At 37.3% G+C, this 72,089-nt stretch overlaps 2 protein-coding genes across 5 annotated transcripts; one reads left to right on the forward strand and one right to left on the reverse strand.

Moving 5' to 3' along the window:
* Window positions 1–11,091: 11,091 nt before the first annotated feature.
* On the reverse strand, window positions 11,092–48,581 carry LOC120888918 (uncharacterized). The gene is made up of 4 exons (XM_078018514.1): window positions 48,511–48,581; window positions 47,771–48,196; window positions 47,170–47,539; window positions 11,092–11,568 (listed from the first exon to the last, which is right to left on the reverse strand). Exons 1-3 carry the CDS (start codon window positions 48,579–48,581, stop codon window positions 47,398–47,400), a joined length of 639 nt encoding a protein of 212 aa, XP_077874640.1. The 3' UTR covers window positions 11,092–11,568; window positions 47,170–47,397.
* Tent5a (terminal nucleotidyltransferase 5A) lies at window positions 17,012–55,646 on the forward strand. 4 transcript variants are annotated; one of them, XM_078019697.1, is made up of 3 exons: window positions 17,012–17,105; window positions 49,234–49,798; window positions 50,891–55,646. In XM_078019697.1, the coding sequence occupies exons 2-3, from the start codon at window positions 49,271–49,273 to the stop codon at window positions 51,665–51,667; spliced, it is 1,305 nt and encodes a 434-aa protein (XP_077875823.1). In that variant the 5' UTR covers window positions 17,012–17,105; window positions 49,234–49,270; the 3' UTR covers window positions 51,668–55,646. The 4 variants fall into 4 exon arrangements, with proteins under 4 accessions (XP_077875823.1, XP_077875822.1, XP_005324819.1 ...); XM_078019696.1 differs by lacking the exon at window positions 17,012–17,105 and adding an exon at window positions 48,679–48,839; XM_005324762.4 differs by lacking the exon at window positions 17,012–17,105 and adding an exon at window positions 48,847–49,050.
* Window positions 55,647–72,089: the final 16,443 nt, after the last annotated feature.

A 72,089-nucleotide genomic window follows, 5' to 3' on the forward strand; every position in this document is an offset into this window, starting at 1 on the left:
GAGGTAGATCCATGTGTGAAAAGGGTTCCAAGACCTGATATTAGAACTAAATGAACTATTCAAAATGATATAGCCAGCATGATACTCTATGTAAATACATCACACACACACACACACACACACACACACACACACATTTTTTCTCCATAATCAGAGGCTTAGAAAACAACCCTGAAAAAATATCCTCCAAAGTAGATCCTACGATTGTATAGTGTCAGAAAGTGCTATTCACCTTGGAGATGGGTTATTTGGTGACAGTCTGGCAGCCATAGGTGATATTCCTACCACACCCATCATGATTTTGGTTAACTCAGGAAGTGAAAGAGACCAGGATTAAAGATAGTTGTCAAAATGAGTTTTAACAAAATAAAACTCATTCTGGCCATCTAAAACTTAGGGGAATTAATTGGTGGGATATCAATGGGAGGCTGGAGGACTGAACTTGAAAAATATGTAGGTTAGGTACCAAAACATCCTGAGGCAGTAGGAGCAGTGGTAGTGGTAGAGGAGAACAGTGCAAAATCTTTTATTTACCAATGTCAGAAAGAAAAAAAAAAACACTTCAATCCTTATTTTCCTAATAACACAAAGAGGCAACTATGAATAATATGATTGGCCCACATGTATCTCTCCGTTTGGAGTTAAATTGAGACAGAGACTTATTACCATTAAATTAATACATAAACCAGTTCAGCTGCCTGTTTAGGAAATTGTGACTGCCTCCTTCAGTGAAGTTTCTGAAATCAGTTGTCATTTCAACATCTACTCTATAAAGCACAAATCAAAATAAGTCACCATATCCCTGTGTAAAACTGTCCAATGGCTCCCGCCAATTTAGAATAAAACCTTAAGTCTTCCCTATGGCTGTGAGGCTTACTGGACTCTGCTCCACCTCCGCATCTCTTCTCCCTCCCTCCTATGTTTCTTGTCTTCCTTTAGTTCCCAAATTCTCCAAAGTAGTTCTTACCTTGGGATCCAACCACTGTTCCCTCTGCCTGGAATGCTCTTCCCGCAAGTCTTCACCTAGCCAGCTTCTTCTTGTCCTTCAGCTCTCAAAAGATATCTTGCAAAGAAGTTTCCTAACCAACTAAATTTAATCACAGCTCCTTAAGGCTCTCTCCATATTCCTTCATCCTGTGTTAACTTCTTCATAGTCCTTGTCACTACCCAAATTTTTCTTGTATCTTGATTAATCTGTTACACAATGATGAATGATCTACTCTAGAAGGCAAAATCCAGGGGAGCAGCATTCTTGTCTGTCTTGTTCAAATGCTATGTCCCCAGCCTGAATCTACAACTGCATGTGGCACACAAATGTTTACCAGACAAATTGTTTCCAGTTTACTCAACCATTTAGTGGTTGGATTTACTCAACCATTTCCATTTATTCCCCAAAGGCTAAGTAATTGTAGGGTAGTAGTCTGGATAAGACTTTGGAATATTCCTTTCATTTTATAGTTCAAAAAAGGGAGAACAGAAAGGTAGAGTCATCTGCTTAACATCGTAGTGAGTTAATAGCAAACATGGACTAAAATCCTGGTCTTTTTCACTTCTAGAGTCAAACTTTTTTAGTACATCATGCTGACTACATCCTGAATGAATTGACTTTCAATTTATGCCTTCTGTGGCCAACATACATGAAAGGCAATACAATTTCACAAAGATGTTCCTTTTCTGAAGATGACTCTGTTATCTATTACTGGGATGATTGGACACCTGGGCTGATTATAGTGGCAGGTACATGTTGAACAATTTCAATGTGCCACATATTAATATATAGTAATTTATAATTCCCCCAAATCTCCTCAAGTAAATACTGGTATCATCTCCATTTGTAGTTGAGGAGTTGAAGGCCCAGATATTAAGAAACTTACACAAGGTCTCATAGCTAGTAAGTTTTGCAGTCAGGATCCAAACACAGGCAGTCTAATCCAAAACCCCTGCTCTTAATCATTAATACTGCTCTGCCTCCTCTGGCCATGAAGCCCAATTTATCCTTCAAAATACTAAATCAGAGCGTTTCCACTGAGACAAAAGAAGGTAGATTCCTGGGTGAATCATGAGGCAAATGAGAATCAATAGTACAGTTTTCATCAATGCGGTATTGGCAGAAGTGACTCTTTTTTAGGCTTTAATTTTCCTTTTACAAAGGTCCTCCATAAACAGCAATGAAAGAGAAAGAACAAACACCATTGAGTCACCAGCTTCCAAGGTACTGAGTGGTGCTTTATTGATGGCAGGTATATAGAGCTTCCTGGAACATGTTGTTTACGAATAAGGACTTCTTTCTGGCATCAGGAGAGCAGAGGGTTTGTGGATCCTGCTGGCCTTGGAGCATGACACACTAAATAATTGATTAAAGAGGAATGGCTTCGCTGCTTCTCCATGCAGGCCACAGTGTTTTATTAAAGCTGGTTTCTGAAGCTGGAGATGGCAATTGGACAAGGGCATAGACACAAGCTTGACAGAGACTCAAACAATACAGAACAAAGTCTCTGCTCCTGAGCAGGTGAAAACATCACCTTTTAGATCAAGTACAATTTCCTGAGTGAATGGAACAATTTTCATAGCTAGGAATCCTTCTCAATTCTCTTAATTTTGGGCTATTAACTTTCTATTCTGATTGCTACTAAAATTTTCCCTATAATAAACTGGAGGTGGAGTCCAGTAGAATATAAATCTTGGACATAAAAAGAAACTGTCTTTAGGAAAATGGGAGTGCCAAGTGCCTACTGTATTTAAATGTGTAATTTTATAACACAAGTTAATGTATCTTTTTGATCCCCATTTTTAAAACTCTTTGGGCTTTTAAGTTTTGGAATTTTCTGGCAAAACTGGGATTGCTTTGATAATGAAGTTTGATAACAAAATAGTTGCTTTTGCTTCCTCATAATCATATATATTTCAGATTGACCCCATCTAGAAGTAGTGACTGAATTATTTCCATGGTATCTTCTGGAGCAACAGAGTCCTATTGATACTCTGAGAGAAGAGCAGATGAACATTTTAGGGAATATCTGGGTCAAATATACTTTGGGATGAACTTCCCTTAAAACATTTAATTATTGCCAGACTTGGTGGCACACACCTATCATATCAGCTACTTGGGAGGCTGAAATAGGAAGATTGCAAGTTCAAGACCAGTCTCAACAATTTAGTGAAGCCCTAAGACATTTAGTGTTACCCTGTCTCAAAGTTAAAAATAATTTTACAAAAGGGCTGGGGATGTGGCTCAGTGGTAAAGCACCCTAGGGTTCGATCCGCAGTACTGAACAACAAAACAAGACATTTCATTCTTTATTATTGTGTGGCTAAAAACAAGTTAACGTTCTGCAGACATTCAGACCTTACCTATGAAAATATTTGCTTCTCAGTATTAATTATTATTGTAATTTATTGTGGTCTTGCTATGTAGAGGGGGAAAATAAAACATATTAAATGAGGTCATATGGTTGCCAAATGATTGCAAACTAATTAGTAGCTATATAGAATTCAATTTTATTTCCTTCTATTCTACCCCTCTCCAAAAATCACCACAAGCTAAATGTTTATTGTAGGAAGTACATTTTAAAGACTACATGAAGTTGCTATTTTTATTGGTTTAAAAAATTTAAATACCAGAAATTTTAATACAGTTCAACCCTAATAGTATTATGTAACAGGGACTAGACATTAAACCTGGATCTTCATCTAAATACTTGTCTGTACTTAGTTAAGTAATTCAAACTCTCTGATCTCTTCTTAGCTCATAATTGGAATTATTAGTGAATGCTCTCGGAAAACTTCTTAAGATTTTTGTCAGTATCAAAGTCTTATTTGCAATCTAAAGTATGCTTTTCAAATGCAGGATGTTATGCACCTTAACTAATCTCTGTGTCAAAGTTTTGTCTTCAAAAATATCATATTTTGGGCTGGGGATGTGGCTCAAATGGTAACACACTTGCTTGGCAAGCACGGGGTGCTGGGTTAGATCCTCAGCACCACATAAAAAAAATAAAAATTAAAGATGTTGTGTCCACCGAAAACTGAAAATAAATATTAAAAAATTCTCTCTCTCTTAAGAAAATCATGTTTCTCTGAGAAGAGCAATGTGATTTAGAACTATAATGCTACTGTGGAACAGATGATTTTGTCCTTCAATGTGTTTTATTTATTTATATATTTATCATCATCATTATTTTGTTGTGATAGTGATGGTCATTCTGGGGATCAATCCAGTGCCTCACTGCATGCTAAATAAGTACTCTACCATATAGCTGCTTCTTAGCCCTTTTATTTTTTTTAATATCAATATCAACCTGAGAATTAAGAAAATAAAAATCAACAGACCTGTTGGGTTTGTAGGTCCACATTCAACCTGAGAATCTCAATTTTCAGGACTGAGTAAATACTACTTACACTTGTCTAAGAATAATTCCAATCAAAGTGTCAATATGCCAAGTTTGTTAAAGTTATCATCAAAGGCTTCTTCTTATACTACCAGTAATGTGATTCATTGCTGATTTAAAGAATTATAGAATGACCATTATCATTTTCTGCCATAGTCTGTCTTGTCACACTTGATTCTGTGAGGTAAAATGAACTCTTGGAGAAAACTGGCACTGGAGATATTTATACAAGGAAGCAATCTTGGTTAACAAGCAGGTTAAGCAAGTTGCAGGATGTGCCTCACACAGTGAAATTTACACAAACATTTGAATTTCTTTTTAAAAATCTGTTTTAAATTAACATTAGTGAATTTTAAAAGAGGCAAAATAGTAATAGACACTGGGCAAAAAAAGAAAAATAAAAGTATCAGCACACATACACAATGAAAACCAAGCCAGGATGTGGGTGTGAGTCAACAAAGCCAAATGCATCTCACATAAAGTAAATAAAGCCAAAACAAAAAGTAAATTGCATTGACAGAGAAGTGGACAGAATGGCTGTAGTAGATAACTCAAAATATCAATTTAATGAAACTGAAACTAAAGCACTAAAACACAAAGCATCAGTGAATATTTTCATAACATCTCTGCCTCAGAAAATGTTAAAAACATAAAATTCTAGGCAACAGAAAAATGTCTAAAGATTAAATACAAAGTGAGATTCATAATTCTACAAGAGCCAAATAAAAAGTATATCCCAACATTTTGTTACCTACATAATTCATCTTCCCCAGAAAATACAAAGGTGAAAACTTTTTAAAGTCATATTAAACAAGTGTTTCAAGTTGCTATTTCAATCCACTTAGAGAATTGTAGAAATTCCAAGTTCCTGTATGCATGAACTTTTCTATATCACATAATCCATTGCCCTGATGCTTATAGCAGACTTTCCCATGGGAGCAATCAGACAGATTAAAAAGTGTCCCACAAAGAAAGAGACTCTAATATTTAACTCTTTACAGCAGCTAGAAACACCCTAATAGAAATCTCTCCTGCCAAAATGGGCAATGGGCCCAAGGAGAGGAAATAATTATTTCCTGAAATGGATCAGTGGAAAGACAACTTGCCTTGGATTCAGAACCTGAGTCTAAGCTCCAGCACCAACACCCACAAACTGAATGATCTCAAACACTTACCACATTTCTCAAGGCAGAGCTTTGTTCATCTGTTAAGATGGAAGTAATTACAGTCCACAGGGTTGACAAGAGATTCAAATAAAACAATATCTGTGAATGTGCTTGGTAAACCGTGAAAAGCTAATAAATGCATGGCATATACTGATAGAGTATTTGAATAAAGTACTTGCTTTGATTTTACAGAGTGATTTAGATGAAAAACGCAGTGAACTGTGAGTACTTCTGCTCTCTTGTTTTGTACAATGGAGCTTGTGTTATCTTATTCGAACCAGTTTCAGATTTGGGAAGTGTGCATTTCACTTTGGAACCTGCGGCACAAAGTACTACAAATACTAAGTGCTCCCAAATTGTTTTCAGCTGGAATTATTGCTTTATGCAAGAATCAGTAGAGATGTCCTATTCATTGGGATTTCTAAATAGCATCAAGAAAACAGGCCCCACTTTCACTTCCATTTCACCAGTACATCCAGACATCTGCCCCTAGCCCAGCCAAGGATATTTGCTTGCCATCACTTTCAAACCACTTGGTTGTTTGTACTTTCATATTTTTAGATGCTATTCTATATTATCCTCTTTTCATATTACTCCTACCCCCTTAAAGATCTACCTCTTCTAGAAACTTCCCATGATTGACTCCCTTTCTTGTTTGTTGAATCTCCTTTCATAAAGAGTTGTGCAAGATTCTAATATTTTTGCAGATGTTGATGAAGTGGTAGCATACTCCATGAAACTAGGACTTGTTGACAGTGGATCTATTAAACAATTTCAATCCGGCCACTGCAGCTTAAAAGAAACAATAAAACAGAAATACAAAACTGATCCAGCCAGCTTTTATATACAAAGAGAAACTTCCCTGAGTTAGACTAAAAGTGAGGTAGCTCAGAGGTCATTGATAAAGCCTAGTATGCCCCAAGTTCCATCCTCAGCATTGAAAAGACATAAAACAAAAGAACAAAAACTGGAAGTGAGATTGATTACAGTTCTTACACTCCAACTTAATGTGTGCATACCCGACTGTGCTTGTGTGTGTGTGTGTGTGTGTGTGTGGCTTTCTCAGTTATTTGTTTCTTTAATTGCTTAATCATAGAGGAAATTTATTAGATAAGAAATTGTGGACTGTGATGTTATTAATTTTTCATGAGACTTACACAATACTCTGAGCTTATTCCTCTTCTGTAACATGAATGTGTTGCACTAGCTCACTCATAAGAATTCTCCATCTACCCAAATTAAAAAGGTTCTTTCATTTTGCTGCGTGGTTGTTTGTCTTACCCTGACTGTGCTGGAGCTCTGAGACAGATCAGGTTTCTGTAGGGATGGCTTCCTTATACCAGCTCTTAAGGTGGAGTTGGGTCTATTGCAGCTGCTGCTGCCCGGGCACCCTGACACGGGGTTCTGGACCAGCAGGCACACAGAACAGCAGCATAAGTCATGAGTCAAATCAACTCCTTTTGATTATATAACTCTGAGTTATCTGTGGGCAGTTGATGGATGACTAGGGACTTTTCAAGTTTGGTAGGCTTTCTGAGGCACTGAGGAGAAACAATAATGCTATGTCTGACATAGAATATATGCTTAGTAAATGTTTATAGAATTACTGAATAACATTTTAAACAAGATTTTTCATGAACTGTGATAGTGAGTCTGAACCAGGAAGATAAATTCTAATGGAAATAATCATCAATTTCTATTCTTAGGCTGATATCAATAGCACAAGTCTCTTGTATTTGTATAGGTTTTCACAGATTACATATCATTTACACATATTTATTCCATCACATGTCTAACAAAAATTCTATATTATTACTTTTTAATAAATGAAGAAAGTGTGACACAGATAATATAAACAAATTGCCTGAAGTCTAGTAAATTACTGGTTGAAATAAAGGTCAGTTTTTTCCAATTTTAAGTGCCAGGTACTTCCTGAGATACATTAAGCTGTATGTAGCTAAGGGACAATTTGTATTTGGTTGGAATGAGCTCTGTCTTCATTAAAATACCTTCGGAGAGTAGCAACCTTACTTACCTTCATGAAAATACATCATCTACAGCAAGACAAACAGTCCCACTGAACACTGTATTGGCCAGTCCACACCTGCAATATATATTCGATTCTAAGAACTAGAAAGTTTGAGATTTATGAAGGGTCATGAAGTAGATAGCCATGGGAATTTGTTCTAGTGTTTAAAATTCTGAATCACACCTTATGAGGAGCAGTTGAAGGAATTTGAGATGTTCAGTCTAGAAAAGGGAATACAGGGATTGGAGGGAAATGAGATGGGCAAGGAAAGGATATTCACTGTCTCCAAAGGTCGGAAGGCTATGTGGTCAGAGAGTTTAGACCTGAAGCTTCTGGGGCCAGAATAGAACTGTTGGAGAAAAGTTATAAAAAAGGTCATTTAAAAAAAATTCCTTAGATAAGAAAACTCTAAAAACTAAAAGTTGTTCAAAAATTCAATGCATTTTCTTGTGAATTTTACCTGTAAATGGTTAATCAGAGGTGCGTAGACTCTTTGCTGAAATATAATGGTTTTCATAATAGGCAGAAGGATGATTATAAATGTTCTTTAAGGACTTTTCTAAGCCTTTAAGATTCTATGTTTTAACATTTTTTTCTCTATAGGATTTTTAATGGTGTGGATTAGGAGGCAGGATAAGGCATCATGGAGGGAATCCTTGGCTTGATTACTAGGTTGTAGCCATCCAGGTGTTCAAGAGACAGTGTGTGGTGAGCCATTCCTGCGGACTGTGGTCGCCATTACATGATGGCGCTGGCTCCGTTGTGGTCTGTGAAGGACAACTCCATATCAAAGAGAGTTGGCGTGTTCCCAGCTCCTTATCAGAGAAAGTTGGCGTGTCATTTTCTAGCACCCTGTGAGAAGGGTACACGTGGCAGCTTTGCATTGGGGTTCGCGGTGCTTTATTAAGGCTGGGAGGGGCATCCGAGTAAGAGTAGAAGAATTATTAGAAGAATATCAAGGGCCTGAATAAACTGCTGAAAGAAGATTCCTGAGTCGCGTCTTCCTTGTGGGCAAGGGGGGTCGCGACAACAGTGAACTTGAGTTTATCCTTCACTGTTGAATATCTTGGAAAACCAGTTTTGGATCTTGACAGGAATGTCACTGTTAGATAGCTTCCCAGACCTTGTCCTTCAGGGCATTTCCCAACTCATTGAGCTTATCTGGAAGTGCTCTGACTTGCTAGAGATGTCTGGGACTACCTGAGCTAGGGCTGGGCTCTTCAAACCATTGGCAGGATTACCACCAGGACCAGGAATGACAGGATTCAGAAAGGCAGACTGGATCTATGGTCACAAGATAGCTTATGTCTTGATTTTTCATTAAGACCACTAAGATTGAGCAGAAGGTGAAAATATGTCTGCTCTTATAACCTATACTTCTAGTGGTATCTAGGTTCCACTATTAATGCCAACCACATTATCCCCAAACCTAGCAGCTTTCAACATGTATCTTGTGATCAGGACTATGGAGAGGCCTCCACATTGTGTATCACTCAGCTGCAAAGACTTCATGACTGGGGTGAGGGTATGGGTGAACTGGATTACTGGAGGCTGAAACCTTCTGGAGCTGTGGTATGTCATACAGTAGGCACTAACCACACATGGCTAGTTAGCGCTTGAAATGTGCCTGGTCTGATTTGAATTGTGCTTTAAGTTTAAAAACCCTCTCCCCCACACATTATTTCAAACACTTAGCATGAAAAGAAAAAAAAACTTTTAAACAATGTGTTAATAATTTGTATGCTTATTATATACTAAAGTAATACTATTGTACATAGAGTGGGTAAAATAAAATATTAACAAATTTAAGTTGACTTATTTTGAGTTTTTAAATGCAGCTAATAGAAAATTTAAAACTGTATATGCAGTTTATATTATATTCTTTTGGGACATTGCTGGTCTCAGGGTATTCGTCACTCCTATACAGTGGTGAATGCTGGCGATTGACTGGTACCTCTGCTAAGCAATAGACTAAATCACTCATGTGTGTTCTTTTCCTCTGGTGTAGCCATCCTCCTGGGACAGTCTTCTCAGGATGGTTGAGGTTTCCATGTGGAGCAACTCAAGGTTCTGAAAGACAAGTTTTCTCTTGTACAATACGAGAGCTGGGATTTTGGGGTTTTTTGGACTCAGGCTTCAAAGTCATGAAGTCATGCTTCGTCACTCTTGCTGTATTTCATTAGTGAGCAAATCACAATCCTGCTCAGATTCAAGAGAGGAATCACACTGTAGTGCAGCATGTAGGCTGGGCTACTGTTACTGATATCTTGGAACATAAAACCTCTGCCACCTGTTTTCAGCATAGACCTCTTTAGATTTAAAGAGCCATTCCTGAAGACCTGGAGACTGGAAATCAGAGTCTTAAAATTAAGCAATGTACTTAAGAAATTGTATTAATTGCCACTATTAAGTGGGAATAAAATGAAAAATACAAAATGTCCTTTAAGTATTTAGAAAGCTACCTACATGTTTAAGAAAATAGCTGAAATTCAGATTGGCTGTCACAGGGTTGAATCACAACACAGATGACTTCCTTTTTTTTTTTTTTTTTTTAGGTTTATTTAGAGTTAGTTAACAGACACATATTACTAATTTCCAAAAGGCACAAGTTCAAAACTGATCAGAAAAAAATCTCTATTTTTTCCAAATGTACCTTACATTTTTTCCATTTAAGCTATTTGAAATTAATAATTTGTGCAATATGGGAATGAAGATGTTGGCTTGGAAATAAAGGATTATCTCTTATAAGCATTAAATTATTCTTTGAGGTCACTTATTTTATATGATCACCCTTCATTTGCCTTTTGGAGGGGTGGTGCATCATGTATGTGAGGGGTAAAACTGTTCCGAGAGCATGAAATATCATGAAGGTTAAATTAACATTTAACAATAATCAACCAAATGTAATTGGCCCAGAAGGCTCCTAGTAAAGATGAAGTCCTGGAAATGAGTGATTGTTGATTTGGGGATATGTGTCTTTCCCTTAAATATTAATAGGGAATTGTCAATGCAAAGTTAGGTAGGTTAGATGCTAAGTTTGAGTTGTTATCTTTGAGTCTCCTTTATGGTTTTAGTTTCACAGATGATTTATATTTTGATGTCAATTTATCAATAATTATTATTAGCTTCATGAAATTGATTTAATTAGTTCTTATCAATGATTCATAATTAATTCAAATTAGGATTATTTATTTTACCCTATTTAATCTTTCCCCAAATTAAATAATCCTCAGAGTGTCAGCATGTGAATCTCTTAGGTTACCTTGGGCCACATGTGGAATGCACTGTCCTTCCACATCTTTTTATAAGCATCAACAACAGATGAGTGGGCAATAAGACTGAAGAGAATACTGAACATCATCATCAACAACAACAACACATATTATACCAAAAATAGAGAACAATGTCACCTGAGGGGATCTGAGGAGGTCCGAGAGGGGACCTCAATATAGGATGATGGGGTCCCTCAACAGAGGTGGTGGAAAAGAATTCCAGCACTTGTCAGATATTTAGGCAAAGAGATTTATTTAGAAAGCAGGGAAAACATATGCAAAGGAGAATTTCAAGTTGCCCTGAGAATGAGAGTTACTTTTGTCACTGTGTATGGGAAGATATGCAGAGATGACATGACTCTAGTGATCCCGTGACACTTCATGGTAATCTGGCGGCTCTCAGGATCCTAAGCTTGTCATCTTCTCCATTATATGCAATAGATAACATTGGGAAAGTACCTTATATTACAAGCTTCATATCTCCCTTTACATAATCTATTCTAAAAACATTCATATTACTGAGATAATTAATGGTACACAGGGCAATTTTTATAAGTAGATTTCCAGAAACTTCAAGATTGTGGGTGAAGCTGGATCTGGTGGCTCATACCTGTAATCCCAGCAACTCAGGAAGCCATGGAAGGAGGATCACATGTTCCAGGTCAGCTTCAGTAATTTAGTGAGTCCTTCTAAGCAATTAAGTGAGACTCTGTCTTAAAATAAAAAATAAAAAAAAAATTAAAAGGACTTGGGAATGTAGCTCAGTGATAAAGCATCCCTAAGTTCAATTCCCAGAAACAAGTAAACAAACAACAAAATATAGTGTGAGTGAAGATTTGTAGATTTTCCAGGAATTTGGGAGTGTCAGACCTGGGAGAGAGAACTGGCTTGGAAAGAAAAGGTAACTTCAGCACAAGCCTTTCATATTAATGTTACAGTCTCCTTGTCCTTTCTTTTGTCTCCTTTCTACCTTTTTATTCCTTCTATCCAACCTCAAAACAACTCTGAAGTACTTGTAATTTTAACTCATTTTTAACTCTTTTTTACTTTGCATTGCTTCTTAATTCTGGTTGGCATTTTATTTCTGTCCATTTAGCACCTAGAACACATCAAAAGTTCTCCTTCCTTCAGAATAGGGGCCATATTCGCGTACTTGAAAAGCCCACTGGTATGGGCTGGATTTTATGACAAATACAGTGTGTGTTCAGATCTGCTCCAAACACTTAGTTTCTAAATGGCAAAGACTCTTGAAGAGAGTCGTGAAACTAAATATAGGTTTTAATGCCTTGCAGAAGGATTTTTCACTTAGAACAATTTCTTTGGTCTGGGGAAGCTTTTCTTTCATCCCCTTTTCTTATGTATGCAAAGAAGATCAATAGGTAATACAGAATACTAGTGTTCTCAATTTAGGCTTTAGAGAGATGGACTACTCAGTAAATGGAAAAGAGCACCAAAAGAAATTATACAAAACAAAGCTAAACAATAGTCCTTTTATTGCCAAAATATTCAAACTGAGTAATAAATCTAAAATGGGTAACGATATTAATGTAAAATTTAATGGCATGGATTTGGGGTCAGACTCACATAGGCCAAAGGTTTCCTTATCTGTGAAATGGGTGTGAAAATATTTAGTAAGATCGTGGGGAAGATTAAGGAGGATAAAATAAATAAAAGGCTTAATAGAGCACATTATTAGATCTCATTGCTATTACTGCCATGTGGAAAATAGAGTCAATGAGCTCTGACCTAGAAGATAGGAAGCCCAAATATTAATAATGGTTCTCCTACTAATAACCTGTGTGACTTTAGTTAAGTCTTTTTTTTTTAATCAGCAAAATGAGGAGCCTGACTAGTACATTTCTCTTTTTAAACTTTAAAATCATGTTACAAATAAATGAGACAATTGCAAATTCCTTTTCTTTTCATGCTTTGTGGTATAGACCTACATTTAGGTGTGTTGCTTACCACAGGATGACTTAGGTTTGATTAGTTCATATACTGAAGTTAAAGAATAGGTAGGTGGTGTAGAGACTGAGCCTGTGTTCTGAAGCCAAATACCAGGGCTCAAATCTAGACCTAGTGTTTATTAGTTTTGAGTCCTTGGGCAACTTGGTTTCCTTGGCTTCAAATTAAAATGATGAGTACCTAACATCACAGTGTTGTGAACTGGAATGGATTTACATGGGAAAAACACTTAGAGCATTGTCTAGCCGAGATAAGCTCCATCAGCACTGGCAATTACTCATTGGCCTTCACTTTTTATTCCTCCTCTACTTCCCTTCGATGATTTACCATTTATTAATGAGATAACATAAATTTTAAAATAATACATTTTAGAAGACACTATCATTATAATTTTTAAAAATTGTACATGGAAGAAAGCAAACACAAAACTTATTTTTTGGGGAAAAATTAAGCCAATTGACTCAATTTCCTTCTTAATTTCAATTGAGATACCTTAAAGAACTCTGGTGACATTTAAGCATGAAGCATGGCATCTGGTTTCACCACCTACAGACTTTCTTATCAGAAATTTTTAAGGCCAATTTGTCCTTTACTATAACCCTGATTGAAATTATTAATACAATACTATTTATATAGCAATGTAAATGTTAAACACTTTTTATTTCTGATTGAAGGATTTTTTTCTTTCCAATTTAAAGGGTTTTGTTTCTAGCTTCATCTGAACAAATGAGGTAGAATCAGCTCTAGTTGTTGAGTGTTTACTGCATGTCAGCCTGTTAGTCTCAGTTCCACAAGTGTCCCAGCCTGGGGGTGCATGTCAATCCCATTTCGCATATGGAAAAAGTCCTAGAAAATAGGAAATGGTGAAGTCAGGATTTTTAACCCAAATTTCAAGTCTTTTCCATTCTTTCCACAAATAATCTGAGTTGGGCAGAGAGGAGGAAGGAAAGGAGAGAGGGAACAAGGAAGAAAAATACCTTCTAAGGAAATCTGAATCGTAGCCTGTCTACCTCTCCCTATACCTGTAAGCCCAACCCTTCTTCAGTCGTCCATCTTAGTCTAGTTATTAGAACGTTAGGATACATCCTAAAAGAGAATATAGAAGATGTGGCATTGATTAGCCTGGTACAATCTACCTAGCTTAATCTCAATAAAACATTGGTTAAAAGTAAGAAGGCATAGTCAAAATTTATGTGTGAGCAGAAAGGGCAAAACTCTGAAAAGCCAGCCAGGAAGTTTTAACTCTTTTTGAAAAACTATATATGAATGTTTGGCATCTAGGGACAGGAACTGAATTGGTCTCCTCTCTGTCCTTGCCACATTGTTGTGGTATAAGGGTTTTTGACATTCCATACACCTGAAGCCGTCTCTGAGTAACAGGAGGGCTGTGTTATCTCTGTCCTACCACAATCTAGGTTAATCGTCCCAGAGCCCATTGGAGGGACCGGGAAGGGGATGCCCAAGGCCTAGGAATGCTGCAGAAGCTGTTCACACACCCTGTCTGTGGTGACTTACTTAGCATGAGCTCACAAGTGATGGCTTGTTTTGACTCTTTCTATATAGCTTCTAGAGTATGGTCACACACAGCATAAGAGTCAAACTCAACTCTGGCAATTTTATTTTGAGTATTCATTCTCAGTGGCTTAGGCTGATATGACATGCGCCACATTGGAAGGACTTTACAGTTCAGAAAATTCTCAATAATTGGCCATCTGACTCCAGCCTCTTTCTCTTGATGGCATAAGGGAAGAGGTTTTCTCTGAAGGACTCAGCCTCTGACTGGAGGGGTGCGCCCTGGATGCTGGTAGAACTTGACAACTCTTCATCTCAGTAATAATCAGGCCCCAGTGGGAGGATCATTCACAGGGTCAAGGTGAACCTGGCAGGGCCCTTAAGACTAAGAGGCTTCTCCTTTCGACTTTTCAAGAAACCGGTTTCTCTTGTGAATAGAAATATTTTCTTTACAGCTCTCAGTTCAACATTGACCCTTACAGGATAAGCCTTTCACTAACCTCATCTGTCTCCCAAAGAAGACTGCTCACCTCTTACTCAGCTGAAAATCCCCCTCCTCATAATAGTCTTTATCTAGGTTAGACCAAATTTGGAAGCCTGCCTCTTGCTGATCAACTCCTAAAATCTATGTATATCTTTGACATCTTGCTAGAGGCACTAGAAAGTGTAGGGGCTAGAAGCCAGATCGGTTGGCTTGGTATCTGGCCCTTCCACTTAGCAGAGCAAACTTGGGCAAGTCACTGACATTTTCTATCCTATTTCTTCGTTTTTGAAATTCGGAATAATAGAAGTACCAACTTTGTAAGGTTACTACGAAAGAAAAATGAGTTAATTAATGTAAAATGTATAGAATAGGATCTGGCCCATGTAAGCACTAGAACTGATAAATGTTAGCTCCTATTCTTTTGTACAAGTTTGAGAATTTACTTTCTAAAGTGCTAGTTGATGTTTTAGAATCAATCTTGTCCTAAAAGAATGAGATAAGAAAGAGGTAATATAAGGCAGGAAAAGGAATCTTGGCTTTGAGTTGTTATGGGAATTGTGGGGATCTGAGTCTTAGGGAAAGCTCAGATGGTGACTCTAGGGAGAAGATTCTGAAGTTAAGACAGGAATGGCAGGGCTGGGAGCAATGACATTGATGGCTTTAAAAGGTGAAGGCAAGGTAGATAAATAAACTGAGAGACAACTAACTCTGTTTACCTGACCTATAACTTTTTCCTAGGTACAACCTTGGTCAAACAGGATTAAATCAACTCTGAGTCCCTTGAAGAGGAAAGTATTGTCCTAGTCTTATAGTGAATCCTCCATAAAAGTGTGTAGAGTACGTTAGTGAATGACGAATAAACAGCCCCACATCCAGGCTGAATTTATTTGTTCCATAAACCTGACTTGACTCAATTCAATGATGGCTTTTAGGGAGTTTCAGGATGCAGTCACTCCTATGTGTTCTTCTGCCCGTGGTTGGCTCAAGGTGTACCAAGAAAAAAAAAAAAAAAGGAATAGTTTTAAAACATTCTTCATATGCAGGAAGTCATATCTCTATTTTTATAGTTCTGTTCAGGGTGCTCTGCACTTTTCTTAGGGGTTGGCTGAAGAGTTTCCTTTGGTGTATGAGTGGACATCCACACACATTTTCTTCAACAGTGTCTTTTGTTTAAAAAACATATTTTCTTTGAAACTGAATGGTAGTCAATTGGAAATTTTAGAAAACATTAATATCCTTGTTGGTTCAGTTAGGAAAGAGATGACCCTGAATAAAGAGTTTTCCTAGATTGTGTGTTTATTGAGGCATATATTTTGGATGATCTGAATTATCTTCTTATACTGCATGTAATTTGGCACCCACCATAAATAAGCTGCCAAAAGGGATGTTTTAATGATAATTAGTCAATTGTGACAATAGAGTTTAGTCTAAAAAAAAGTAAGCCTCCTTTGAAAATGAAAACTAATATTAACAACAAGAAATTCAAAACTGTGTGTGGCAGCAAATAAATATAAAATTTAAAAAGGATACCACACAATAACATACTTAAATCACATATAAATAATGTTAAAGTTGGTGAATCTCATAGTTTCTCTTTTAAAACAATAATTACCAACTGAAATTTTTGGAAATCATCAATATTAAATATTAGCTTAAGGATCAGCAGACTTTTTTTTTCTTTTTTTGTAAAATATCAGCTAATAAATATTTTAGGCTTTGTGGTCCAAGAGGATTGAATGTAAGTACTCACATAGCAAAAGAGTAAACACATTCACCGTTTTCATTGAAAAGTTTAAAATGTCATAATAATTGAGTACTATTTTTTCTAATAGAAGTTTAATGAAATTTAAAAAAAGATAACATTCATTTAGTTGAGGTTCAATGTTAGTGTTCCCAGATGTCCAATTGATGGTATTTTTCTCTAAAATATCTTTCCACACCCCAAGACTACACACAATAGGCTGTTTGCTCAATATTTCCTGCTGGCTATAGTTTGCTACTTGGGTTAGATACTTGAGAACTAGCAAAAATACCGTCTAAAAAACAGCAGGCAAGGATGATTCACCAGGAACTGTTCTTGGTTACTGTGTCCCACAGGCAGTTACTGGGATTCTGGTAGTAGTGATCAAGCTTGCTAGAGCTCAAACCAAATAAGGAGTGCTTCACAGAAGCAGGGAATCACTGTTTTAATGGAGATCGAGATGAATGTGAAAGTGATAGTAAGCAGCCTGATATAAGAAAAGGAAGGAACCCAGCACAGAGCAGGAACAGCCAACACAACAGGAAGAGGTAAGAGGGGCTTTCTGTATGGGTAAGGACAGAGGAGATTCCTTTGCTGTGTGTGGTAAAGAATACAGTCTGTTCCTTGGGGAGGAGGAATTACAAATTTAAATCAGGTCCTATCCAGAATTAATTGTTACTAAAATTAAAAATTAGTATTGTTAGTAAATTGATAATCAGTATTATTGTTAGTGGATTAAGAATTAGTGAGAAATAGTATCATTCTCATTCCAGAATCTGTGGTGGCTTTTGTCATTACTTACAAGTCCATTTTCCATCTTCATAAAGACCAAAGTTAAGAATCAGGTAGAGAAATTCTCTAGAGTCAGGCTTCTGGGTTTGAATCACAACATGAGCCTATGTGACCTTGAACAAGTTATCTATTTTTATCTCAGTTTCAGCTTCCTCAGCTGAGAATAGTTCATACCTTATTGGCTTTTTGTGAGAATTAAGTGGGTTAATCCATAAAAACTCTTTAGTATACTGTCAGGTACAAATAATTACATCCTTGATAAATATAAACTATTTGTAAGATTATTTATTATTCAATTTGCCTGTGATATCTATCTTAACGCCAATATCATTATTGACATCAAATGAATAGATACTTAATTTAACAAATTCATTCACAGATATTTATCTAACATTTACTCTGTGCCAGGCAATATTTTAGCTACTGGAGATACAGCAGGAACTAAGTAGATAAATATGTATAGGTTTGGGGAACTTTGTAAGTACAGAGCAGAGAACAACAACAACAACAACAAAAATGTAATCAAATGTTATCATTTGTTAGATGATGATACTTGCTTTGGGAAAATTAACCCAGAAGAGAGACAAGGAGTGTTGAGGGAAGAGTGACTGCATTTTAAAATGGACCAGGTGGGCATCCTGGCCAGAGCAGATGAAGCTCCCCCAGACACTGGACACTCTCCCGATTGCCAAACTGATGATATATCTGGAATTTGTAAGGCAATATTTCCTTTTCTTCCTACTTCACTTTCCCAATCAGGAAAGTACTAAGGGAGCTTATCTCTTTGACTACTTTAAACCATGAAGTCCTCTTGGTTCTAGGGTACATTGTGTTCTATCTAGTTCCTGTTGAAATCCCACTTTCACTGCACTTACAATCATACCCAATTTAAAGAAAATGAGTAAGTGGTCACTCTGTGTTTTATAAGCATGTTGGTTTCCTCCTTCTAAAAGCACAAGGGGTAGAGCTGAGAGTAACTGAGCTCTCCCAAGAGCTCTGACTACACCAAGGAGGGGCCTGTGACAGACTTGAATTTTAAACGGGAGTGCCCTTTGCCACTACCATCATCTGGACCAACTTTTTCCTGAAACAACAACTAGTTTCTAAATGATTAGTTCACTCTAAAGCCCAACTTTAAACCCTGTCACAGATGCGGAATGGAAGTTCTTTCTGAGCAACCTGGAGAAGCAGAAGATGTTAAAGAAGTGAGAGAGCAGAGTGAGGGCTCACTGGGCCCTTACGGCCGTGTGCTGATGTGCTGACATAGTTCCCTAGCCTAAATGCCCATCCAGTGGCGGGAAGTACTCTCCCTACACACTTCAGACTCTGACCAACAAAACCAGCCACAGGCCTCACCGTGACAAATAAGGTCCCACCTCATGTACCTCAGGTCTCTGACCTTGGGCAGAGAGAAAGAAATCAGGTCAGTGATGGGAAATTTGATGTCAACGCCCATTTTCTTTAGACTGGCTGGGAGGACTTAGCCAAAGTCAGGTGACCACAGAGTATGGAAGGGCCTGTGCAGGTGATGATGTCCTTCTAGGACTCACTTGGTGCCAGGTGGATCCTGCTGATCATCCATCCCAGCCAGGCCAAATATTCTGCTACCTCTGAAAATGAGCTTTCTGGGAAAAGAGTTTTTCTGGACTATACCTTAGATATATGGTAAAGCTTTCTGTCCAGTACAAATGCCCATTACTGTGAGAAGACAAATAATTCTTGAGTACTGGTTTATAAAGTCTCTTTCCTCCACAAATACTCAAACCTAAGAAAATCTGCAAAAATTAAAATATGCTAGATGGTCCGGGAAATCTTCTTGGACATGGTAGACTTTTCTAATAAAGGACTGAGAGACTGCCACTAGGGTTGTCATATTTATCACATAAAAAAATACAGAGCATTCAGTTAGATTTGTTCAGTTGTCTGTACAAAGAGTTCTGTTTTCTTTTGGGATAAAGTTGAAAATGAGATCCAGTGACAAAGTCTAATGGAAAGTGAGTATCTTGGATTGTGGAAAGGAGGAGCCTGCTGATGTCTGAGGCTCCGTTTACACTGTTACAGAGGGTTGGGTGTCTCATTCTGAGTATTTAAAATGTTCATATTTTTCTAGATTCTTACCTGTTGATGGATGGGAAGTAAAAAAAAAACAAAAACATTATCAGTTTTGTCCTAACTCTTCATATTTGTTACTTAGGGTCATAGAAAATCAGACTGAAAATTATCTTATCTTAGATGTCAGGCAATACCATCCTAAGAAAACAGACCCAGAAATGTCTAACAAGTTGTTCATTATTATGAGGATACTGCTTCTCTGAACCAAAATCATTAATTTAGATGCTTGAAAGGTCAGTGAGTGGCAATAAAAAATTCTCCATGTATGAATTTCCGTTTGTTTTATCTTTAATATTTTACTCATGGTTTAGTACAACAGAATTTCCCATGGAAGGTTGATTTCAACAGTTGGTGATAGAACTTTCTACCAAATTCTCCTTCCAATGATTCAGTATTGCTCTCTTATCATAGTGGTTAGTTGGTTTTATCTTGGTTCTGGGACTGTGGTGGTAGTATTGATTATTGCATGAAATTTAAAGTTGGGACCAGCTTACCTGGACTTGAAGGCAGGAGTTTTTGTGCATTTTGTTTATTTATGAAAGTTGAGTTTCTAGAAAAATAAATATTACACTAATAGGTACTCAGTAAATATGTTCTGAATAAAGAATAAGGATTTATAGCATTCTGAGGCTTTCTTAAAAGCAAAACCTGGGTTTTTGTTAAGTCACTTTGAAAAAAAATGCTCATTTGCATGTTTCTGCCTTTAAAAAGCATGTTAGAGAAATCTTCTTGCAGATGTTATAAAAAAGGAATGTCATAGTGGTTCAGGGAACAGGCCCCAAGAATGACCACTGAGTTAATTTTTGCTTCATTCTTCCTAGCTGTGGTTTTTCTCTATCTTTGCAGTTTAGTTCCCACTTCAATAAAATTTGGTTAATACTATTATCATATTAGTATATGCTTTCTAACCAATTTTTTGAAATATATGGATATATAAAACATTTAAATCAGTACCCATTATATGAAACACACTAAAATCTTAGCATTAATATTATCTTTTTGTTTTAATATAACATTAGTCTTATATTTTCCCCTAATATAATGCTTAGCACATGGCTTGTGATCCACAATGATTATTGAATACCTATATGTTATCCAACATACAGTCATTCTAACTATATTTTTCTATTTATATGTTAAAAATGTAAACTATGTATTTCAAAGTTTAGATAATCTTTTTAAAAATATAGAAAGAATATAATGACCCAAAATGTCACTACTTGACTAGTCATTAATAGCTTTGAGAGAGAATGAACTGAGTAAGGATAAATAAACCTTTTTCACTGACCTCTCTCAGGAACTGGAGAGCAAACATATTTATACAGGAAAGAGGCAGTGCCTTCCTCTTGTAATCATGCGTCATGTCCACCTTGGCAAGTACAGGGCTCTTGATGAGCTTCTATTGTTGGAAATCCAAAGAAAATAGAAATGAGAGTGAGGAGGAGGAGGAGAAGCTTGTCAAGATGTGTGTTTGCACCATTTTTCTCTCCTCACACACAAAAAGTGCATCACAGAGGTGAATTCATCCTTAGTCTACCACAATTTGGCTCCCCCCCCCCCCCGCCCTCATGATAGTAAATCCACTTTAGCTAAATGTACTGATATCCTTCTTACTCGTCCTACCCTGTAATTCCTTCCCCATCCTTCCCTTGACTCTCTGAAGTGCTTTAATCATGTTGTCCTTTGTCAAACTCACTGTGGTTTAGAAGTCTTCTGTTGACTCCCTGCTTTCTGCTTCACCTTCTCTGCTAGCTCTTGCTTTATCCTCATTTCCCCAGGATGGTTCTCCTTCCTTTGCTTCCCTGTTGTATGTTTGTGGATCCCGGGGTACTGTATTCTGTCTTCCCTTCTTATATTTTCATCTTCGTCTATGTCTTGCAGGACGGTATATTGACTAGTATAGTGTATATAGAGGTGGCTGAATTAATGGCCTTCAAAGATACCAGGCCTATTCCTGAGAACATTTAGGGCTTATAGATATTATTAAGTTAATGGTCTTGGATGAGGAGATTATCCTGGATTACTGGGGTAAACCTTGATTGCCATAAGTAAGTGTCTTTATGAGAAGGAAGATAAGGGAGCTTGATATGGGCAGAAGAGGAGAAGGCAATATGACTGCATAGATTGCAATGATGCAGTCACAATCCAAACAAAAAAAACAAAAGTCATCTGTCAACCACCAGAAGCTGAAGAAGCAAGAAATGGATTCTCTCCTGGCTGTTCCAGAGGCACTGTGGCCCTGTTGACTTCATGGTGTTGGTCCACTGATACTGATTTTGGACTTTTGGTCTCCAGAACTGGGAAAAAATAAATTGCTGCTGCTTTCAACTTAGGTTCAAATTGTTTTTAAGTTTGTGAAAATCTGTTACAGCAGTCACCAGAAACAAATACAATTAGAACATCTAAAATAAATTTCTTTACTATCTTTTTCTGCCAAGTTCACATAACAGGTCCACCTTATTTCCAATTTAAATTAGAGATGGCCATTATTGAGTACTATAAATGTGCCAGACACCATCTAAAGCCCTTTAGAAATATCATCTTATTTAATGAACTTTAAATACTCACTGCAACCTCACAGCATAGGTACTTTATAGTCCTGGTTTTAGAATGAGAGAACCAAAATGGAGAACTTAAATAATTTACTCAAGATTGAAAAGATGGCATTTCAGTCAGCTTTTGTGTTACTGTGACCAAAATACCCAACAAGAACAACTCAGAGGAGCAAAAGTTTATTGGGGCCCATGGTTCCAGAGGTTTCAGTTCATAGATGGCCAACTCCGTTGCTCTAGGCCTGAAGTGAAGCAGTACATCATGAGGGAAGGATGTTGTAAAGGGAAGCTGCTCCCTACATGGCACTCAGGAATCAGAGAGAGAGAGAGAGAGAGAGAGAGAGAGAGAGAGAGAGAGAGAGAGAGAGGCCAAAAGGAAAATGCACCTTTCCAAGGCATGAACCCAGTGACCTACCTCCTCCAGCCATGCCCCACCTGCCTGCAGTTATCACCCAAGACTCTTCATTCAAAGTAGGAAGGACTGATTAGGTTGCAGCTCTCACAATTCAGTTTTATTTAACTGCCAAGTTCTCCTGCATTAAAAGGAACTTTGGTGGGGGGGGGGGAACCTTACATCCAAACCATACAGATAAGAAGTGCTAGAGCTGAGATTTGGAGCCTAGCATGTTCTGGTTTTACAGCCAAGCACTGATGGCAGTGCTCTGACCCCTCAAGTTGTCTGATGGCTCAGGTTACTCAGAGCCTGTACCATGCTGCTGTAGTGGTGTTCAGGGCCTGTGAGGACAAATCACTTTAGTACAACACTACTAACCTGCCAGGTGATCAATGCCAGTCCCTTGCAGCTTGCTATTCTTATTCAAATGTCAAACCATCTGAAGCTAGGACCCTTCCCAAGTCTCATGCAATTTCAGACATAGGGCTTACATCAGGAGGAAAACCAGAGCCAGGCAGGAATTCTTGCTGCCTCCTGAAATCCTCATATTTATTGTCAGACTCTGTTCACAGGGTATTGTGGCTGTTGTGTTGCCATGGCTACTTCCCCTGTGTTGCTCCTGGTCCTCTGGGGCAAAGGTGGAAAAGCTGAAACCGAAAGCTTCCCTTTTAACACACTGATGAATTTGACTTTCCATGGTGTGTTTGGTGTACCCAGCATTCCACTATTCCCTATCTGGTTCCTCCCTTATTATTAGCACTTGAAGTGTGGACAATAATACTAACTATACTATCTGAGTCAGCTACTAGGTGCTCAGTAACTTCCATATATTATCCATTTAATCCTTTCTACAATTTTGAAAAGAAAGCAATATTATTGCCATTTTACAAAGGAGAATACTGAGGCTTAGAAAGACCAATGTGTCCAAGCTCATACAAATAGTGACATAGTTGAGTTTGTTTAGACAATTGAAGTCATTGAACTATGTAGCAGAATTCCTTTTTTTCTTTTTTTGGTGGTGCTGGGGATCAAACCAGGTCTTGTGCACTCTAGGAAAGCACTTTATTGCAAAGCTACATCCTCCAGCCCACAAAATTTCTTCTCACAATCAAAATTACCCCTTCCCATCACTTCAGATAGGGATGAAGGAAGAGGCAGAAAAAAAGGACCAAAGTTCTTCATAGTATTCTTATCAGCTTTCTGTCACCGTAAAAAAAAAAATACCTGAGTCAATCAGCTTATAAGAAGAAAAGGCTAATTGGAGCTCACAGTTCTGGAGGTTTCAGTCCATGGTCAATTGACCCCATTGCTTTTGGACCTGCGGTGAGAGAATACATTGTGAAGGGAGCAAGTGGTGGAGAGAACTCTTCACTTCATGGTGGCCAGGAAGGGTAAAAAGAGAGAGGAAGGCTCTGGTTCTTAATCTCCACTTCAAGTGCATATTCCCAGTGACCTAACTTCATTGAACTAGGCCCTACCTTTAAATGGTCCATCACCTCCCAGTAGTGCCATGGGCTAGAAATGGAGACTTTAACACATGGGCCTTTTGCAGGCACTTATCCAAACCATAACACAAAGTTTAGGAAGAAGTCAGCTCTAGTTCTTCCCTAAAGAGCCAAGGAACATGATTTCTGCCTCTGAGATTGTCTCATGTTTGGACACAATGGACTTTAGTAATAAAGTTGATATTTGTTTTGTAAGTCTTTATACTATAAAGTGCTTGTGTATAAAGCATTTTTTTTTGTGAGTGGGGGAGGGCAGGACCTTGCCCCCATCTTCTAAATTCTGTGGTGATGGCTCCTCTGTGCAGAGATAGATTTGTGAAGCTAGAGAAGTTGAGGGCTGGGGATGTGTCTCAAGCGGTAGCACGCACGCCTGGCATGCGTGCGGCCCGGGTTCGTTTGATCCTCAGCACCACATACAAAGATGTTATGTCTGCAGATAACTAAAAAAATAAATAAATAAATAAATATTAAAAAATTCTCTCTCTCTCTCTCCCCCTCTCTCACTCTCTCTTTAAAAAAAAAAAAAAAAAAAAAAGAAGTTGAAATCCGAGACTCTCACTTGCTTGGGCATATGCTTTTGTAACATTTGGCTATTATGTACAGTCAAGAGTACAGTCTCTTCCATATTAAGTTCCTCTCAATGCCCCTTCCTGTTGGGTAGTCGCCGGCTAGTCGCCAGCTCTGTGAACCTTCTCTGAGTCTTTGGCTAAGGGGAAATTGAACCAGGAATGCCTTTTCTTGGGTTGGATGGGATGTGTTGATGTGGTATGATGAGTTATTGTTGCCTGCTTTTGTGCAGAAGTCATTTGTGCACTCATTTTGGGTGACAGAATGTAGACATAGGACTGAAGACTGTAATGCAATATGAGTAGATTCTTCATCATAGAAGTATGCAGGTGGTAGAGGAGAAAAAAATTGTTTGAAATATTCAGAGCCAGAAGCTCATTTGTGGAAAATTCTTCAAGTCACCTTAATGAAAAGATGTAATGAGTAGTTTTGGTTTTACTGATGCCATGCTAACTCAGAAAACACTCTCCTATTAGGAAATACGTGAGGGGGGCAATCAAAGAGCATGCACAAAAAAGAAAGAAAGAAAGAAAGAAAGAAAGAAAGAAAGAAAGAAAGAAAGAAAGAAAGAAAGAAAGAAAGAAAGAAAGAAAGAAAGAAAGAAAGAAAAGAAAAGAAAAGAAAAATGTCATAGGATATATCAAGAAATTAATGAACAAATATACTATTTTCAGGATTTTGCAATGTTTATGGTATTTACCAGCTTTTTAAATGTATACTTTGTGGTGGTTTCTTTATTATTCTAATGAAACACCCATAAATTTATCTATTATTTTTATTTTGTATTTATTAAAGAGGGTCCCCATAATTGTCTAAATGTCAGATTCCACAAACAGATCCCACAAATCTTGCATCTTTCTCTGTCACTACAACATGTAAAACACACTAACCAGACCTTTCAGGGAATGATTGGTGGCAGGAGGAAGGTGGAAAATTCATATGTAAGGGTTGCCAGGGGAGGGAACTGAGCCAAGATGTGGGCTCTCCAGCTCCAGTGTAAGCTGGTCAGGGTCCCCATGCCTCACTCACAGTATCATGTTTTTTTTTGTTTTTTTTTGTTTTTTTTTTTTTTTAATCCAAGCCTGTCCAGTGAATAGGCAGCTGTCATCATTCCCCCAACTCACCCCACATCTCTTCTCTACTTCCCACTAGGGCCTAGGATATCAGAATTAGAAGTACATTCCTTTGAATTTACAATAAAAAGCAAATGTTCTCACAAGAATTTCATTGTACATCACTATTAAGTACCCCTTACTCCTGAGGCTTAGGAGATGTTAATGAAGCTGGTGATGATGACTCACAGACTTTTTTGATGCATGCTATGCATCAGGTCATATGCACATATGTAATGTGCACTGTCTCAGGCAATCTACTAACAGAAGGAAACTGAAGTTGGGAAGGGTCACACAACTCTAAGCAGCTGAATAAAAGATTAGGGCAAAAAAAGAGTTAAACAACAAGGAGACAAGGGCTTTACAAGGCTTTACAATTTTCAGGCATTTCACAATCCTGCCTTGGGCCAGCCCTGCCCTTTACTGTCTTCCCCAACTCTAGTAAAATGCTGATTACTGCTTTTTCTAATCACAAGGAACAGGGTAGAATATACTATACATCATACAGGGTATAAAAAGTAAACCCCTGGGCAATGAAAGTATCTTCCCTGGAACAAATGACACCTGGATTCAACAAAAATCAATTACCAAGGGGAAAAGGTTTTTAGTACAACTAGAAACACACAGTTAAACATTAGCGTCCAATGGTTTGAAGTGTTTGAGTTTTGCAATGGTGCGGTTTGGAAGCTTTCCAGCAGAAAAGCTATTTTCTTTTAAGAGGAGAGCTCTCTGCAATATTTTCTTTGCTGAAATAATGTGATCCTTAATGACGTCTTATGTGACCCAAACTTTAAATAGACCTTATTATTTTAGCTGACCTCATACTAGGTTTTTACAGGTCAGCAAGGAACTATCAACAGCTTCCTGATAATTAATCCTACTTGCCCTGAAAACTGTTAGCCAGTTAGTCTTATCTATGCTAAAAGGAAGCTTTTATATGTACCAGACTTCCTCAATAAATAATAAAGAACAAACTGAAATTCTGCAGAAAGTTCCAACATTGTGAGGTTTGAGAATGAAGAAACAGATTGAAAATTGTGATGACACCCTATCTTCAGCTCCTAACTTGCTGCATTCTGTGGTTCTTCTGGCAGAGAAATGGCTATACAATAGAGTCAGCAGTACAACTAGTCAGGTGAGGAGTGACTCTCTGGGTGGCTCTATCAAGATGTATGGACTTTTAAATCTTATGCAAGTTACCTGGGTGGTCTGTCTGGGTTGGGAAGTAATAGGGAAGGCATCTTAACTAGCAACTAAAGTAGTTCCCACCAGAATTTAATTTTCTGCCATTAGACACTCATTCTTTTGACTATGAAGATCTTTAAAATATAGCTGCCATCTATCCCAAAACAAGACTGCTGTTTGATAGGAGAGAAAGAGAGAGGTGTTGTTAGAACTGATGCAAAGGACCACAGAAAGAAAAAAAGGTGATGAAATAGTGAACTTGGCTTTCTTCAAGAGAGTAGGAAGGTGCTGCTGGACCCATCTAGCAATTTGTAAATGGGTTGTTTGAACATATGGGTCTTAACATGTTCATAGATTGTGGGTGTGTGTTTGTGTGTGTATAAAATGAAAAAGCTTATTATAAGATGCAGCCTCTTGTCAGCATAGTATGAAGTTCCTCAGGTAAGGGCATGCTTTATAATTAAAGGATTTCTGCATCTGTTAATTGCCCATGGCATGCACCCTTTCTTTCCAAGACAAGTTTCTGATTTTCAGTGATAATTTATTATAAATCTATTTTCTCATCAGGCTAAATCCAACATCCTCAAGTATATATGGATAAAAAGACTCATTAAGATTACTTGGGGCTGGGGATACAGTTCATTAATATAGTGCTTGCCTCACATGCACAAGGTCCTAGGTTCAATCCCCAGCATCACTCAAACACACACACACACACACACACACACACACACACACATACACACACACACACAAATATATTACCTTATACAAGAGAGGCAATTCTATCATATATTAAGCAATATAGGACATAAACATGACATTTATTCCAGTGCACTAATCAATTTTATCACTCACATGGCAGTGATGCAAATTTTAAACATGTATGGCTATATGATTATAACTTTATATGTTAAATTAAGCAGGCCAAATTGCATTATGAAAACATCCAGCAAAGTGAGGACTGAAATTCAAAAATCTGAGGAACATTCTTAAGAAGGAACAAAGACTGAGGAGACCTAGTATGAAATATTTCATCCCCAGTTTCAAACTTTTTGGAAATATCCTGAATTAATTTATACTCCACTAGTGATAAATCAATAAATTAATTTATACTCCACTAGTGATAAATAAACCCAGAGAAGGAATGTCCAACTGAGAAATGACAGATGACCTGTTGGTGGCCATTAGGGTATGTCTCAATTATTTTTACATGTACCTGTTTAAAAAAAATGGCTGCTTATGTTTCATTTTCCTATGTTAGTGGTACTATCTTATATCTGTACCAAGCCTAAGCTATTGTAAAGAATGTTTTAAAGAATAGGTGGGGTATAATATGTAAGAATATACCAATGAAAATGAAACAGAATTCTGTCTCTTATCTGTGTATTTTCTTAGGTGACTCTTCCATTCTATATTTGAAGTAATGTCTGTGTTGAATCTCTTCTTCTTTCTGCCTCCACTTTTATCACTTTAGTCTAAGTTAGTGATTTTTTTTGAACACGGTGCAGAGTAACAAACTCACTTCACAGCATAATCTTGTATTTGCATGTGCATGGTTATATGCATAAGAAACTGAAAAAAAGTTATGAAATGGTGCAATGACTGATCATATTTTTTATTGTTTTTGCATGATTCTATTTCATTAATATTACTGATCAAGAGGTCTAAAATGACTGCATAAGCCCAATGGATTGTAAATCCTAGTTCGAGAAAATGTGTTCTAAGACAGGATCATCCTTTACCCAGATAACTGCAATAACCTATCAAGTGGTCTTTCTTCTATTTTTCCATCTGTGATCTGTTGTATCTCGCAGAAAGAAGGATCTCAAAAGATAAATCAAATCATGTCACTCCTCTGTTCAAAGCCTTCAGTGGCTTCTTGTGCTTACAATAAAAATCTAAACTCCTCACTACCACATACATGATCTGACTTTTGATCTTCTCTTCAAATTTATTTCGTGCGATCCCTCCCTTCCTTTTTTAAAAAAAATAGATTTCAGTCCATTGTTGAAATACTTATCACACTTGGGAAGATGAGGAAAAAATATAGCAGCTAGAAAGCTTTGCTTTCAAATAACAAGTAAGATGGTGGTGGGAGGAGCGATAGCAGGAATGCAGTCTTTTGAGGCTGGTCCGTGTTCATCTTAGGAGCAAGAACTTGAACCTTGCAAATGTAACTTTATGTGCTGTATCTTGCCTATAATTACTGCCTTTTCATTTTTGTTTAGTATTGAATCACATTAATTTTCAAAATTCTACATGTCTCTACTTTGCTAAGAAAGACGAAGGAAAGAAAGGGTTTGGTTACACATAGGCCGACAATTTAGAGAGACTGCCAGGTCCCAGAATTCGTGGTGACAACAGTAATCAAAGTGGCAGAATCCTACAGAAACACAGTGGTCAGGGGAAAGAGTCAGAGGCTGCTGGTAAGGCCAGTTCCCACCATTTGGGGGTTCTTTTTAAGATCTCTTCTTGACTCAAAACTTAATTAGAGGGTTTTATGTGGTGTTTCCATTCTTCAACCATCCATTCTCCATCCTTGGAGATCCTTCCTGACACAGAGATCCTGGGTAACTTTGTATACGGACAGTACTGTTGAAAGAAATGAAGACTCCTTTGTTCTAGGGACATAAAGTCCCTATTTCTGCTCCACAGTTTTGGATATACCAGCAGATATTTGCATACCCCATCACCAGCAGCCAGTTGGAGGGTGGAGACACAAGATATACCTGCTCTTGTGTTCAGGTGGGATTTGGAATCAGTCAAACCTGTCAGAGTCTAAGAGTCAATACCCTAGGAGAGGATTTGGAATAGTCATTTGGATTCCAAGGACTTAGTGCTTACAAGGAAAGCCACGTGGCTTCTGGACTCTCCCTCTGCTTTTGCTAGCCTCCCTTCCTGAGCATTAGGTTGCCCTCTTGTTCTTACAGGAAAGTTAGCTGGTGTTGAGCGCCTAGAAGGTTCTGGGCATGGTCTACGGCATATGTACATGGTGAAGACACATTTAGCAGGCCCTAAGGCATGATCTAAGGCTACTTAAATATTTATATTCATTTAATATAGCCCGGTTTGCACTCCCAGCCTGGCTTTTTTTCACAATTTTGTGTTTATGCTTTTTCAGCCCAGCACTAGGGAAATATTGTCCCCAAGCAATGACATGAATATATGTGTAGTATAGGTGCTGTTCCCAAATAGTACCTGTCTTTCTGGTTCCCTATAATTCATCAAAAAAGATTTGTTTTTTACTTTTTTACTCGTTCTGTTTTCTCCCTGAGGCTTAACCTTGAACAGTTTACTATGGTTTACACATGAAGTGAAGTATGGTATGGGCCGTTTTTAAGGGACTAATTGTTCTCATAGGAGGAGTCAATTTCAAGAATGAGGAAAAACTATCCATCCCTAGGGTTCCTGCTTCCAACCCGCTACCTCATAATTTAATTGCTTCAATTTAGCATAACATTCAGCTGTTCCAATGTCAGCCACTGACTTTCCATAAGCAACAAAAAATAAGGAAGATGTGGCATTAACCAAGGAAGACGCCATAGGTTAAAGGAACAGGGAGAGCTGACCTCTCATATCTCTGGATAGGTGGAACAAACCCAAACCCAGTTTATTCCTGGGGCTCAGATGTTTTCAATCACAATTTATTAAAAACAAAATGAACTGGCTATGTTGGGGTTAGGGTTTAAGCTCTTATCTAAATCCTAATTGATTTTGGTTTGTGAGGTTCTGGAATAGTAGGCTTTCTTTCTTTTTCTTTTTTCTTTTTCCTAAGGAATATCTTATTGTAGAACAATGTAGCAGATGGATAAGAAATATAGGAAACTCCTGGGAGTTTATCAACATTTATGGTATTGTGAAAATGTGACAATAAGAGCAGTCACACAAAAAACAGACTTCAACAGGCAAAAAACAGCAGGTCATGGCCTGCAGAGATGGCCAACTCAGAAATTTGACTGTTTCATGTGTTTAGATGATATAATTTAATTTAACACAGATGCTGAGCCAACTTATGCTCTAATGATAATATATTTGATATGTTCAACTTTGTTGTAATCAAAATTCAATTTTCTTGTGGAATTAAATAATTGAAATATGTTGTGGCATTTATTATCCCCAAATGACAAAAATCAAACAGACAACCAAGTGGCACCAGCTTCAAATGAAAGCAAAGTGGACTGGGGCCAAAAATGAAGAAGGCCGAATGGCAGATAGAAGCCCTACCAGGAGACTTGAGATTGGAGGGTTTGCGTTTAAGACCATGATCCTCTGCAGCGAGACAGCTCTGTCCATAGGCTTTGGAAGAATAACTTGTGTTCAGTTTTGCAAGAACAATTTTTATGATCCATGCTTTAAACCAGATGTAAGAAGCATTTAAGTCGAAGAGAATGGTGATAGCTCTGTGGGTTTGTGAATGTTGAGTAGAATCCCCAAAGTTCATATTATCTAATGACCATTATTGATATCTATTGACCATTACTGGTTTCTAGTGACCATTATTTATCACTAGATAACATGAAAAAGGCCATCAGAGGACTTTTGTGGGAATGAACTTGAAGAAAGAAGAGAATTCTATATGATGGATGAACACCATACATCTTAATTTTATAAAGACCCAAAGATATTTAAAATAGCCTATCCTTTGTCTTGACAGGCATGTTAGTTTTGAGATCACCTACTTTGAGTTTTGATTTGGGATAGTCATTATACTCAAGTGTCCTAAGACTATAACAAGAACAGAAGTCTTAATGAAAATATTCATATGTGCTTATCGTTAAAGAATTTCAGTAGTGATATAACATCTTTATAAAAGGAAATGGCATATTTTTAATTTTACATCCCATGTCTAAGAGCACAACTTGAAATCTAAAATTAATGAGTCATTTGTACATTATTTTATTAGAAAACAGAATAGTGATAGATGCTGCTGAAGTATCCCAGAAGCACTGAGAGATAAACAAAAAAGTTAAATTTGTAATAAAATCTCATTAATCATATGTAACTGGGGCTTCAGAAAAATGAGTCATCAAATCTTTGGAAACTTTGAGGATGTTTACTAAGACTTTAAAGTTGGACATATTCCAGTTGAAAGTGTTATCCTCAAGTAAAAAGGGTTTTTTTTTCTTTTTATCAGAGATGCACTGAACATAGTTAAACTACTTAATCTAGACTATTTGCTAGGTGATTTTTAGGTAACCATAGTGACCACATCTAAATGATTTGTAAAAAGTGTCTATTGTAGCAGTTGATTGCACCCTATTGACCCAAAAGCATTAATTTGTATTAGTGAGTAGAAAATGAAAGGAGGTTGTATAACAGAACAAATAATCTAGGGGTAAATATGGGAAGACATAAGCATATACGTGCACACATAGTCTAACCTCCCAGTGTGGTAGTCTGCTCAATGTTCCCACTTCCACTGCAGCTCACAGTGCTCATGCACTGTATTGGGAGTAGGCTAATACAAAGGCTAGGGCTACTTATGTCTTAATGCATTGTAAACTGCAGTTGTATTGCTTCTAGTTAATTTGATCAATAGAGGCATTCAAAATCTATAATGTTCATTCTACAGTACATGTTTTGATCAAATTGGTTTTTAATTAAATTTAGAAAGCAACTAAAATCTCCATTTTATTATATTAAAAAACAAGAAATTTAACTAGACATCTGGCTGTTAAATGTCATGTAGAGAAAGCATTTAAGTAATTAGTTTGTTTTTCAATTTTTTAATTTCAATGTTTGCTATCTTTAGAGTCAAAGTAGATTAAGAATTAGTCATGATAACAATTTCTTTGATTTATGAAGAAAGTGTGATTCAAAATAATGATCTATTCAGTGTGTAAAAAGGTAATTACTTTCATGTCAGAAATAGTTTTACATCATCTCTGCACTTGGTCTTGAGTGTCGTATATAAAATTAAAAACATCATAATGTACTATGTACATATAATTAAAATGTTATAATAAAATTTAAAGTTAAACATAATCATTAATATTATCATTTTTCCTTTCTTTTTTTCTTATGGCAGCATTTCAGCTCACAATTTATCTATTTTTAATATTCTTTTAGTTGTTGATAGACCTTTATTTATATGCGGAGCAGAGACCCAATATCTCACACATGCCAGCCAAGTTGTGCTACTGCTAAGCCACAGCCCTCACAATTTATCTTCTTGTGATTATTGTTCTTCTTTCTAAAATAGTGAATTAAAAATACATTATTCTGCACAACTTTGAACATGGAATGAACTCAATTTTCAGGCGTTTCCAGGCTTCAGGAAGGTACCTGTTTCTTGTTTCGGTACTCTTACCTTCTCGACAATCCCTGTAATCAAAGGAACACAGATAATGCTCTGAGACACGCCAGTGGCAGAGTGGAAGACAAAGGACATGAAAGAAACAAAGTGCAAAGCCATCCACTTGGCCAATGTGTGGGATCTGAACTGCAGTCCACAAAGAGTATGTTGAGTAGAGTGTGGTTTCCAAATTTTGCCTGTGAATAATAAACGCAAAGTTTTGGAATTTTAATGGAAATCAGAAGAAAACTCTGAGCAAAGAATCCCAGTCACCATTTTTTTTTTTTTTTTTTGCTTCTAATAGTCTTTAAACAACAACAACAAATAACGGTATACACTTATTAGGTGCTTACTCAAAGTCCTCTGCTGGATCCTGAGGTTTGTGTGTACCCATAAAGATGAAACAGAAGTAGGTTAATTTTCAGGATCTTAGAGTGTGATAGAGATGGGAAGACATGTAAATAAATAATCATCAGGAAAATGTTGGTTAAGTGCACAACAATTTTTATGTCCTACACTCACTCTTAAGGTTGTTAACATTGGTCTTGTGTTTGCATCTACTTCCTAAATAAGACCACATTCTCCTTGAAGGTAGAAACTATCTCATTCATTGTTATATCTCCTCAGTCTTGTGTAGTTCTTGTAGGGAATCAGGAAATGCTTTTTTATAAATATTAACACATATTAGTTGTATAAATTAATGGGTTCACCACAATATATACATAGGTGCATTTAATATGACTCCCTTCCCTTCCCTTTTCTCCTTTCTACTGTAGGCCCCCTTCCCTTTTCCTTAAAGTCCCCCTTCTACTTTAAGGTCATTTTTTTTTCCTTTTTCTCTCTTTCTTAGTTGACACACATGTGAGAAAACATGAAACTTGTCTTTCTCTGTTTGGCTTATTTCACTTAACATGATGTCTTCTAGTTCCATTCATTTTCCAGGAGATGGTAAGATTTCATTCTTCTTTATGGCTCCACTGTGTATGTATACCATATTTTCTTTATTCACTCATTGATTGACAGGCAAACAGCTTTATCTCAACTCTTAGCTATTGTGAATAGTGCTGAAATAAACATGGGTATAGAGGTATCTATCTTTCCATTTTTTTTGTGCTCATTTCATTTGGATATATATATCCAGGAGTAATATAGTTGGATCATATAGTAGTTCTATATCTTGTTTTTTAGGAACATCCATATTTTTTTCTGTAGTGGCTAAAAGAATTTACATTCCCATTAATAGCATATATGGATTGCTTTTTCTCCACATCCTCACCATCATTTGTTATCTTTTTAAAATTATTTTTTTTAGTTGTAGATGGACACAGTATCTTTGTTTACTTAATTATTTTTTTTTTATGTGGCACTGAGGATTGAACTCTGTTCCTCACATGTGTAAGGCAGATGCTCTACCACTGAACTACAGCCCCAGCCCCAGGCCCATTTGTTATCTTTTGTTCTTTGGAAAGTAGTCATTCTGATAGAATCTTATTGTAGTTTTGATTTGCTTTTTTTCTGATTGCTAAAGATACTGGGCATTTTTTCATATACTTATTAGCCATTTGTACTTCTTATTTTGAGAAGTGTCTGTTCAGATCATTTGCATATTTTTCATTGAATTATTTGTTCTTCTGATATTGAGTTTTTTAATTTTTTATACATTCTGGATATTGATCCTCTAGTGGATGAGTAGTTGATGATGTTTTTTTTTTCCCATATTGTAGATTGTCTCTTCACTTTATGGATTGTTTTCTTTGCTGAGCAAAAGCTTTTTATTTGATCCAATCTCACTGTCAATCTTGCTTTTTATTTCCTGAGCTATTGGAGTACTATTCAAGAAATCATTGCCTATGCCAATATGTTGGACTGTTTCCCAGTGGTTTCCTCCAGTAGTTTGAAGTGTCAGTCTTACAGGTCTTTGATCCATTTTGAATTGAATTTTGTACAGGGTGAGAGATAGTAATCTAGTTTCAATCTTCTATATGTGAATATCCAATTGGTTCAGAACTATTTGTTGAAGAGGCTGTCTTTTCTCCAATGGATGTTTTTGGTTCCTTTGTCAAAAATCAGTTGACTATCGCTGCCTGGGTGTTTTTTTTTTTTTTTTTTTTTTTTTTTGCTTTGTTTTTTTTTTTTTTTTTTAGTCTTTTTTTCTGTTTAGTCGATCAACATGCCTATTTTTTGGTCAATGTCATGCTGTTTTGGTTACTATGGTGCTGTAGTATATTTTGAAATCAGGCATTGTGATGCCTCCAGCATTCCTTTTTTTTGCTCAATATTACTTTGGCTATTTCAGGGTCTTTTGTATTTTCATGTTTTTTTGTTTTGGTTTGGTTTTTTTTTTTTGGTGGTTTTTTTTTTTTTTTTTTGTCTTTTGTACAAGATTTTATTAAAAGGTCTTTAAAGAGCAACATCCAGACTCCAGATACAGCTGCCAAGGAGACCCTGTTATGCTGTAGGGTGTATTTCCATGGATTTTAGGGATATTCTTCTACTTCTGTTATTGGTGTTTTCATGGGGACTGCATTGAACTTTAAGATGGATTTGGATAGTATGGTCTTTTTCATAATATTAATATTCCCAATTCAAGAACATGGGAAATCTTTTAATTTTCTAGTGTCTTCAATTTCTTTCTTCAATGTTTTGCGATTTTCATTGTAAAGGTCTTTCATTTCCTTGATTAAGGTTATTCCTAAGTATTTTGTTGTTGTTGTTTTAGGTCATTGTAAATGGGATTGCTTTCCTGGTTTCTCTCTCAGTGAGTTCATTACTAATGTACAGAAAAGCTACTAATTTTTGTATGTTGCTTTTGTATCCTGCTACTTTGCTGAATTTGTTTATCAATTTTAATGTTTTTGGTGCTATCTTTGGGATTTTTCAGTATAGAATCATATCTTCATTAAGCAGATATAATTTCATTTCCTCATTTCCTGTTTATATCTCTTTTCTTTCTTTCCTAGAGCTAAAGTTGAGGTGAAAAGTTTTAGTACTTAATGAATAAACACAGTGAGAGTGGTCCACTTTGTGTTATTCTTGATCTTAGGGAAGTACTTTCACTTTTCCCTCATTCAATATGATTTTGGCTATTGGTTTGACATATTGAGCATTTAGTATGTTGAGATATGATCCTTATATACTTATTTTATGACTTTCATCATGAAAAGAAATTGAATTTTATCAAAGGTGTTTTCTGATACTATTAAGATGATCATGTGATTTTTATCCTTAATTACAATTATGAGCTGTATTATGTTTATTGATTTTCATGTATTCTATCTCTGGAATGAAACCAACTTGATCATGGTATATGATCTTTTAAAAGTGCCACTGAATTTGATTTTCAGGTATTTTGTTGAGGATCTAAGCATCCATGTTCATCAAAGATATAAGTGTACAGTTTCTCCTCCTCTTCCCTCTCCCCCTTTTTTTCTTCTTCTTTCTCTTTCTCCTTTCCCTTCCTCTCTTCCTCCTTCCTCTTCACCACCTCCTTCTCTTTCTTATCAGGTTTTGGAAAGTTTCCTTCCCTTTCTGTTTTATGGAATAGTTTGAAGAATATTGGTGTTAATTCTTCTTTAAAAGTCTGGTATATTTAGCAATGATTCCTTATGAACCTGGCTTTTTTATTTTTTTCAGTGAGAGACTTTTCATTACTGCTTTAATTGATCTACTTTATTGATCTGTCTGATGTTTTAATAACCTCTTGTTTTAATTTTAGTACTCATATGTGTCCAGAAATTGGTCCATTTTTCTAGGTTTTCACATCTGTTGGCAAAGAGTTTTTATTCCCTAGTGATGTTTATTTTCTAGAGATCCCAAGTGATGAATGGTATATATTGCAAAGTCTCCCGTTTCATCACTAATTTTATTTATTTGGTTCTTCTCTTTATCTTAATTATGTAAAGGTTAGTCAATTTTATTTACCCTTTCAAAGAACCAGCTCTTTTTGTCACTGATCCTTTATATTGTTCTTTTGGTACCTACTTCATTTATTTCTGTTCTAATCTTTATTATTTCTTCCTTTTTATTGATTTCCCCCCCCTAAAAACCTAAGGTGCATCATTAGGTTATTTATTTGATGTTTCTCCCTTTCTCTCTTTTGATGTAACCACTCATTGCCTTAAATTTCCCTCTTAGTATTGCTTTGCTATACCCCACAAGTTTTGGCATGTTTCCATTTTTATTTGATTACAGGAATTTATAAAATTCCCCCCAATTTCTTGAGTGACCCCACTATTCAATAGTGTTGTTCAATCTCCCTGTGTTTATAAAATTTCTTTGGTTTCTTTTGCTGTTAATTTCTTGTTTCAATCTATTGTGATCTGATAAAATAAAAGAAATTCTTTCTTTTTTTTAATTTTTAAAGATTTGCTTTATGGCCTATTACGCAATCTATTTTGGAAGAAGTTCCATGTACTGATGAAAAGAATATGTGTTCTGCAACTGTTGGAGGCAATAATCTGTAATGTCTTTTAAATCCATTTGATCTATAGTATAATTTAATTCGGATGTTCCTTTTTTGGTGTTTTGTTTAGATGAGATTTTCTTCAAATTGTTTCACATATTTTGTGTTCATTTCTTCATGTCTTATTCATCTTATATGTTTAATAGTTTTTACTACACTGACAGTCTTTGATTCTTATTTGTATGTTTACTCTTCTAGTGAGATTTAGTCTTTCCTGTGCTCTGGTAATTGTGTTAATTTTCATTGCCTTCTGGGAGTAGAATTAAATATTTTCTGTAATGCTGATCTAGTGGAGTCCTTAAATTTATGTTTGTTTTGGAGGTTTGTATTTCTTCTTCAAATTTGAAGTATAACCTTGCTGAATATAGTAGTGTTGGATGGCAGTAATTTTCTTTTAGATCTAGAAATATATCATTCCATGACCCCTGGACTTCAGAACTTCTTTGAGAACTCTGCTGTTATTTTGATGGATTTATCTTTAAATGTGACTTAGAGCTCTCAGCTTTTAATACTCTTATTTTTGACACAGATAACATGTTACAGAAAGCTTTTTTTAAAAATTCCTGATCATATCTGTTTGGGTTTCCAAATGCTTTGTGTACCTGGATAGTCATATCTTTCCCAAGATGTGGAAAAATTTCTGCTATATATTTAACCAAAAGGATTTTCTATGCTCTCAGAATATAGCTCTTCTCCCTCTAATATGCCAATTATACAGATTTTTTTGATTTTTGAACAGTGTCTCAGATGTTGTGTAGGTTCTCTTCATTCTTTTTTTTTCTTTTTATTTTTTTTAATTGATTTTATTTTTTTAAATACATGACAGCGTAGTTCATTATAATTCTTATTACACATCCATTTACCTGCAAATGCCATGATTTTATTCTCTTTTATTGCTGAGTAAAATTCCATTGTATATATACCACATTTTTTATCCATTAATCCACTGAAGGATATCTAGGTTGGCTCCACAGTTAAGCTATTGTGAATTGTGTTGCTATAAACATTGATGTGGCTGTGACCCTGTAGTATGCTGTTTTTAAGTCCTTTGGATATAGTCCAAGGAGAGGGATAGTTGGGTCAAATGGTGGTTCCATTCCCAGATTTCCAAGGAATCTCCATACTGCTTTCCATATTGGCTGCATCAATTTGCAGTCCCACCAGCAATGTATGAGTGTACCATTTTCCCCACATCCTAGCCAACACTTATTGTGGTTTGTCTTCATAATAGCTGTCTTTCTGACTGGCTTAAGAGTTTATCCTAGAGTAGTTTTGATTTGCATTTCTCTAATTGCTAGACATGATGAGCATTTTTTCATATATTTGCTGATTGACTGTATATCCTCTTCTGAGAAGTGTCTGTTCAGATCTTTGGCCCATTTGTTGATTAGGTTATTTGTTTTCTTGGTGCTTAGCTTTTTGAGTTCTTTACATATCATAGAGATTAATGCTCTATCTGATGTGTGAGGGGTAAACATTTGTTCCCAGGATGTAGGCTCTCTGTTCACCTCACAGATTGTTTCTTTTGCTGAGAAGAAACTTTTTAGTTTCATTCCATTCCATTTATTGATTCATTTGTTGATGGTTAAATGTACTATGTTGGCAGAGTTGTCCTGAAGCTCTAATATTCTTTATTTTTATCTATTTGATGTAATCTATTGTTGAAGCTTTCAACTGATTTTTAAAATCTAATTTACTGAATTTTTCATTTTTAAGATTTATTTTCAAAATCTCATTTAAATGCTCATTTATATCCTGCATTGTCTTCCTTGGTTCATTAATATTTATTTGCACTATCTTGGATTTCATTGATATTTAAGAAAAATAATTCTTTTAAATTCTTTGTCCTGCATTACATTCATTTTAATTTCTTTGACTTTCATTACTAGAGAGATATGAACTTTAGGTGGTGTCATACTGCATTGTTTTTAAATATTTGTTTTCTATGTTATGATCTGTGTATCTATTGGGTTTGGTTTCTCTTCTACTCTTTTGCAAGGGCCTTCTTTGTTATACAGTGTTTTCTTTCTTGTTGTGTAGTGTTTAGTTCCAACTGGACTTCATATTGTAGCTTCCTTCTGGCTTCTCTGGCGGTGATTAGTGGATTTTGACACAGTGTGCACTATATTAGAGTGTGAGGGACATGCTTTCCCTGTAAGTCTCACTGGAGTGTGACTCCTCTGGTAATCAGGCAGGTACACTGTAAACAGCACAGTTCATGAGGTATACCCTCTGTGTGACTCCTACAGTGGGAATGGAAATCCCTATCAGGTTTTTAGGGTTTCCTTGGTCTCTGTTGATACTAGTTCTGTTAATTCAAAACAATTCTGCTATTGGATACTCCAATAATGGCAAATGAATTAGAGCTTTCATGCTCTTCTTAGACACTGGTATGGCCCTAGGTTTTTTACAGGGAAAGGCAGAGACCAGGGTCACAGTTCCCCTTCAGTAGCAGCACTGGCCTCCAGTCTTGTCAGCAGTGTGTGATCTGATAAGGTAAAGAAATGGTCAATGCTGAGGTCCCTTATAGTTTAACAGTTATACTATTTCAAAAACAGGTAGCAGGAAAAGGGAGAAAAGGGAGAAAAGAAAAAAAGAAAGAAAACATTAAACATTAAAAAGAGGAGAAAAGAGAAACAACATCCACCAAAGCATTAATAAAAAACAAACAAACAAATATAAAAATTCCTCTCTGTTGATGGAATGAGTGGGCAAGAGTAGAAACTTGCACCCTATACCCATCAGAGATGCTCCCCCTGGCATCCTAAGTTGTGCACCCCTTAGAGAAAAGGCTGGGGGTTATTCACACCCCTTTTTCCTTTGTGGTGCTCCTCAGGCAACTTGCGGGAGTGATTTGTGACTAGCTGCAATTTCTCACAGCTGCTTTGCATGCTGGAACAAGCTAGGGTAGACAACAGAGCTCCCTAGAAACAAATTCTCTCTGGCACTATCTGGGTTATCCATACCTAGAGCAGGGCAGACCTGGAATGATGAGGTGGCTCATCAAGGATCTAGCAAAGATGGAAGAACTCCCCCAAGTTTTTCTCTGGATCTGGGCACTCTAAAGGGCTGAAGTAACACTGGCTCTGTGGCGTCCCCTATTCATGGTGAATTGACTGGAGAAGTTCTCTGCACCTCTTGAGAAGGGCCATATTACCTGAGCCTGCTTCTTTGAGAATTAGCCCGTGAGAGAATAGAAGCAAGCTCAGGTAATATGGCCCTTCTCAAGATGGCACCCAGTTAAAGAACTATGATAATATGTGGGAGGTGCAGAGAACTTCTCCAGTCAATTCACCATGAATCCTGTGTCAGCAGTGTTTACTGGAACTCTCCTTTTTTCTCCTTTACTATGGATGCAGGGACATTCCCTCCCTTTGTTACATTTCTGTGCAGTGGGTGGTGAGTTGTATTGTTTCACTTTCTATTTCACTAACAACTTCTCTGGGTTTCTCCAAGTCTCTGTCCATTGTTGAACTCTAGCATTCTTCCATGTGAAACCAAGAACGGCTACATTCGTTGTTCTAATTATGTCTTGTGAAGATATGAGCCAGTGCTGGATAACTCCAATCCACCGTTTTAGAAAGGTATTCTAATATTCTAAGACTTTCTGCAAAGAAAAATTTAAAATGTCACTTCTATAATGCTAATCAATTACTCATGCCCTTAAGTAACTACAAATTTCAAAACCTGTAGAACAGTTCTTCTACAGATATCTTGCTTAACTTTGGGTACTCAGCTTTTTAGAGCATGTATCAACTTTAACTCCCATTTTATCCTTAGTAACCCTGCTAGAATTCAGGCTTATTAGAAACTCATCTCTTTCAGTCAGAAGTTCTATGGTTCAAATATCAATAACTTTTATAGTTATTTTTCTACTGAATGCCATCTCAACTGATGCCTAATTCACTATCACCCTTAAGCTTTTGCTATGTTTGGTTAAAAAGTTAAATTTGAATTTATTTTATGTCACTTTTGCTAGAATAGATTCTGGTGTCATAGTAGAACACCCTCAAACTAGTCTGCAGTTAAATTCCCTCCTCACACTTTACTTATGGATGCTAGGATTCTTAAGGTGGTCATATTTATTTTCTTAGAGTCTCACTGAAGAGTTTTTTTTTTATTTTAAAAATGTTGCTTAAAAAGTCATGATCCTATTTCCTTCGTGGAAAATTCTTGTTTAAAAATTATTTGCTGTGTTCATTTTTTCACTTTCTAAAACAACATATTTTGGGGATTGCTTACCATATTCTGTAGTGATTTCTCTCAAATATCAAGAGAACATTAATTATACTATTTAATTTTTTATTTCTTTGGTAGCAGATGATTTTGAAGGAAGCAGATAAGTAGGAAAAGACTTGAAAAACAATGTGATGGTAGAAATACTGTTAAAAAGTTCATGAAAGAAAAAGATAATGCATCATTTAATTAATGTTATATATACACACACAGAGAGATAGATAGATAGATAAATGCTTCTCTGTGGCTTCCTCCAATTTATACATTTTCTGAATGTAGTATATAAAAAATGGTGCTAGTTTACTTCGTACTGGGGTTGGATATGGTTTGAGTGTCCCCCTCCCCCCCACAAAGATTCAATTGCTGGAAGTTTAGTCCCTGGTATGGTGGTGGTGAAGTGGTGGTACCTTCAAGTGGGGCACAGAAGAATGCAATTAGGTCACAGGAGAATCATCCTAGGAAGGGAGTAATGCTGGTCTCACAGAATGAGTTAGTTCTCTTGAGTGGCAGTTGTTATAGTAAGAGCAAGCCTGGCTCTTGAATCTCTCTTGGTTCCTGTCTTGCCATGTTTTATCTTCTGAATGCATTCCTGCTTCCATGATGCCATATGCCATCTTAAGACATGCCAAGGGGTGCTCTCACTAGAGGCCAACTGATGGGGCTGCCCAATCCTGGAATTTCAGCCTCCAAAACTGTGATATAAATACATCTTTTTGGTATAAAGTTCCAGCCGCAGGCATTTTATTATAGCAAGAGAAAACTGATTAGTAATGCAATGGTCATATACCATTTTTTAAATATATCTTAGAAACGTTAAATGCCCATAAAAAAGAGATGAACTATCAGTTAACACATAAATGTACCAAAATAGGTACATGGTAAGAAGTGTCTGAAAAATACATCAAGATGAGTTGAAAAACTCATAAAATATTGCCTTATTTTTCACAAGATACACACACATTTTGGGCCAAATTTCTTTTACAAAAGAAGAATACTTTACTATATTTCCTTGTTGCATCCTTCACAAAGCTTCAGAAGTTCTGCAAAATAAACATCACCATTTCTTTGGAGGGGTTCAACATCTTCCAGCACAAATATACAGAAGGAAAAAAATTGTAATATAAATATTACAGTTTACTTATTCACACTTGGTAGTTTTTAAAAATATATGTGTATTCATAATTTACATTTTGCTAAATGAATGCAACTTTTGAACAGCTCTTATGTTTGGAGTAAGGAAAACAGTCTGGTTCATAGGACTTTCGACATTAAAACGGCAAGCATTTCATCCAGATGTCAAAACAGGAAGAACTTCTGGCATAATCAGCACTGATAATAGTACAAGAAAATACTAGTTAATCTTTCTGATGAAGAATTCTAATAAAGGACAATCTGTATTGAGTTTGACTTTGAGTATGATAATGTAGAGCTGTCTAGCCCCTATCTGTTGTTCAACATATTGAATTTGCTCAACTCATTCATTTCTGATTATGAATGGACTTATTTTTATGTGGTCATATATTTAAAATAAATATACTTAAAAATCACACTTAATAAGATGCTCAACAGTAGTGATGTTTTGTAAGACATTCATGGGTAAGAATGTAGCACACATAAAGAACCCTCTGTGCTGCTAGTTTTTCCCTTAAAATTTAGTTATTTGTTACTGATAATTTAAATTCATTCCCATACGTGTAAAATTAAACAGTGTAGTCAAGAGACAAGTTGGTGGCTTGTGATGAGGGCAACTGAGTTAACTTTTCCTTCCTTCATTAGAGTAAACATGGTGAAAATCACCCAGTCTTTCTTCATCTTTAAAATTAGAACTGCACACAGATAAGGATAGTTTTTAAAGATAAAATTAGATAACATAGAGGAAAAAATGGTTGATACGTTTAAAATTTAAAAAGTTAACTTGGTGTGATACTAATAACATGCAAGTATTAACTTGTAACATTATTCCTATGCTAACCTAGAAGATGTATGACCTAGGATGTTGCTGATCTTTGATAGGTTCTGAATAAATGTGTTATTTATTCAGAAACATGAAAAACATGAGAAAAATCATTTCATAAGCACCGTTTTCCTGAAAAACATAGGTGATTTAGTTTCCCAAATGAATTTTAACTTTTACATAAAGCACTTTGATCAATTGCTACTCAACAAACACTAACTTGGCAGCAAAGAGACCTCAGTATACTGTGTCAGGAAAGCATCTGTGTGTATGTATTGGAAAAGGAATGTGTTTGACAGTGGTGTCTGAAATTATTGATATTTGCCCTATGAAGGAAGCAAATGGGTGGACTCAAATTCCTTACATGGCTACTTGTTCTGCCTGCACTGCATGGTGCTTCTACTTAATCATCTCATTTTTTTTTGTTGTTGAAAGGATCAAAGAATAGAAGCAGCTGAAGATGGGAAATCTCTGAGAAGAATAGATAATTTGATATGGAAAGATTAAGACTGGAATACAAATATAGGAGGAAGACTAGGTAGAGAGCTCTGAGAGAGGGAAGTATTATGCTTGACAGCTGTTTCTTAGCTCTCCTTTCCTTTCATACAAGCTTGAGAAAATAATTTCATAGTTTATTTCCTACCTTCTGAAGCCATTTTTGATAAGAGAAGGAGCACAGAGAAGAAGAAAGGAAAAATGGCACCACTTTAAAGTGTAGTCGGGCTAGTATCCAAATCTCCCACTCCTTCTGTGTATGGGTTTCCTGAAAGCTCTCCATGAAGCTTCTAGGTTACTGCCTCTCATTGTGAAGGAAATCATTCATGGTTAGAGGAAGATGTTCCCAAGAGCCCAGTCAGGCCATTGTACTTTCTGGTTAAGTCTAAAAGGAAAATGAGAAGCTAGTGGAGTGTCAATTCAATTGGTAGAATGAATGTAAGGAACTTCCAGAATGTAAGGAACTCACAGGTCTGAACCAAGGCTATGAAACTCCTTTAAGGTAACATTTCCTTATTGTAAATTTTTTTTCCTATATGGAGAATGAAGATCTACTATGTAAAGTTCTGATTTTTGGAAAAAGTTTTAAAGAAATAATCTACTTAAAATAATAAGTACACTGTCTGGCACATAATAACAAACTCAATGATGGTAACTATTATTAATGCCCAAACTGAATTTTTTCTTATTGTGCTAAGCTCAGATTATTTGTTACCGTAACTTGCAAATCCAGGTCAAATAATTACAAGTGTTTTCTTTTCCCCTCAAAAATGTATGTAAGACTTTTAAAAAATATTTATTTTTTAGTTATAGGTGGACACAATATCTTTATTTTCATGTGGTGCTGAGGGTCAAACCCAGTGTCTCTCACATGCTAGGTGAGCGCTTTACCTCTGAGCCATAACCCAGCCCCTGTAAGACTTTTTTTTAAAAATATTTTTTTAGTTGTAGATGGACACAATATCTTTATTTATTTTTATGTGGTGCTAAGGACCAAACCCAGTGCTTCATACCTGTGAGGCAGGTGCTCTACTACTAAGCTATAGCCCCAGACTTTTAAAACTTCAGAAAAGACTTTTTACTCATTCAGAAAGCAACCTAGATTAGATTGCCTATTATTTCAGTTTTGTGGTCGTCTGAACTTTGTCAACTATTAACATTACATTGTCATATTTTTTCCCTTTTAAATGAGGAAATGCAAATTTCTTACCAAGTAGTTACAGAAGCTAGAGTTTACCCAAACAAAAAAGAAAGGTGTGTCCATCTAAACTTAAGAGTAACTATGTTCAGAAGTATCTTGGCTGTGAATGTGTTTGGGAGAATAGACTATCTCATTTGACAATTATTTTGATTATCTAGAAAAAAGTAAAGTTATGTTTGTAACTGCAACATCTCCAACTTCACATAAGGATGAATATATTTTCTCAGAATGTAAATATCTGTTTTATGACAGAGAGAAAAAGAATGATAAACAACATATGCTTTCATCCAATACTATGTAGCAAGAAACCATTATACATTAGGCACATATTAATCCAGTTAAAGATTAAATTGCCCACCAAGGCACTGCCAAAAGTAAGATATCCCAGATGTTCTAGTGAAGCAGGCAGTAGGGTCTGGATTATGGTTGCAAGTGGGGATTGCTTTGTCAAAGTTTAAGTAAGTGTCAGCCACAAACCACTGGCAGCTAGGAGAAATGGGGTGTTTCCCCTCTGTTATGGGGAACCCATTTTTTCCTCCTCACAGAGTGTGATGCAGACGACTCTGGCTTCAAGCTCTGCTTCTACCTCTCAGTTAAGTTCTCTGTTCTTGAGAAAGATCATGGGAGCAGCTGGGTAGAGAATGGCAGCCTCTGCTTAGGAGAGGATCCTCATCAAGAGAAAGGGGCTGCTGTGGCTCTAACTGTAGTACAAATTGGAGTTAGGCCCTTGTGTGCAGATCACCTGATAGCTTCCTGAATAAAGTGCAGATTCCCTCAGCCCCACAGGTCAAAATCCAGGTATTCCCAGATGCTCACCAGCTTGAAGATTATTGTTTTTTTTTTGTTTGAGCAAAGACTAAAATAACTACAAAATAATGTTTTTATTCACTGCAGTGAATCTAACATATGATTCACCCCTTTGGTCTTACTTTAATAAGTTGCAGAAATTTATATCAGCCTTTGAATAACTACATTTAAAGGTTCTTAGTTCTTTTAAAAATCTTTTTTTTTTTTTTTTTTTTTTTTTTTTGCTATTTGTGGTTTCTCAGCTTCCAGTGAGCAGATGGTGGTAAGCAACAGACATCCCATTCCCGGTAATGAAGACTAAACAATACACAGTCAAAATGTGTTGGATCCAAAGCCTGATCTTTCAGGTTATTAGATATAGAACATGGGCAAGTCCTCAACCTCTTAGTTCTTGTTTCTGAATCCCTATGACATGGAATACTTTCTTGAAGATTAAATGAGGTACGTGTAAAGAATTCAGCTAGAGTTCCAAGAATGCCCACAAACCTTACCCCAATCCCATGTCATATGTCAAGGGAGTCCGCATATTCTATCTTGAATATTCTCTGTACTCTTCCTTTTGTGAATAATACAATGCCTTTCTCCAATTTTTCCCAACTATGAAAGGAAAGTCCATTTGTTTTTAAAGATCCAGCCTCAAATGACACCTCTTTTCTGGATTTCTCTACAATACCCCATGGTAGTTAATCCACTATCCCTCTCTAAGTTGGAACACAGTTCTCTCATCGCACAGATGCAAATGAATCATAATTATGTACCGGTGTGTCAGGTTCACTGCACTGGGTGAAATGTTGTCACTCTTAAATCCTCATTACTTGATGCTTGTTAACTCAATAGGTGATCAAACTATCTATTCAATACCCTGGATAGGATGTATTCATGTGAGGATGGCTGGGCAGGAGACTCTATCGATACACTTGTAAGAAATTAATAGGCTTACCAATTAGTGTAATTGTTCCAGGTTCCCTTCATCCAGCCCCCACAGTGTTCATGCGCTGTGCTAGAGGAGGCTGGCCTCTGCCACAGGTCTGGTCGGGTTTCTCCATTTGGGGACACAGCCAGCTCCGCAGGGCACCGGCAGGGGGCGGCGTGGTAACGCAGCTGGATGCTCTGAGGTTGACACCCCCGCACTTTACCCCTCAACCTCCGAGTCACACAGCTCCCGCGATTAGGTCGGGGGTTCCCCCACCTTAGAGGGGGCGCACTGTTCTCTCAGACTGGGGTGGCCGCGGTTGCTCAGGGCCTTTGGAGAGGTTGTATTAGTTTTCCAGGCGTTCCCCCGCTGGTCCCACCTCAGCATCCCGCAGCGTCTAGGTAAAGGGAAAATTGCCCTGGATTACTTTGGAAAAAGGTAAACGGCTGCCGGGAAAAGTGGAGAGCTTTCTAGCAACCACTGTGGCGCGAGTGCGCGCAGGGATAACCATTACAACTCCTTTAGCTGTGCCCAAAGACTGAAGCTGAAGGGGAGAAACTATATCCTTTAAATTCATCCTTTACGTCTCGTGGGAAATCAAATTATATCCTACTAACATTTTATTCACCTGAAAGCGCAAAGTTTAGAGGGCTGAGAGGAACGTGCTTGGTCGTCTCCGCTTCTCTTCCAGGTTATATGTCGCGGTGCGCTGCGCTGCGCAGCAAGCCACACCACAACTGGGCGGCCGGGCTTTCGACTGGGCCGGGCTCCACAAGCCGCGCTCCGGGCCCGCCCCGACCTCGGCGATTGGCTGCTGGCCCGCCGGCTGTCTGCTCGGTGACGCGCGCCGGCCCCACCGCGCTCCCGGACTCTCGAAGCCTCTGGTGCGCAGGAGCCCGACGCTCGCGCCCGCCCCCGCGTCTCCTCCTGCTTAGGGCTGCCTCCAGTCCTCCTCCGCCTTCCCCCCACCTTCCCCCCACCTTCCGCCCCTGTCCCGCCCTTACTGTGGCCCGAGGTTTCGAGAAACGAAACCCAGTTATCAGCAAGCCCTTCCCTTCACGCACAGAGTCTATTTGAGTGGACTCCTTAGTGCACACTTGGACCAGTTTATCAATGGAGTAACTGGTCTAGTAATACAGACGCAGTTTAAAGGGAGGTCGTGAGGAACCTCCGGAACCCCACATTACGCTATAATGACGCGTTGTATCTGGCGAGAATCTTATGATTGGGAAGTTTATGCACTTGCGTGATTTTAGTCCTTATGCACCGTTGATGGCTGCTTATGGGCATTTTAGGTTCCCCAGGGGGAGGTTCGAGCGGGGCGTACATAAATTACAAATATAGACGTGTGTATATGCGTGTGCGCACATCTGTGCAGACACACGCATCTGCACATACACACGACTAGCGGCCCCGCGCTCTAGGTCGTCTGTCCGCATTGCCTAGCAGAGGTTGACTGTACGCCCAGTATTGGGTGGTGGTGGGGGTGGTGGTAGAGGGCGGCACCTTATGCAGATGAGGAGGGTGTGGCGAGCGCGCCGTGCTAGGGCCCCGGAAGCACGGAGAAGCCCGGTATAAAAAAAGTACTGAAGACATTTCCCCCGCACAACTGCTAAAGCTCCAGAGACGGGAGCGTGTGCGGCGGCAGCAGAAGCCGCCACCTCCGGGACCACTCAGCGGGAGTGACAGAGGCGCGGGTGGGGGCGAGGGGCGGGAGTGGTCAGTGCGGGCAGCTGGGTCTGGGAAAGACGAAGTCGCTAGCCTTTGCTGGGAGCGCACTCGCAGCTCCTGGAAGTATTGCCGCCTCGCGGTTCCTCCTTCGCTGCGCTCCTAGAAGGGGCGGCCGCCTCCAGGTGACACAGACGGGACTCTCGCTTGCACTTTCCAGATGCATCAGAGATACTTTTGGTGCGGGGCTGCTCTGCGGGACGCGGCGCGCGGCTGGGAATGACCAGGGCTGTGGGAGGAAGAGATTGTGGAACCCCAGGGCCAGAGGCGATTCGGGGAGGGGGCGCGCTCTTTGCTGTATGAGCCTTTGATCTCCGATGGCCCAAGTCCTTACCGTATTTTCCTCCCATTCTTTTCTTTTAGGATTGACCAGGGCCAAGTGGCATTCGGCGGACACTACATGGCGGAGGGTGAAGGGTACTTTGCTATGGCCGAGGACGAGCTAGCCAGCGGCCCGTACATCCCCCTGGGTGGCGACTTTAGCGGCGGTGACTTTGGCGGCGGCGGCTGCAGCAGCTTCGGTGGGCACTGCTTGGACTATTGTGAAAGCCCCACTGCTCACTGTAACGTGCTGAACTGGGAGCAAGTGCAGCGGCTGGACGGCATCCTGAGCGAGACCATCCCGATCCACGGGCGCGGCAACTTCCCCACGCTCGAGTTGCAGCCGAGTCTGATCGTGAAGGTGGTGCGGCGGCGTCTGGCGGAGAAGTGCATAGGCGTCCGCGATGTGCGCCTCAATGGCTCGGCCGCCAGTCACGTCCTGCACCAGGACAGCGGCCTGGGCTACAAGGACCTGGACCTCATCTTCTGCGCTGACCTGCGTGGGGAAGAGGAGTTTCAGACTGTGAAGGACGTCGTGCTAGACTGCCTGTTGGACTTCTTACCCGAAGGGGTGAACAAGGAGAAGATCACACCACTCACGCTCAAGGTAAAGCCACTGGAGACGGGCTTAGGTCCTGACCCTCGCGGAGCCCAGCCAGGCTTCCGTGGGGAACTTAGGGCAGAGGGAGTATGGTTAAAAGTCAAGTATCCGCGGTTGTCATGCGTTTGGGAGCGCTATTTCTATTATTTATTATTTTCTCAATGAGTGAACTAAGGTGCGTGGATGATATTAAGTGTTTTAGTTTACTTGGAGCTTCAGCGCCACAACTCTCTGCCGCTTCCTCCTAAGCAACCCCCCCCCTTTCGCTTCCTTCTTATGGTTTAACTCTTGGCTTTCCTGCTGGAGTCTTATCTACAGTAGATTCTGAAAAAGGGGGGAATGAAACAGTGTAGTGTAAATAAGATTTTTTTCAGTCATTTTATAATCTAATCTTTGGGAAAATAGCAGCCTGAAGCAGAACTGAGTCAATGGGTTTTTTTATTGTATTGGAAAATATGAATAGATTTCGTCGCTGCATTCAGCTGACTCCATGTGTTAAAGATATATTTGTTGATTCTCCGCATTGATTCACATTTTAAGGGTATAATGGCAATCCCCACTACCACACAGTGGTTCGAGTCACATTTTCTATTAGTTGAAATTGTCTGAGGACAATTTAGTTCATATTTGATTGTAACTCTGCAGTTCCTCTGGAGGGACATAGGAGTTACTGATAACACTGATTGCCTCAGGGGAGGGGAACTGGGTGGCTGGGGACAAGGGTGAGAGGCAGACCTACATCACTGTATACCTTTCTGTGTCTTTTTAATATTATGTGGCTACTGTGTGAATGTTGTGCCTATTAGGCCATTTTCAAAAGTCAGACATGACAACAGAACCTTTAGTACTCTGCTACGTCTGCCAAAAGCCTCAAACTATTACTTCTCCTCTCTTTCCCAGACAGTTAAACTACTCGTTAAATGGATTTCTTTTTTTCCTGTTTTCAGAAGACTGTTTAAGCCTACAGGTAGTGTTTTGCTGAAACTTGACAAAACAAAAGGGAGAGAACAAAATAATTCTCAGCTGTGGAGAGAGGATGTATTTATTTATTGTTTTTTTTCAAGGTTTGCTCATCTTGTTTTATCTTTTAAATTGTAGGAAGCTTATGTGCAGAAAATGGTTAAAGTGTGCAATGACTCTGACCGATGGAGTCTTATATCCCTATCAAACAACAGTGGCAAAAATGTGGAACTGAAATTTGTGGATTCCCTTCGGAGGCAGTTTGAATTCAGTGTAGATTCTTTTCAAATCAAATTAGACTCTCTTCTTCTCTTTTATGAATGTTCAGAGAACCCAATGACTGAAACATTTCACCCCACAATAATTGGTGAGAGTGTCTATGGTGATTTCCATGAAGCCTTTGATCACCTTTGTAACAAGATCATTGCCACCAGGAACCCAGAAGAAATCAGAGGGGGAGGTCTGCTTAAGTACTGCAACCTCTTAGTGAGGGGCTTTAGGCCTGCCTCTGATGAGATCAAGACCCTCCAGAGGTATATGTGTTCCAGGTTCTTCATCGATTTCTCAGACATTGGAGAGCAGCAGAGAAAACTGGAGTCCTATTTGCAGAACCACTTCGTGGGTTTAGAAGACCGCAAGTATGACTATCTCATGACCCTTCATGGAGTGGTGAATGAGAGTACCGTGTGCCTGATGGGACATGAAAGAAGACAGACTTTAAACCTTATCACCATGCTGGCTATCCGGGTGCTAGCTGACCAAAATGTCATCCCTAATGTGGCTAATGTCACTTGCTATTACCAGCCGGCCCCCTATGTAGCAGATGCTAACTTTAGCAATTACTACATTGCACAAGTTCAGCCAGTATTCACATGCCAGCAACAGACATACTCCACTTGGCTACCCTGCAATTAAGAATCATTTAAAAATGTCTTGGAGGAGGGGAGCCATTTCAGACCAGATTGTGGGGGGGGGGAGAAAAAACAACAACAACAAAAAGGAGTGACCCAGTCCTAATTTGGGATGTGTTTTGTGCAGTGATGATATGTTCCTGGTTTTAAGCTTGGCAAAGCTCATGGATCTTTTCTTTGGTATGGGAGCATGATCTCTAAAAAGTTTTCCTCCTTAATTCTCCCCTTTTCCTTCTACCCAACTGGATTCTATCTTGAAACAAGAGACCTGTCATTAAAAACAACCAGGTCCTTCTAAGATAACAAGGGAAAAAAAATGTTTGATGACAATATGGGTTTGCAACAACTGCTCCCATAGCTTTGCCATAGGAGATAAAAAGTGGTAAAGAAACTTTTAAGGCAGAATTCACAAAAGGGAAAATTTAGAGGAATAAAAAGTCTTATCCCACCTTGTTTATCAGTTCAGGAGTTCAGATAGTAACTGTACAGGAAGGGAAGCTCTCATGTTGGGATTACTATCTGAGGCTCTTAGTAAGTGCTTTCTGTGGAATGATCCTTTTGTGCTAACAGAAACTGCTTGCTCCAAGTGAACAGTAGTAGGTTGGTGCAGTTCTCATAACAAACAGCAGAACTTATGATGACACAATCCATTAATTCCAGCTGCGTGCATAGCTCGCATTTTTAAAATGTGAAAATGCAAGCAAAAACAGCTGTAGCAAAGAAAATGTGCTCAAGGACCAAAGATTAACAGATTAAAAATACCCTAGTAGAAGAGTTATAGTAAAATATATAAAGAGTTACTATATTTGTTACACACCAATATTCATCAAAGTGCCTGTTGCTTTCTGAAAATTTGAAGTGGAAAATTATTTTATGGTTTAATGATTAATTTTATTTTATCAGGGACTCAAGAAAATAAAACAACATATAAGCTTGTGAATAGTGGAGGAAATGCCCTATTTTTCTTGGCAAATAGCTGCACTGTTGGTGTGATATTATCTTAGGTATATGTGTATACTATGTGTGTATATATGTACATATGACATGTACATATATATGCACTACTTTGATTATGATCTAGAACAATGTATCAAATAGGAAATGTTTAAATACCGTGTGCTTTTATGTTTTCAATAGAATGACATGAGAAGTGGGCATATTGCAATGATGAATTAAAACCCACATCTAAAAGAATTAAAGCAATTGAAAGGAGGAAACAAGTAATATATTTGATAGGAAGAGTGGAGGTAATACATTTTTAGTGACTTTTCTTGTTCATTTGTTTGTTTGTTTGTTTTATTTTATTTTTTTTTTTGTGAGCCAAAGAATCCCCAAAATGGGAGTATATCTGTTGGGCAGAACACTCTTTTTTTTAAAAAAATTAACTGCCATGTTGTCAGTTTGAACCCATTTTTTTTTAAATAATTGTGTTCCTCCATGGTGTATAATATCATGGATTATGGATCAGTGATAGGCTACTTAAATCCCTAAAAATAATTTCTGGTGATCTGAATGCTACTTATTAATATTTAAATGAACTTAAATAAATGCATTCTGCATTTCTGTACCACTAGAATTTACTAAATGTGAAATGACCCTTTTTAAAGAATATTTGCACAATTGCATAAAGTTTATATATGAGATATATATTATATATAACATTTTATAAATTTATGCCAATATGAAACATCTTTGATCTGGTTGTCACACTGCATCTAAATATTTAGTACTGTACTTATAATTAAATCACTTTGCATTAAGTCATACCCAACTTTATTTTCTCTTTTCCAAGAGACCATTTATACTTTTGTGAAATGAACTGTCATTACTGTTTTCAATTTGATGACAGCTAATCCCAAAACTGCCCCTTCTCCCTCTCCTCTAAACACTGGTTTCTGAAAATACATTTGTTAAAACAAAAATAATACATAAAAACTTTCCCTTTGTGTTGTGAAACCACCATATAATCCCCATCTGCCCTAATAGATGAATGCTTACTATGATAATTGCTTTTTGGACCCAACCAGAAGATTTTTGTCATCAGTTAAAGAGGGACTAAGGAAGAAAATAGCATCCGCCTGTTGGCAGTGTAATTTTGCTTGTCTGCCTGTTTGTTGTCTGGGCATCTCTTAGATGCTCAGCTCAATGCTAGGTTAATCCAGGTAAACCTGTCTGGACTACCTTTTATGCATCTTTCTTTGAAGCCTTAACAGGAATCTGGTGGTTTGGCTATAGCAGCTTCCCTGTGAATTCTATCAGAGCCTCTGCACTGCCACTCGCTGTTTTCTAGGGAACTCTTCCTTCCCCATGTTGGCTCAGTCTCCTTCATTGCCAGCCCTGGGTTTGAAAAATTAATTGCAAAGTCCCAGGGATATTATTCTGTTTGCAGATTAAGCCTGGCACTCATTTGTCATAAACCAGAGCTCTGTATGCTTAGGTGTTTTTAAGTTTTCTAAAAGAAAATAAAGGGAATGCTTAGTACAGAGGAGCAACTGGTGATCTGCTTTCTTCTCATCCTAACTCTTGACACATGAGTTGTCTACTATTTTGAAGAGTCTGGAAATCTCTGGCTCTTCTATAGCAGCAAACTGCTGTTAATGTATGACACAGATTTTTGTTTGGAGGAGCCTTATTTGATAATACACTTTTCATTTATTTTCTCAAATATTTATATTATTTTCTTGCTTACTTCAGAGTTGGTAGCATAGTTGGAAGTGCCAGCACCTGGCATTCGGATAGATGAAGCTATACTCAAGACAACTTTCAGCAGTTACTTTAAGACATATAATTTATTTCTATTTTGTATGTACTATAGTCCTGTGCATATGTAGTTCAACATACAGTGGAATATATGTCTCTCTTTGTGGATGTGTGGCTTAAAAACTTTGAATGTCTGATGAAAGCAAGCCGTGTGTATAGGTCAGAAAAAAGAACAGCTCTCAACTCCTGTTTAGCGCCTGTGATATTGTTTGCTTTTGTTTATCTGGCCTAGTGTGCTGTTACTTTGAAACTGGAAGAAGTTTTTATCTTTGGGGGCTCTTTTCACCTGTCCAATCTGGCACGTCAGAGAACATTTACCTGTGACAGTGCCCTTTTGAAAAGTTACTTCAGTAAATCCAACTGCTTCAAGAACACTTACACCAAGATGGACTTTTCCCTTTCAGAAATGGGATCAAGTATCTACTCACTTTGGTATTAGGTGGACTGTTTTAATGTGGTTCCAAAAAATGCAAGATGGAAGACTCTCTGTAATCTATAATCCAAACCAAGAAGGAAATGAAATGAAAAGTGAACACAGCTGTTTTTACTGCCCCTTTCTGTTTGCTTATCGTTGGTTGCTTTACTGTGCATAAAGTTGTTTTCAATACAATACTTGTTAAATAAATATTGTGAACTATTTTGTAAATGAAGTGTATTATGTTGAAAGCTGTCAGCAGCTGTCAAAAATAAGCTTTTTTTGTTATTGTTGAAGATGAAGTGTGTTCGATGAAACCAAAAAGCCAAAAAAAAAGGTGATTTCATATATAGCACCTATTTGAATATAATCTTTCTTTTAACATTTCTTTTAGCATAGCCTTTTCAATGCTAAGAAAGAATTTCTGTAATATTTTGTTATGATAATGGTTTGATAACAAAGAAAATGGTAAAAGTACAAAGTGGGAAGATGTCTGGGTAACTTAGTGAGAGTTGCTGTGAAGCTTTGCAGAATGGAGGAGGCTCTGCCCATTGGCTGTCTCTCCCTCCAACTTCTCTACAGCCATGCCTAACTCTGAGGCACCCTACTACAGCAAGCTGCACCTTGGGTCACTCTTTTGGAATATTTTGACTATAGTGTGTCACAGGCAGAAAAGGAGTTGTTGGAAAATGGACTTTTAAAAACTGACATGTTTGAATCAGTGCTAGAGGGAACAGATTGTGAATTTTGTTTACAGCATCCAATATTTGGATTTTTTTTGTAAATAAAAAGAAGTTATTTTTTTCTATTGATTTGTGTCTGCTGTCTTTGTATTTGTGCTGGCTAAAAATGATGTCCTCAGAATCCCAAACCACGTCCATGTCCAAATTAGGAAGCATAAGGCAGTACATGTAGACTAACCTTCAGCAATATTCTCATTGGATTACAGTTAAACCAGCTTTAAGCCAGCCTATCTGACTAATCAATTAATTCCATAAGAATCTTGCCAACAGGTGACAAACATTTTTGTCTGTGTATGAACTTAGCAGTGTGAAATGACCCAGAAGACAGCTGGTTTTCAGTGTCATAGAGACCATGTCTTTTGAACTCCAGGGCTCTAGTAATTTTGAGTAGGCTTTGGTTTTCATGCTGTACCCAAGGGCTCTGATTCCATCACTGTGATTTATATGTTATTTGTTTGAGACACTATTGTGCTATGGGAGTGTTTGAGGGGAAGGCATTAAGTACTGGTAGCCAGGAATTGGAAGGGGAAGTTCCAGAGAAGGAAAAACAATCAAAGGACTTAATGTATTTTACCTTATATGTGCATGTGTGTGTGCATGTGTGCACTCCTGTGTGTGCACTCCTGTGTGTGCACTCTCTGGATGCTAAGGTTTCACTCTTTTTTAAAAATATTTATTTTTTGGTTATAACTGGACACAGTATCTTTATTTTATTTATTTTTATGTGGTGCTGAGGATCGAACCCAGGGCCTCCCACGTGCTAGGCGAGAGCACTCTACAGCTGAGCCACAATCCCAGCCCCAGGCTTCACTGTTTTGACTAGCATTTAATATAATCTCACCTCTTCACATTGCCAGGGGGTATGCATTAACTATTAATTCCATTTTTTTTTTTGTCTAATTTTGGAGACTTTGTCAACACTAGGAGCTTGAGAGTTTGGTAAGCCTAGGCTACTATAGGGCACATTTGTGGTTTTAAAAACATTTAAAGCCTTGACGTTAGATAGAAAGCATGCTTGACATTACCTCTGTGAAAGAGGCACTCCTGGTATTAAAAACAAGTTTCCTTCTCATATGCATCATAAAAATTTCAAGGTAGTTATTTGGTTTGATAATGGTATTTGTCATTTTCTTCTTCCTTTGTTGCAACCTCTCCATTCTTTTACAGTCAGTCCTTCACATGTCTTTGGTAATCACATAATTCATTTTAAACAAGGGTTGAATAAGGATAGTATATATTAAACTCCTCCTAGACTTAGATACACCCTGCCATTTCAAGTTGAATTACCAGGCTGCACCCAACTAAGCCTGGAAAGAAGTAATCCACCCTCCTTTTCTTAGGGACCTCATTCCCTAAACATTTAGGTTCTTTAGTAAGAAAAAAAAATAAAGCACAAAATTTATACCCAAAAAACAAAAACAAAGGAAATTAAAATCATAGTCTTTAAATATAAAGAAGGATAGGTATTATTAAGGCCATCAAATACTTCTGAACCTAAACTATGATTTCCTCTTAGGAACTGAGTTCGACATCAATGATATGAATATACTTTGGTCAGTGGGCTAATATATTCAGGTAGGAAAGGGAAGAGAGAAGTGGTTTAATGTCAAAATGGCTTTCACTTAGCAGGACCTAGCTCTTAGTTTCTAATGATATTCTCCAATACAGTAACCAGGACTCCTCAGATAAGTGGCTGAATCTAAATCTAGAGTTGGAGAAGTAAATACACATACAAGAGGAACCTGGAGAATTTTTTTAGTTTCACAAAGCAATAATAGAAGGGGAGCATGTCAAAGAGATACAGGAGTGAACCAAAATAGTTCCAATGGACAAAGCTAGAGCAATTTGAGCAACAAAACAAATAACTAGTATTGGATTATAACCCAGAGTATAAAACGTCCACACTTTCACATTAGAATAAATACATGATTGAATGAATAAAGAGGTGAAAAGAGGGAAGAGACAAATTTTCTGTGTAGAATCCCAAATAATCAATGTAGATACTGCCCCCTCAAGGAGGTGGAGGTTAACTCCCCAAGTGTTTTGTGTGGTCTCTGCACTGGGACCCTTCCAAAGAGCACAGTATGGAAACCGAGAGAAAAGAGTAATGTATCAAGTGGAGAGACCCAACTAAGACTACCTAAGCCAGGTGATTAAGGTCAACATCAATAGTGGTAAGTCATGATGATAGTTTGTACCCTTATTATGATGGGACAAGAATGGCACTTGACACAGACTTCAACCAAGGGGGATTCTCTGACATACCAGATCAGTATTTCTTCAATCATTACAAGGAGATTCTGAAAACTGCCAAAGACAAAAAGAGCCTAACCAGACATGACAACTAAGTGCCATGTGGTATCCTAGAGAAGCACGTGGAACAGCAAAGGGCATCAGGTAAAACCTAAGGAAATCTGAATAAAGAGTTATGAAATGAAATGTTTCAATATGGTTCTTTAGTTGTGGTAAATGTACCATACTATTGTAGATATCACCAACAGGACAAACTGAGTATGGGGTATATGGACATGGAATCTCGGCATGATTTTCACATTTTTTTTTCCTGTAAATCTAAAATTATTCTCAAAGAAAAGATTTATTGAAAAATGAAGAGTGTCACTTCCTGCTATTTCTAGGGGATATTTCATTTGTAAAATTAATAGTGAATTTTGTTTATAATGTCTTTGGACTTAAAAACATAAGGAGATCACAGAGTGTAATGTACTCAAAAAGTTTTAGAGAATCTTTAACTCCATGTTTTAGAGAAAAGAAACCAAGAGAAGGACAGATAAGTTTCATTGATCATGTTTTTCTGTAGAGCAGAAGGAATTAACACTCAAAAAGTTGTTAGGGAATTGTTTGCAAACGAGTGATAATACATTTTTTTTTAACACTAAAAATGTCTAATATTTAGTGGAGAGTTCCAGGGAATTATTATTTAATATAATTCATAATTTATCTGCTTACCTATGCTTATCTTTCTGCAAACAGACTTTCTTGAATTGGAGGGAAACAAGTACTTCATATTACTTCCCCAACTTAATCACTGGCATTTATAATAGTTAAAAACACAGTTTGTACAAGTAGATAACCTTAGTAATTTTCAAATGCAATAATTCCAGCTCAGCAGTTTATGAAACCAGGATGAGAACCAGGCCTTCTTGCTCCGGGATGTGGAGCACCTTTAGCTCCAGGAATTTACGAGTATGGGGCTAAGTTGTTTCTAATGTCAATAATGGAAAATTCTCTCCAGGATCCCCTTCAGAAACTATTGATTTTCCAGCACAGTGTGTACTTATCAGTAATGCCAAGATTTTGTGGCATCATCTGGCCATGTCATTAGAAACCAGTTGAAATCCTATTCTTTTAATTTTTCTTCTTTGAGCAAAATTCAACATAATGAGCTTCACCAGGAACTGTGGAGAAGACTGTTCTCTGTTAATCCAGAATTATATATGCTCTGTGCTTTTTCCATATCTCTTTGAAGAAGATCAAGGAGATCATAGTTTATATGTTTTTCATTTTAATTGGGGATAAGTAAACTATCAAAAGCAGTTAAATGCCATTATTGAGTTCAATCATCAGAGAAAAGAAGAGAAACAAATTCAATCAGGTTCAAGGCATAAAGGTTGAGTTAGAGTTGCTAAATTAGGAAACAAAAATATATTATTTAATCTAAATTGATTTCAGAAAATAGTAATTTTTAAAAGTGTATTTCATGCAATTTTTAGTACACACTTTTACTAAAAAATTATCTCTATTTATCTGAAAGTCAAATTTAACTGGAGTCCTGTATTTTATTTTACCAAGCAATCTTAAAACATATTTAGGCTCGTGAAATACAGCACAAAAGAGCATTTTTAATTTGTTAATACCTATCTTTTAGGTAAATCTTACATTGACTTAGAATATCCATGACAGCAATGCTTCAAAACATGGTTCATTTATTAAATATTCCAAGAATGCCTTTTATGTGCTTAACCTTGTGTTAGTCCTGAGATGAGACTAAAAGAAGCAAAAGGCAAGTTTGTACCCTTTGACCAACCTGCCTTTCACATAAGATAAATAAGTTTTTGAGACCTAATGTACAACCTGGAGATTATATAGTTAATGTATTATATATTTGAAATTTGCTAAGATAATATATCTTAAGTATTCTCAGCAAACCCACATACAAAAAGAAAAAGAAAAGTGAGGTCATAGACATATTAATTAAGCTTGATTGTGATAATTATTTTACAATGTAGACATATCAAAATATCCCATTGTACTCCTTGAATGTATGCAAATTTTATTTGTCAGTTAAAGCTGGGGGAGGGGAGGGGAAAAAAAAGTGAAAGTTCTGTTCTATTACCCTCTAGAAGGTTAGGTTCTACTTGCAAGTAGGACTTGCTTGCTGAAAATGAATTTTTCCAGCTACCTTGGGGTTAATTACTCACCAGTCTTATCTCTGCATGGGGCACCATAAAGAACCCTGTGGACTAATGGAGAAACAACATGAGGGTAATAGCCCTTGAAATGTGCCTTCTTGGGACCTCACAGACATAGAGCTCCCAATAGGTAGCCCCTATGTAAAAATGTTCTGACTCTTTGCTGGACTCATAGCAAAAGATAAGGTTAGATGTTTGGATGTTTTGGCTGACAGAAGCAAAAATTCTCCTTGAGTCTCTGGGCACTGCATTTTCTTTTCAAAACTGCTGCAGAAATCTTTAGGACTTAACTAGAATGCACCTTGGAATTTTATTGCCTTATAACCCTGTTTGCCGCAGCACATTAAATTCCCTTAAATGTTTCTTATGTAACCAGTGCTGGTTAACTGTCATCTTGAAGTTAGTACAACTTAGTCTTTGCGGCCTTTTCCACAGTTGTGAAAGTTCCTTTCTCAGCTGTTTCAAACGCCTGAAACCACCCCAGAATCCAACCCCCTCCCAATTTGTGCAAAAGTAGTTGTGTTTTTAATCTGGGGTATTTCTTTAGTCAGGTTGCAGACCTGACTAAAAGAGGATTTGTGTCTGTCACTCTGGTCATTTGTGCACTCACCTGTACTGCACGGTAGGCGGAATCCACAGCCTTCGCCATCATCAGAACATTCAGTCCTCCGTTTCTCATGCCATCGGCTGGAAACTATGTGAAGGCTCACAGAGCTACACAGAAACTGGCTTATTTTAGTAGTAGCTGTGATTGAAAAGGAACACAGGCATATGGACAGATACAATACAAAGCAGCAGTGTAATGAAGAAATTGGCCAAATCAATTCCAATGTGACCAAGCTCCTTCCCACTTCATAGTGATTGCTCCACCTTCTTGGAGAGCTCTTCCTCCAGATCTTTTGATCTCCAGCTTTAATTTTTTGTTAGTGATAAAATGTTACTCCTTCAAAGATATTTCTCCCCATCCTACTTAAAGTTGTCTCCAATATTTTACTTAATAGTCCTTAATTCCTTACCCTGATGATTTAAATACATGTTGTTATTACACTTGTCACTGCAATTGCTTTATAAATTGAATTCTTAGTTTATGGTTTATTTGTCACCATGAGTGAAACTCCACAAAGACAACAACTATGTCCTGTTTACTACTGGATACTTAGTGTTTGAAATAGCCTCTGTTACACAGAAGGTGTTTGTTAAGTTTTGGTGAGTCAATAAATGAAGGAATGCCATTTTATTCTAGGTGAGAGGTGAAGTAGAAGATCTAACTGGTGAAGAGTCAACAGAGATGTAAAAAAGAGTGAAGAGATATCAGGAACACTGCTACATATAAGAGAAGGATCTCAGAGATTGCTTGCTCATTGAGAGTACAGAATCCAGGCAGAAAAATTCCTATCTTATTCAATTCATAGAACTGAACAATAGCAAAGAGATGTTCACAGTGGCAATGTTTACCGAAGTAGTGTTTGAAAGAATGAACTATTGTCTCTTCCTGTTTCTTGAGCTTGAGAAGTTGAGGACGGTGGTCCAGCCTGGGCTGATAACATCTCATGTGGCATGATACTTAGGGAAAAGAGAAACACAAAGCATATCTTCCAGCTCCCATGGGTCTTCTAGTACTGTTCTAATCCAGACCTGGAAACCTGGTAAGTTGAAGGAGTACAGTTGTCCTGGGTAGTTCCCTCCTTCCCTGCCCTTTCCTTTTAATCATCTGCTACCTACATCACTCAGAGAAATTTAAGGAGAAAGAGCACAAAGAAAGAGATTGGTCCTATTTTGAGTAAGGTTTGAAGCTATTAGGCAAGAAATGCTCTCTGCAATTTGAGGTTAGCAAATGTAGAAAGGTCAATCTGTCCATCATCTCTTCTAAAATGCAAAAATCAGCATTTTCACTGGCATCCTTAGCTGGTCAAGCCATATAGGGCATAGTCTTGTCCTGGGGTATTATATCTGTTGTGACTATTTATTGTTAGTTTTTCAGGAGTGGCCCCACTTCAGAATGTTGCCCTCTTGTCAGACCCTGTGCCTGCTATGTTATTGCACGTGATCACAAGAAAAAAAAAAAAGCTTTTAATTATAGGTGCCATTTAAAAATTACTGTATGAGTTAGATATCTGGCACAGTAAGGATCCTATGCTTCATAGATATCTAACATCTACAAAAAACTCATTTAATTATTAGTCTTAAACTTTAATTCTTTCTACCACATTTATTAAAACTATTGTGAATTTCCTGAATCTTGTCCAAAGTTCTAACCTAGATAGCTGATAGTGATTCTCATGAGAAGGGAGGTTAGCAGGGAGGTTGATCAAGAAGAGTGAAACAATGTGACATATTTCACAAAAGTATTGAATATTTGTGGCAAGTTGCTATCATTAAAAAAAAGCAGATTTCAGAGTACTAACATAAGATTTCAAGAGCTGCTTGAGGAAATCTACAACAAAGAGGATATAAGATACCAACTTGTCATTTCCTAAAGCACCCCACTCTATTTTATTTTTGCTAACGTAATAGAACACCAGAATTCTGACTCCTTGAGAAATTAGTTAAAATTCCCTCACTGTGATCTTTTCAGGCCACCTTGAAAAATGGGGAAATGATCAGACTTTTGCTGAGTTCTTATTTGGGTCAGTATGTTTAACACTTTATATACACCATCCCTGTGTGCGTGCGTGTGTGTGCGTGCGTGTGTGTGTCTGTGTGTGTGTGCTCGCATGTAAGCATATGTGTGTTCGTTTACCTTAATAACAATACATTTGGCATGTAATCACCATGGAATGTAACTTCATTGCAGATAAGAGAATTTTACAAGTGCAATAATTCTGTAGTATCAAAGTTTGTATATAATGTTTGACTAAACTAGCTTTCTCATAAACGATTAATCACTTCTATTATAGATAATTTATTTAGTTTAACATTTACATTTCTTTAAAAAAATCAATACAGTGCATATGTTTTAAAAGTGTCCTTTATTAACCATTGTATTAGCACTTAAAATAAATGTTTGTATTTCAATATGATATTAAAATTATCTTAATAAATAGCAGCAAAAATATAATTTGATAAATTGGAAACAATAATTAAGTTATTCACATGTTTACATGTGTGATTCTGAATTAAATACTTCCATGCAGGTCTGTCGTGAGCCTTCTAGATTTGGTATAAACATACATACACACACTTTCATTTGTGGAAAATTTTTGAAGTTATATTCCAAATACTTCAAAAGTTCAAAAGTCAAACAACAGCAAAAACTGAAGTATTCAAACAAGTTCACAATGTAGGCAGAAAAAAACGTTAACTGGGGTACATAGGACTGCTAATAACTCTAAAAACCTGTGATATTCTGCAGCAAACTGGTACTACTTTTGCATTGGCCTGCTATCTTCTTAAATCCATCATAAGGATTTGAAAAAGGTGAACATTTAAGTGTATTTAGGTGGCACTTATTTTTACTCCCTTGAATTACCTAGTTAGTGAAGTAGTCACTAATAATTTGTTCACTAGACAAATCAAACAAGTAAGAAAGCAAGCCAGTATTCATTCAATACCATTTTATCATCTGAACCCACTTGAATGACTTATTTTTGACACAAACATGTACCCTCAATATGTAAGCCAACATCTGTTCTTCTAGGGTTTAGGTTTTGCCAAGAATTCCCATTACATGAAACGCCAACACCCAGAGTCATTGCTCCCACCACAAAGTCTTGGGCTGCCACATATATGTGGTCCAGGTGAACAGGCATTCCAGTGTCTCCTCTGGTCTTCAATTTGTATAATCCGTAAGTAGCAATTTCTATAAAACTTGCTACTCCAGTGGGGACGTGGAGCCTCTTAATCTTTTTGGATAAGTTTGGATCACTGATCTTCACTAAATAAAGAAACATCTGTGTTTATTGACAATGTGACTATTTAAAGGTGTTCTTTGATTAAGCTCTTTGAAGACACAAATTTTGTCTTACTGGTTCTGGTATCTCCCTGGACATCTACACCATCCTTTTAAATCACTAAATACCACAGTAGTAGTCATTATTTTCCCCACTTGACTGAATAGAGAATGAAGGCTAAAAAGGATGGAATTTGGCCTCTCCAGCTACAAGGAAGAGGTAAGACTCCAGAGTAAGTCTTGAACTGCACATTTTTGCTGTACTATTCTGACTTGGTTAACCACTCCCTGCCCTCATATGTGGCTATGAATTGTCAGTACTTCCATTTCTATCAATCCTCTATACATAAGAACAGGAGGTAGTACAAAACTTAAGAAAAAGATATGACCAGTATCTCCTGATGGCAGGTTTTCTATATAATGTATTAGCAGAAGTAGCACATGTTCACAGCATTTCGTTTTATAAAATAATAATTTTTCCATTTAATCATCAATACAATCCTGAAAGTTAGGTTTAAAAATGGAATTATGATTATCTCAATTTTAAGGTAGAAAAAATGAGTCCTGGAGAGTCTGAGCTTATATCTGAGACATAAAGGCCTTTAGAACATTGAGTGAATAAACACGGAGAGTCTATTTCTATCTAAAACACACAAGACAAATGGTGTCTTCAACAACCTATCTCCTATCAACCACCTGTCCAAAAGGCAGGTGCGTCAGCACAGTCGTGGAAGGTTCAGAAGAGCATCAGAGCTTTTCTTGCATGATGGGATCACATGAATTGCCTATTGTGAGTGGATTACCTTATGAAAAATAAGCATGATTTAAATTTTCAGTTGGCATTTAAAATTCAATAAACGACTTCAGTGTTGTCAAAGATGTTTTCAGTTATGTCATATTATAAAGAATGAGTCACTTAAGCCTTGAAAAGTGATCAATTAGCCTGGCCTGTATCACGTCTTACTGACAATGTATGTTACACAGCTGGCTGCTTTTGAATCTTTTTTTGACTTTTATTTCAAAGAAAATGTCTGAAAGGAAAGGTAAAGAGTTTAATGAGACATACTAACCTCTTTAAAAATTCTGAATGAATTTCTATAACTTCTAAAATGTTCATTAGTCTTCTTGTGCTGTGTGTTGATCACACCTGTTTAATTTTGCTATCCCAAACAAGTTCCTCAGTATTTTCCTCCTAGTTTGTGATTTTTTTTTTTTTGCTTAATGATGTCATAAGTGTTTTTCAAATACACAATATCAATAAGATTCTTTGGCATTTGGTAGATAGTTAGTTCATGGTTGTTGAAGGGCTGAGATGGGGGACTGGATATGTGGACTTGGATTCCAATTCTGTATTTGTGTTAGTTGATGAACTTTCACAATGTTACTGTGGAAACGTGCATGTTGAGGTGCCCATCCTTAGCAATTTTTATTTGGTTGGCCTTGAATGAGGCATGAACACCTATAATTTTTGCAAAGCATTTATGAAGCATAACTCCACTTAGGACTCCTACTTTACAGGTGCTGATAATGCCAATTCTATAGCCTTTGACCTGGGTTCCCTAGAAAGCAGAGCCTGAAGCAGTGGTTATGATTCTAATGAGTTATTTGCCAGATAAAATCATAGCAATTTGAGGTAAGTAACAGATGTCATTCATTGCAACACTGTGTGTTTCTTTGATGGCTACTGCATCATAAGATGCCCCAAAGCAATATGACAGGTGATTCAGCAGGCTTGTCCAAGAAGCAGGAAGGAATTTTCCATAAGGCTTGCAAGGAAATATTGTACCCTAGAGTAGCATATAGGGAAGAGAAAGAAAAGATAATTATCTTCTAGTTTTCTCCTTGCCCCCTTTTTTCCATCGGTCAATAATTCAGTGGGGAATTACCTTTCCCATAACTTCCAGTTGCTTCATCTGGCCTCTTTGTGGTTATGGAAGAAAATATGTTTCATATCCTATAGGGTGGTGCTTCATTCAGTTCCAAAAATAAAGTCACAACCTACCATTAGGTGGGGTGCTAAGAAGTTGCTATGGTTTGGATGTGAGGTGTCCCCCAGAATCTCACTTGTGAGACAATGCAAGAAGGTTCAGAGGAGAAATGCTTATGAGAGTCTTGAAAGAGATTAACTGAGTGGTAACTGAAGTGGTAGGGCATGACTGGAGGAGGTGGGGGTCAGGGGTGTGGTTTTGGGGTATATAATTTTATCTGGCAAGTGGAGACCTTTCTCTCTGCTTCCTGATCATCATGTCAGCTGGTTCCCTCTGCCACACTCTTTCACTATGTTGTCCTGCCTCACCTCCAGCCCCAAGGAATAGAGCCTGCTGTCTATGGATTGAGACCTCTGAAATCATGAGTCCCTAAAAACACCTTTCCTCCTCTACAGTTGTTCTGGTTCGGTCCTTTCATCACAGAAGAAAAAAAAAAAAACTTAATAAAACAGAAGGACAGGAAGAAGGTGATTAAGGTATGGGTCCTACAGTGCAATACTGTTCCTGGAGATAAGGAAGAGATTATTGATGGGTTATTGCCAAGAAGATAAATTGATTATTGAAAAAAGGCATAGAAAATTTGGGGCAGGACAGAAGCAACATAGGATATATTGGTCATAAAATAGTGTTGAATATTGTTCCTTGGCATCTGACATGTTTTCAGACCTTTCTCCTCTCTATCCCAGTTGTTGGGAAGCAAAGAACTATCTTTACCGGACTTAACCGCAATTAAGCTCTGCTGCAGTTCAAATTTGTTCAATAGGAGGCATTTGTGTGAGATGTGGAGAGAAGCCCTTTTTATGACACTGTGGTGCCACCAGTAAGCACCTGCATATGTACATATGGGTGAAAGCAGTAGCTTTTGGGTCTCTGGATAATGGCAATGGCAGTGTGAGTTTATAACAAAGAGTGCAATAGGGCCCTCTCACTTTTCCTCCTTCAGCTACTCCAAATGTTTTCCAAGTATCTTCTTTCTTCTTTTAAACCCTTTATGATTGAAATATTTGGAGAAGCTTGTGTTTTCTTTAACGCCATGAGACAGAGGCACTGAAAGCAGAGTAGATCTTGTGGAATAATCACACCTGGATCCTCATCCTCTGTTCCTCATCTCAAGCCATCATTGGTTTAGGAATAATGGGAAGGGTCAGCAACAGCGGGACCATGTGGTGGAAACAGACCATATTTGGAAGTCAACCTTTCATATTCAATTCCTAGTCCCACTATCTACTACTTAGTTAATACTGAACAAAGTGCTTATCCTCTTTGAATTTGTGTTTCCTCAGCCTATAAAAACAACTACTACCTTCTCTGTAGTAGCCAGGTTGGTCTTGAGTCCTGAGCTAAAGGGATACTTCCCTTCAATCTCCTGAGTAGCTGGGACTACTGGAGTGTACTACCATACTCAACCAGATATGAAAACTTTAAAGAATCAGTACTTCAAGTAATGCATGACATATGTTGTCACCTGGCCTTGAATGGAGCAGCTCACGCAGTTCCAGGACAAGAACATTTTGCTTACCACTGTATCCCCAGCTTCTAATGTAGGCCTTCACATTCAGTAGGTGCTCAGGAAACAATGAATGAATGAGTGACAGACACCTGGCAGCATATTTTCAGACTGTGAATTGCAGATGAGGAAATAAGAGTAGATCAGTGGTAGTTTCACCCATGATTAGCCAACACTGCTCTCTAGAGAGTGGTGCAAAGTTTTTAAGGAACTCATTGATCAACTTCTGCCCCCTTTTGGTTGGTGATTTCATCAAGAATCTGGGAGTTTTCAGTGCATCAAACAAATGTTTGAAGGATTCCTCAGCATGTGAAGTTTTCTGGTCAAATCTTTTCAGTGTAAGAGAAATAAGATTGTTAGCTTACCCATGGATGACAGATGGATGTATACCTCTATTTTGCTCTGTCATATGTCATGAAGTGGTGCTGTGCCAAAGGTTTTGATTTTCCATGTATAAGAATGTCTGTGGACCTTTTTATAGAAGCTGTTCTCTTTGCATATCTTATATGTCTAGAAAATTCTGTAGGTGATTTTGAGGCATTTGGAAGATTGAGGACTAGTGGTATGGTGACTTTCAAACAGTGGTAAAATATTTTTATGTGATTATATGTGCAGTGTTTTGTAAAAACTTCAATAAGCCATTTTGGATCTTACTACTACAGATGAAGATTATTTCTCAATATGTTATGTTCTGTCCTATTTATTTCTTATAAATTGCTAGTTGTGATTCACCAAATTATTCTTCAAATCTCATGTGTCACCAAAATAATTTGAAAAATACTAATGTTTTTAATATGACTTTTAAAAATGTAACTACTTTGCATTTGTATAACAAACAATGTTAAACACATTTTTTTTTATTTGCACTGCTCCAGAGCACCAAGGTGTTTATTCCACATCTCCTTACTCTGAAGTACACCCATATTTCTGTTATGCATCTAGTTCTATAGTTCTGTTATAGGCATTATCATTAATAAGCTTTGTCATGTTGGAAAAGTAATTTCATTTCTCTGTACTTCATTTACTGTATTGTAAGTAGTTTGAGGATGGACTGGGATGTAGGGATTGAGGGATTGGGACTGAGTAAGTATTTGAGACTGGGCTAGTTTTCTGCCTTAATCTTAATTGAAAGTATAGGCAAGACACAATTTTAAAATTAATTTTACACTTTTAAATTCGAATAATTTCTAGAATAGCAATAACAAAGCTGATATTTTCAAAACTCTCATAACTGGCCAGACACGGTGCTTTGAGTGGCCCATACTTAATTCAATCATCATAACAACCTTAGATGCCATAATTATTCCCACTTAACTGCCATGGAGACTGATGTTTTAAGAGTTAGTAGTTGTGGATACACCACCCAGAGGTGGGAGACATCAAGCTCAATCCAGATTTAACCACCAACCCATACAGTCTTTGTGATATGGTGATCCAAATCCTGTGCCACACCATCTATTTTTAGAAAGCATCACTGAATATGAGTGACTAGGGTAGGGTTTATTATAGGATTTCCTGTGACCCCGCTGAACTTATTAAAAAGAATAATGCTTCATGAATCTCTGTCTTTTAACTGATTTTTGTAATAAATTGCTCACATAGTTGACATCAGAGTTGAGAGATCTTTAATTAAAATTCCTAAGACCTCCTTCCATTCTAAATGCTGCTGATATTTGCCAAATTGATGTTCATAAATATTGTATACATAACAGGCTTCCCGCAACTTAGGCATTTTTCATCTGTCCCTGATTAGTAGGCTGTCTAATCACCTAGAACTTCAGAGCCATTACCTAAACAATTCACATGTTAACTCCCAAAGTTTTCAAAGTTGGATGAACATGATAACCTTTTCAGAATAAGGAGAAAATATTAAAATTTTAATTTTACTTCATCCTTTTTAAAGTGTGTATTTGCACATGATATATTTATGTAGTCACATATGCATTAAATTAACAAATAAGTAAATAAAGATTTATTATGGGTTGTGACCAAAATAGTGTAGAGTCTGTTGATTTAGCCATTTTCTACATAAAGCTTGAGGGTTTTTATGGGTAAAGATAAGCTCTGTGTTTCTCTATGCAAACTATACTTCAAATCAGTAACATTAATGTTTAATTTTCTCACAGTGCTATACCTTGGGCAGGGCTAGGCAGGAACAATTTGCTTGTGCTCCATCAGTGGTTTCACAGTTGGGCCAGAGCCTGTGGGCCCCTAACTCCCAAGACTGGCCATGATGCTGATGCTGTATGGGAAAAATTTGAACACTTGCAAACAAAAAATAGTTGGGGTATCTCTGAATGTCCTACTGTCTCTCTGTGGTCTCTCCACATTATTTCTCCAGCATTGCAGCTTCAGAGCAGTGGGACTTATTACATGACAGGTATGGGTTTTCAAGGTACATGTCCCAAGGGAGAGAGGCCCCATGACCTTTCCATATCTGGTCTAAGAAGTTACACACAATCATTTCAGCTACATTCTTTCCTTGAGAAGTAAATTACATTGTGAATGCATCTTATTGATGAAGGGTATGTCAAAGAACTTGCTAACAAATATTAATATGTACACACTTTGCTTAAAGTATCCCTGGTTGAGGGCAGTGGAAGAGGCCAGTGGTAGGGCTGGGAGCCCTTTAACTAAATGGGTGTTCAGCGATAGGGTGGATGTAAATCTGAGAAACAGCTGGTCTGTATGGTCTCCAGACTGAGCTAATTTTTGGTTTTCCTTCCTTTCTTTCCTCCCACTTCATCTGTAGGTAGGAATAGACAAAACATTAAAAACAACACTCTTAAGTGTTATTCTGCTAAATGGGGGCACAGAAACCAGATTCTTCCTCCTACTTAGGCTTGAGAGCAAGAAGAGACAAAGGATTCTACCACCAAAATATTATTGATGTCAAAATAGTGTAATAAGTATATGTATTATTTTAAAAAAATGTCTACCTTCCTCTCATAGGTTACAAAAGTAGTATGTATATATGCTGGTACAGATATATACACGTTTTAACAAAGGGTCATATTAATAATAGATGTGTGTTCTAATAAAAACACTTGCTTTCACTATTCATAAGTTAATTACTGTAAAAGAACATTCAAAATTGGTTTCTTTATACTTCCCCAAACAGTTCAGATAAGAAAAGTAAATTAAACAAATTTATTTTAGGTGAAACATTTCTACATGGAACGAAACACTAGTAAAGGAATTCACTCTTGCTAACCTGGTAGAGCCACATGTTTTAGGTTATGTAGCTTTCATTTAAGTCATGAATTTAAGAGTAGATCTATTCTTGAATATATTCTAAAAGCTTAACAACAGTCTTCTTTGACATTTGCTCAACTAAGTTAAAACTGATAGGCCCGAGAGGAATGAAATACACTTGGAAATTATTCAGAGAAAAGCCGCAAAGATGATGAAAGTGTAGAAAAATAAGCTGCAAAGTATGTATAATTTATTGAGATTATTCAATTTTGACACAGCAGAGGCTGAGTAGATTAATAAATCAACCGTCTGTGGCCAGAACTCTCTACCATACACTATAATAGCATGTCGGTGATGCCCATAACTGGGATGCTGAAGTAGCAGCACAAGACATTCTATAAAAGCTTTGATTCCATCCTTTATATACTGTCACCAAGTTTAAATTTCATGACATATGTTTTATGTATTTTAATACTTTGAAAATGGGAATGTATAGGGTTCTTAGACCCTTAAAATAGAGCTTCTGCATTTTAAACTCTTAAATTAAAAAAAACAACAAAAACAAAAATAAAAAAAAGCCTTGCTATTCATCTCTATCAAGGTTAAGTGGGAGCTTAATTTTGACTAGTTTTTTTTGGGAAAACTGTGTAAAAATAAAAATTTATTAAATGACATTGCAACAGTTTCAGGACTGGTTGTTAAATAATTTTATGTAATGATTGACAGATGATCCTTCTTTTCCACAGAGCGACTTAAATATGGCAATACCTTAAGGCACTAAAGATAGAAGTGATGAACTTGGAGCCTAAGATCCCATGAATTTTCTTTCCTTTATTTTTTAAACCTTTTCTTTCTTGCTTCCTCCATCCTTCTCTCTTCCCTTCCGTCCCTTCTTTCCTTCCTTCCTTCCCTTCATTCTTTTTTTTTCATTTCGTTAAGGGTTTTTCAATGTTCTAACAAACTAAAAAAAACTCTCTGTTTTGCAAGTTTATAGATTCTACATATTTTTCTACAACTCATGCATATATGGTTTAAGACCATAGAAGATAATTTTAGTGCTACTTTATTAGCAAGTAATTTGTTGTACAATTATGTTTCCTAATTACTACATTAGTAAACATTCTCCTTGGGGCTCTAGAGTCGACTAACTTTTTAAAATTTTGAGAAAGACTATTGTTGTATCATCAGTGTTTGCTCTGCATTGTAATACACTTTCTTGCTCCAGGTAAATTTTCTTAAACTTAAAACCAGATGTCTTTGTGGTAAATGCATCATAGGTAGAAAAGACTCCAGAATCTTCTTCTTTTTGTAAATCAGTTTACTTACGTCTCGCTTCTGTGTATTTCTTATTTGTGATCTTATTGTAAAATATTTAGCAGTAGGAGAAAATTTTAGCTGGCTTTCAAAAGAATATTTTATCTAGCCATGATAGAAAGGAATTCACTTAAAATATTATCTTGTTCCATGTCAGCTGCTGTAATAAAAATAAAACTATAATC

This window comes from Ictidomys tridecemlineatus, chromosome 8, assembly GCF_052094955.1.
Source record: "Ictidomys tridecemlineatus isolate mIctTri1 chromosome 8, mIctTri1.hap1, whole genome shotgun sequence".
Classification (NCBI taxonomy): Eukaryota; Metazoa; Chordata; class Mammalia; order Rodentia; family Sciuridae; genus Ictidomys; species Ictidomys tridecemlineatus.

Bases quoted from the DNA above. Each gene is read 5' to 3' on its own strand.
- LOC120888918 (XM_078018514.1), bottom strand. From the start codon at position 48,581: ATGCGGACAGACGACCTAGAGCGCGGGGCCGCTAGTCGTGTGTATGTG. The intron at 48,197-48,510 runs GTGCGCACACGC...CTGTGCGTGAAG, and splicing joins ATGCGTGTGTCTGCACAGAT to GGAAGGGCTTGCTGATAACT. The intron at 47,540-47,770 runs GTGAATAAAATG...CCCTTTACCTAG, and splicing joins TCTAAACTTTGCGCTTTCAG to ACGCTGCGGGATGCTGAGGT.
- Tent5a (XM_005324762.4), top strand. From the start codon at position 49,031: ATGCATCAGAGATACTTTTG. The intron at 49,051-49,233 runs GTGCGGGGCTGC...CTTTTCTTTTAG, and splicing joins ATGCATCAGAGATACTTTTG to GATTGACCAGGGCCAAGTGG. The intron at 49,799-50,890 runs GTAAAGCCACTG...TTTAAATTGTAG, and splicing joins TCACACCACTCACGCTCAAG to GAAGCTTATGTGCAGAAAAT.